General features: G+C 47.4%; 4 protein-coding genes, 1 long non-coding RNA gene and 1 pseudogene across 6 annotated transcripts; 4 read left to right on the top strand and 2 right to left on the bottom strand.

Moving 5' to 3' along the window:
• The first annotated feature begins 18,127 nt into the window (after positions 1-18,127).
• On the top strand, positions 18,128-19,909 carry LOC120692754. Its single transcript, XR_005682718.1, has 2 exons — positions 18,128-19,268; positions 19,430-19,909. It is a non-coding gene; the product is annotated as an uncharacterized LOC120692754 (long non-coding RNA).
• A 1,099-nt stretch (positions 19,910-21,008) lies between these two features.
• On the top strand, positions 21,009-22,232 carry LOC120688913 (atherin-like). Its single transcript, XM_039971261.1, has 2 exons — positions 21,009-21,500; positions 22,221-22,232. The coding sequence occupies exons 1-2, from the start codon at positions 21,009-21,011 to the stop codon at positions 22,230-22,232; spliced, it is 504 nt and encodes a 167-aa protein (XP_039827195.1).
• An 821-nt stretch (positions 22,233-23,053) lies between these two features.
• Positions 23,054-30,867, top strand: LOC120688625 (RNA-binding protein 39-like). Its single transcript, XM_039971014.1, has 13 exons — positions 23,054-23,640; positions 24,324-24,396; positions 24,478-24,534; positions 24,755-24,810; positions 26,916-27,129; positions 27,531-27,617; positions 27,700-27,774; positions 27,876-27,959; positions 28,349-28,413; positions 29,528-29,744; positions 29,929-30,017; positions 30,310-30,424; positions 30,533-30,867. Exons 1-13 carry the CDS (start codon positions 23,180-23,182, stop codon positions 30,569-30,571), a joined length of 1,632 nt encoding a protein of 543 aa, XP_039826948.1. The 5' UTR covers positions 23,054-23,179; the 3' UTR covers positions 30,572-30,867.
• Positions 30,868-32,905: 2,038 nt separating this feature from the next.
• Positions 32,906-37,718, bottom strand: LOC120688912 (annotated as a pseudogene).
• A 9,190-nt stretch (positions 37,719-46,908) lies between these two features.
• Positions 46,909-56,435, bottom strand: LOC120691791 (transcription factor-like protein DPB). Its single transcript, XM_039974984.1, has 10 exons — positions 56,067-56,435; positions 55,154-55,230; positions 54,897-54,940; positions 54,105-54,182; positions 53,869-54,015; positions 53,713-53,781; positions 52,521-52,619; positions 51,551-51,621; positions 50,493-51,037; positions 46,909-46,928 (listed from the first exon to the last, which is right to left on the bottom strand). Exons 1-9 carry the CDS (start codon positions 56,270-56,272, stop codon positions 50,806-50,808), a joined length of 1,023 nt encoding a protein of 340 aa, XP_039830918.1. The 5' UTR covers positions 56,273-56,435; the 3' UTR covers positions 46,909-46,928; positions 50,493-50,805.
• Positions 56,436-61,038: 4,603 nt separating this feature from the next.
• On the top strand, positions 61,039-66,966 carry LOC120690771 (organic cation/carnitine transporter 7-like). Of its 2 annotated transcripts, none has more exons than XM_039973574.1 (6): positions 61,039-61,452; positions 62,046-62,314; positions 62,786-63,023; positions 65,640-66,171; positions 66,264-66,466; positions 66,580-66,966. In XM_039973574.1, exons 1-6 carry the CDS (start codon positions 61,450-61,452, stop codon positions 66,808-66,810), a joined length of 1,476 nt encoding a protein of 491 aa, XP_039829508.1. In that variant the 5' UTR covers positions 61,039-61,449; the 3' UTR covers positions 66,811-66,966. The 2 variants fall into 2 exon arrangements, with proteins under 2 accessions (XP_039829508.1, XP_039829509.1); XM_039973575.1 differs by having other exon boundaries at positions 61,047-61,452; positions 62,046-62,318.
• Positions 66,967-70,535: the final 3,569 nt, after the last annotated feature.

Below are 70,535 nucleotides of genomic sequence, written 5' to 3'. Positions count from 1 at the left end.
AGCTACAAGAGGGAGACGACTCCAAAACAGCCATCATCGGAGCAGGACTGGGTGACAAATAGGAACTCGAGCTCGTCAACTTCCTTAGGGCCAACTGAGACGTATTCGCGTGGAAACCAGCGGATATGCCAGGGGTGCCCAAGGAGTTGATCGAACATGCCTTGAAGGTCAACCCTAAAGAAACACCAAAAAAGCAACGGTTACGGTGGTTCTCACCGGACAAATGAGAAGCCATCAAGAAAGAGCTGGCAAAACTACTCGCAGCTGGGTTCATCAAGGAAGTCTACCACCCTGATTGGTTGGCCAACCGTGTGCTCGTCTAGAAGAAGAATAACAACGAGTGGAGGATGTGTGTCGACTACACTGATCTAAAAAAGCATTGCCCGAAGGATCCTTTCGGGCTACCACGTATTGATCAACTAATCGACTTGACAGTAGGATGTGTCCTGTTATCCTTCCTCGACTGCTACTCAGGATATCATCAGATCGCCCTAAAAGAAGAAGACCAAATCAAGACGGCCTTCATCACCCCTTACGGGGCATACGCCTACAAGACCATGTCCTTCGGGTTGAAGAACGCGGGCGCTACTTACCAGCGCGCGATACAGCTGTGCTTCTCCGACTAGCTACATCGCAATGTGGAAGCTTATGTTGATGACGTCGTCGTAAACAAAGACCCAGGATAAATTCATTACTGACCTGGAAGAGACCTTCAACAGCCTCCGAAAATTCCGCTGGAAGCTCAACCCAACAAAGTACGTCTTCGGTGTACCCTCTGAAAACTACTCGAATTCATCATCAGCAACCGAGGAATTGAGGCTAATCCAGAGAAGATCAATGCCATCATGGCCATGGATGCCCCAACTACCATCAAGGACGTCCAGAAGCTTACAGGCTGCATGGCAGCCTTGAATCGATTCTTGTCCAGGCTTGGCGAACGGGGATTACCCTTCTTCAAACTCCTAAAGCGACAAGATAAATTTGAGTGGACTACAGAAGCCGCGGAAGCACTCGAGAATCTCAAGCAACATATCCAGTCACCGCCGATTGTACCTCATGGAACGGGGATAGCTCACGGATGTACATTACCTCTTTTGTAATTACCCGAATAGGTGTAGAACTAGCTGCAGTACAAGGAAACTATCCGATCATGATGAAGTAGGACTCCAACTGTACTCGACTAGGACTTTCCATGTAACTCTGTTCCCCCGGATATATAAGAGCGGACAGGGAAACCCTTGAAACACATCTACACCAAAGGCAATACAAACCACCACACAGGACGTAGGGTATTACGCAACTCGCGGCCGAACCTGTCTAAATCTTTGTGTTCCTTGCACCATCGAGTTCCAGAGCCGTCGATCTCTACCTACAAACCCTACTGCTAAGGGTATCCCTGAGTAGGCTTGGCGGTAAACACCGACAATCCCTGCTCTTGCCAACCATTCTTTTCACCTCGTTTAGATTCAGCTAAATTCTATCCACCAGCTCAGGAATGTTTGTTGTCGAAGCTGCTCCAATGGTCGAGAAAGCGCACGGAAGATATCCATTATCACTAAGGAACACCACATATTCTTCCTCAAACCAGAACCTGGAACATGTCACAGGAACATGCATCCAGATGAAAAGCTATAGGCAAATTAACATCAATAGTGCAGCCAACAGAAACTATGCTTAAGCTAGCAAAATTAGCCCATTCTTGAGTGTGATTCAGGCTTCGCCACTGCTAACAAGAATGAAATTTGGCCACTTCATAAAGATTAAAACACTTAAATTTCAAAATTTCTTCCTGGGGCACTTGAAATATCTCTTGCCAATGTTATGCTCAGAATTCGTGGTAGTGGCAGCAAACACCCTCACGTCCTTGCAATCCGGGCACCATATCAATGGCAACCCACTCACATCATCAATCGGCACCGGGAGCTGAACATCTGTGGGCGGCAGCTCTGCTGCAACAATGGCAAAGGGTGCGGCTTGCAGGGGAACTCTAGGTGCGCTTGAGCGCCGAGTGCGAGTGGTCGACGACGATGCCTGTGACATGAGTACTAGAGAGAGAGCAGGGATTGAGTAGGCCTGAGGCATCAAATGGACGAGGAACGACAGGGGGAAGGCGAGGCAGGAGGACCGGGGGGCGGGGGTGATGAGGCCCGCACTACCGAGATGGAGAATGGAGCACCTGGGGACGAGGAGAGTGCCAGCACCGAGATGGAGATCCCGCCGGTCACCGGAGATCCGCGCTCTGCCGGCCGGACTGCAGCTGATCTGCGCTTCGCCGCCAAGGGGTTGCCGTCGTCGGGGGAGACAGACTGAGAGAGATGGCGACCAAATGAACCCTGTCAACGCACACGGGTACAAGTCCTGGGGGTATATTCACATTTTGGGCCGTCATATTTGTAAAAGCATTCAGTGATGCCGCGCTGCCGTCACATATAAACAACACACATCGTCATATATTCGGAACCGTCAGTTGGATGTCTTAGACATACATTTTATGACGACCCTTGCTACCTATACGTGACGAAATAAAGGCCATCATCATAAATAGTTCTGAATGTCCTGAGTTTATGACGCTTCAGAATTTGGCGTCATATTATCATACATTATATGACGAACATTTGCTCCGTCATGAGCATTTTCGTCATAGAAAGAAGGTATTCTTGTAGTGAGGAGGCTGGCCGGCTCCACTTTCCATCATCTCGAGAGCTCAACTTCGCATGGAAGTTACTTCAACCGCCCTACCTACCTACAATGCACGCACCACTTCATACCGGCCTTCAAACATTATAAACTAGGCGTATGGCCCGCGCATTTGCGCGGCTAGTATTGAAAATTCAAAAATTTGTGTATCATTGTATCCTTACTATTTTTGAAAAATTATACTATTTGTTACCATATATCACCCTATTCATTATCGTAAATTATGTCTTATTGTTGGTTAAAACAATTCAAATATGATCTACCTGTAATAACAATTTGATTTGTTTAGCTCTAATAATATAATGCATATAATTATTCTTATTTTCTTTTTCTTTTGATTGATTGTTGTTAGCTTTGATTTTATTAATAGTATATGTTTGTAACTGATACATAGTTAAATAGTATTTTATATTTAATTTTTCATAATGGCATTGGTGGGTGATTTTTAGTTAGTCACACAGGTATTTTAGGCTAATTTTTACTATAATGGCAGTGGTGGGTAAGGCTATTCTTTATCGTAATAGCAGTGGTTGGTATTTTTTATTTTTTTTATTTTTCTCCGATTAACGTGGGAATTTCTAGACCTTGAGAGCGAACGTGGAGGCTCAGTTTATTGGCCAAATATAAGATAATAGTATGTGTATATAACTTATACATAGCCAAAATAGTATTTTATATTTAATTTTTCATAATGGCATTAGTGGGTGATTTTTAATTAGGCATAGGGGTATTTTAGACTAATTTTTATCGTAATGGCAGTGGTGGATAATTTTTTTTTCTATTTTTCTTTGATTAATGTGGAAATTTCTAGACCTTGAGAGCAAACGTGGAGCCTCTGTTTGTTGACCAAATAATAAGATAATAGATTGAGAGCAACCCTCTCACTTGTATAACACACGCACACACCAAAGGAGTTCTCTCTTCTTATTTTTACTTTCTGAGTAGGTTTAGTAGTCTGGGCATTTGAGTCAAGTCGTCATCGAAAGTCTAGTATAAACTCTTGTATCTTTTCCTTTAACATTTATCAATATAAGTTATCTTCTTTAACTTTTCGAGTCAGCTTTATTTTCCACATTTATTTATCTTGATGCTTGTGTGCGGAAGTAAGTTATCTAGCTTAGCCTTTGTATCTCTCTTGTTTATCAGGATATAACCCTAGGGGTTTTCTCGCCCAGACTAGGCGACTCAAGTCAGTTCCCTAGGTTGAAGGGGGTTTCTCTTGTTCACGACAAGGGAAATCCTAACACCGAGTGTAGATGTGGTGTCTGACTTAGTGTTAGCTAGGAAGTGTGTTGCACCAGCGATACCGCAGTGGTAGGCAACAGGTGGTAACAACCATATCTGTCCTTTGTAGTCCACCAGACCACCACATTTGGGTGTTTTTATAGCGGTAGTAGCATATTGTTGTTGGAGTCCCCCCTCACCCTTTTATGAAGTCCTTTCTCTTCTAGCCGCCGAAATAAGCTTTAAATTCTCAATAAGTAGTGAGAAACAATGTTTAGTCTAGTGAGGCAAGTTTGATAGTTCAGAAGTTTTTTAGGAGTCTTTCTTGCTCATTGTCCTCCCAACTGCTTACCTCTCTGAGGATTAGAGTCTCCCATGTCAAACGGCCATTACCTGGCCATTATCTTATTTATCCTATCTAGCTTACCCCCACTAAGTTAGTCGGTTGATTCAATCAATAAAGTTGTCATTCGATTCTTCGATACATATTTTTTATACATAGTGCTTCCCTGAGGAAATTTACAATACTCAAGAATTCTCCAATGTTAAGTGCTACAACGGTGATTCTGTGCGCCTACGGAATACATATTCTATTGGTCACAGTAAAAGCCGACAGTCGCCGAAGGCCCATCAATGGTACCGTCGGAGCTTTGACGCCACCGTCAGTCGTCAAGCCACCAAGTTAGAGGTTGGTGTTACCAGGGTTGAGTTTCAAGGTCACTGGGTTTCAAGGATCAGACCTATAGTGAATCATAGGGAGTCGCTGGCCCCACAGCAGTGGGGCTACATGATACGGTAGTAAGGTAGACGAGGTGCCAAAGGGTGGAGGAGCACAGCAAACCTAGTCATCAGCTCTTTCTGCGAGCTCCAAGCTCACTTGTTAGGGGCATGTTTGGTAGGGCTCCGGCTCCTATGGTGGAGCAGCTTCTCTGATAAAGCTGAAACTGTTTTGAAAATTGTTTAGCAAAACGACTTCATCTGGTTGTTTAGAATATAAAAAAGTTAAGTGTCCTTAATACCCCTCTTTTTTATTTTCTCATTTTTCTTCCTATTTTCTTTTTTCCCCTTCGTTTCTCTTTCCTTCTTATCCATTCTTCCTCTGTCTACTTCGCGTCGTCCTCCTCCCACCCGCTGCCCGACTCCTACCCGCCTCCACACATCGCCGGTCACGCAGCCCGGCTCCCGCCCGCCTCCGCGCACACCGCTCCTCGCTCCCTCCATCCCCCGACGCACCTCGCGTAGCCGGCTTGCTCCGTTGCCGGCTGCCAACTACCACCTCAGCTTCGAGCACCACCTCCCCCGCCACCATTGACGATAATGCAGCTGCCCTATCGAGGCTACGCAGACAGGCCACACTCGTCGCGGGCGCCCATCATCCCTGGCTCACCGAATTGATCGACTTCACCAAGGGCAATGCTTCTTTGTTTGCGGGTGGAGATGGGGTAAAGTGGGACCATTGGATGGAGCCTGCTTGTGGAGCCACGTGGAACCTCATTTTCTGATTCCACCTCCTGCGTGGAAGATGCAAGGGGCTCTAGATGCAGCTCCAGGCCCGAAGCTGCTGCAAAATGAACCCTTTGGTAGATTGGAGCCGGTTTGGGAGCCCTTCCAAAGGGGCTCTAGCAATAAACTCCCCCGGATGTGTTGTGCCACACTAGCCTGCAGGCTCGCTTATCCAGGCATGACATGAGACCTTAACAGTGCCACGCTGGCTTGGTGAGCCTGTTCAGTTTGTCAAATGTCAAGTAAAGCGCAAACTCTAAGAAAACCTTCCTTAAATCTGAAATATAGATCAATCTCATCCTAAAATGGTCAAATCCTAAATATAGATCTAGAAATTAGGCGGTATTTCATTTCTCTAAGAAGCTAGACATGGATGTTGGGGGAGCCACCTTCGGGTACGGTGCGAAGACGCCGGGACACGACGAGGCACGAGACGATCGTGCAAAGACCTCGAAGCGAAGACCCCGAAGCGAAGACTTCAGAGCGAAGTGCCTTCGGCGAAGGCCCCAGAGCAGCGACGCGACGATCAACTCATGTCCTGCGGAACCGTGAAGGGTAGACAGCGAAGAGGCGAGGATGAAGGGTAACCAAACGGAGGAAGGGCGACGGACTCGTCCGGCGAAGGCCAGGCCCGAAGTCTCGATCGAAGGCACCCAGTGGCGAAGTACCTGGAGCAAGACTAAGGCCCACATGTCGGGCCAGCTGTAATCCATAAAGTGTTTGTAAACCTGATGTTACCTAAAAGCCCACGGAATATTCTGTATTTGTGGCAGTTAGAGGGTATTGTAGGAATTTTAGCAAGTGGGTAGGTGAGCCGTTGGGCTATAAATACCCCTCCTGTAACTATGCAGAGGATGATTGAATACAGAGCAATTACTTTGCTGCTTTGATTTTCGTGCTGTCACTTTGGTCTTGATTGTTTCACCTGGGCTTCGCCCCTGACGAATCGAGTTGTTGTGACATTCCTCCAGTATGAAGAGTGTCCTACACCAACAGTTTTGCCGCCCACCCGCGGTTCGTCCTCGGCACGACCACATGGCAGCGAAGAAGAAACCAAAACCCTGGCACTTCGGAGGCCAACGCCTCGACCGAAGCCCCGCCTTCGACGGACAACACCCTCGTCATGACAAACGGCAACAACAACAACACCGAAGACTTTGAGACTGAAGACCTCGCTGACGGGGACTTCGAGGTCGATCTCCATGACCTCGGCATCTCCGCCGAAGACATCTGAGTCATGAGGAGAATCGACGCACGCCTCTCCGAGCGTCTCCGTCAAGCGCAGCAAGCACAAGCCGGCACATCAAATGTGCCGGCAGCTACAAGAGCGAAGGGAAAAGGGCAAGAGCTCACCGCCGAAGCATTAGAGGAGCAACTCAACAAGTTAAAGGAAGAAGAACTTCGCTGCAAGGCAATGTGGCAAGCCATTCGAGATCGTCTCGTAATGATGAAGCCCCTTCGCCAAGACCCCAGACCCATGCAACAGGCGCCTCAACCTCAAAGGCTTCGCCAACAACCCATTCTCATTGAAGGAGAACAGTACTCGGACGAGGAGGAAGGCGAGTACGTGATACCACATCAGCTTCGTCTACAACACCTTCATCCACAACAAGACCTCGCCACGCCTCTCTCAATAGAATTCGAAGAGCTCCCGTGGCCACCACGCTTCAACCCCACTATTCTCCCACAGTTCGATGGGGACTCCGACCCAAAAGATTTCCTCCTCAAGTATGAAGCGGCTATCGAAGCTTCCGGAGGCGGCGCGACATGCAAAGTAAAAGCATTTGTCCTCTCGCTGAAAGCCTCGCTCAGCATTGGTACTCCAACCTCCCAGGTGGACACATCCACATGTGGGACCAGCTCCGAAGAGAGCTCACCGCTGCCTTCAGAGCGACGAAGCCTGAAGAAGTCAACTCATGTGACTTCCACAACCTGAAGCAAGAAGGATCCACACTGCAAGAGTATTTGCACCATCTCGTCAGGCTTCGCGCAAGAGCACCAGATATAGCGGAGAAGACCATCATCGATGCCGCATACCTCGAGCGCCGCAGGCCGAAGACCCTGAACAGGCTCTTCGAGATTATGCAAGAGTATTGCATTTCAGACAAAGGAAAGCGCCGGTGAATCGAAGAGATGAATGAGACGTGGTCGCGCAATCGCGACCGACCGAAGCCACATCAGCCCGATCAGGCGAAGACCACAAAGGTTGTGAACACGGTCTCCGTGACGAAGCCCGCGACTCCCGGCCTCAGAGCAACAGAGGAGGGAGGAGCGACCGAAGTAACTCCAATCGGGGCCGGAAGGAAAATTCTGGCCGAAAGCAAAAAGTGCCCTACTGCTGCATTCATGGCAGAGACAAAGGTCATTGGACGAGTGAGTGCCCCCTCGTCAAGGAGAAGAAAGAAGAATTGGATAGAGCCGCAAACATCGAACAACCGCCGAAGCCCGTCAACTATACCCACAACAACCAGCCGCGAGGCCTGCCACCACAAATTCAGTGGCAGCCCCCGCAGCAACCTCACTGGACTTCGGCATATCCTACCCTATCACCATCATTCCCAACTTTCCACTACAACACCACATACACTCTACCGGCCCTTCTAGCGCCTTCGGCACCACACCTCCCGCAAATCCACACCCCTTCGGCGCCACATCAAGGGTGATACCCTCAACCTCAGCCACAAGCCTCCAACTACCTCCCTCCACCACCGAAGCTAGAACCTGGTATGATTCCAGAGAGAGCCAATGATCCGGTCAGAGGCATGGTGAATGTCATCAATGCCATCTTCGGTGGATCGAATGAGCCAGTGCACGAGACAAAGCGTCAGAGGAAAGAATACCTCCGCACCGTCTCGCAATTCTGCGAAGGCAAGCATTTCCGCACTCCCTGGTCCCACGTCCCTATCACCTTCTCCGAAGCCGACCTTAGGCTTCAACACTGCCCACACAACGACCCTCTTGTTATCTGGGCGAACATTGGCAGAAATTCTATACACTTCACGGGAAATGACGTAGGTCGGATCCTCGTTGACAACGGCAGCTCTGCAGACGTCCTCACTTGGCAATGCTTCGTGAAAATGGGATTCACAGAAAAGAACCTACACAAGTCTCAATACTCACTTATTGGCTTCGGGGGCAAAAGAATCGAAGCCCTCAGCAAAATAGAGTTGAATGTGACTTTTGGCGAAGGCAATACCCAGAGAACATAGCTCATAACCTTCGACGTGGAAGACATCGCCTACCCATACAATGCCATCTTCGGCAGCAACAGTATCATCAAATTCGCAGCAGTTATCAACCAAGCCTACCTATGCATGAAGATCCCAACAGCTGGAGGAGTCATCACGATCCTCGGCAACCAACAAGAAGCCAGGAGATGCGAAGACAATGCAGCATGTGCCATGAAAAATGTGCACGCAATCGAAGTCATTGACAATGATGGCGAAGAAGAGGAAGCGAAGCCACTCAATTCTGAGCGGCACGACAAAGAAGGGGTCATGCAGGCTGAGCACACCAAAAAAGTTTTGCTCTACGAAGATGTTCCGGATCGAACAGTAACGATAGGCAGAGGCCGAAGAGTCCAGGTTGATCCAGTTCTTGAGAAATAACCAGGATGTCTTTGCATGGTCATCTTCGGACCTGCGAGGAGTCAGTCGCGAAGTCATGGAGCACGAGCTGAGGGTGGATCCGAAGGTTAAGCCGTGTAAGCAGCGTCTTCGCACAATGTCCGAAGACTGCAAAAAAGCCGCACAAAGCGAAGTTCAGAAGTTACTCGATGCAGGTGTAATCCGCGAGTACAGTACCCAGAATGGCTAGTAAATGTAGTCATGGTACCAAAGAAGAATGGAAGTTGGAGAATGTGCATCGACTTCACCACCCTCAACAAGTTTTGCCCGAAGGATGAGTTTCCTCTGCCTCGCATCGACACTTTGGTAGATGCGGCGGCAGGGTCGGAGATGTTAAGCATGTTAGACTGCTTTTCTAGCTACCATCAAATCTTCATTAAGAAGTCAGATGAGGAGAAGACCAGCTTTACCACTCCCTTCGGCACTTACTGCTATGTAAGAATGCCCGAGGGGCTTCGCAACGCAGGCTGCACGTTCAATAGAACCATTTCAGCAGTTCTTGACACACAACTGGACAGGAATATCTCCGCGTACGTCGACGATGTCGTCGTGCGAAGCAAAAAACACGAAGACCACATTTCAGACCTTCGGGAGACCTTTGCCAACCTTCGCAAGCATGGGCTCAAACTGAACCCAGAAAAGTGTGTCTTCGGGGTCAGAAGGGGAAAGCTTCTTGGATGCATGATCACAGAGAGGGGCATCGAGGCAAATCCAGTAAAGATCGAAGCCATCAAAAGAACAGGACCACCTTCGACCAAGAAGGAGGTACAGAAGTTGACAGGCCATTTGGCTTCGCTAAACAGATTCATTTCGCGGTCTGCAGAAAAGTCACTCCCTTTCTTCAAGGTGCTGAAGGGCACTGAAAAATTTTCACTGGGGTACTAAGCAAGACAAAGCCTTCGAAGACCTGAAGAAATACTTGGAAAACCTCGCGGTAATGACAAGCCCTTCGCCTGGAGCAGAGCTCCTGTTATACATTGCAAGCTCAAGCTCCGCGGTGAGCGCGACACTAGTCGAAGAAAGAATGGTCGAAGGCAGTTTGAAACAGTTACCAATCTACTTCGTATCCGAAGCCCTAAATGGATCGAAGTTGCTCTACTCTGAAATGGAGAAGATGGCCTATACAGTGGTAATGGCAGCTAGGAAGCTTCGCCATTATTTCCAGAGTTTCAAGATCAAGGTCCCAACATCTTTGCCCCTTCGGGACATGTTTGAGAACATAGAGGCTTCAGGAAGAATCGGAAAATGGGCAACGCTGTTGGCATCGCACACCATTGATTTTGTCCCACAAAGCACAATCAAATCTCAGGTCTTGGCAGACTTCGTTGCTGACTGAACACCGTCAGCACCTTCGCAAAGCCCTCCGGTGATTGAAGCAATCTGGCAGCTAGAATGTGACGGAGCCTATTGCAAGAATGGCTCAGGTGCTTCGGCAATCATCACAACACCTTTGGGGACTCAGCTCAAGTATGCAGGGAGGCTGGAATTTCCAGGATGCACAAACAATGTTACAGAATATGAAGGCTTGCTTCTAGGCCTTCGCAAGGCACGAGCACTTGGGGCAAGGAGGCTGTCTATCAAGTCCGACTCCGAGCTCATCACTAACCACATTGGCAAGACATACAGAGCACTCAAACCAGAGCTAGCGAAGTATATGGCAGCTGTCCGCAGTATGGAAAAATATTTTCTAGGTTTCAGTGTGCGAAGCTTCCCCAGAATACAGAACAAACAGGTAGATGTCTTGGCGAAGGCAGCAGCAGAGAATAATCCTTTGCCTCCGGATGTGTTTTTTGAAACAATCAGAAGTGGTTCAGTAAATTGTGCCGAAGAGCCGGCAAAGTTTGTTAATGCAATTTCAAGTGAAGACTGGAGGTCGAAAATAATGGCTTACCTTCGAGGACATTTCTTACCAGAGGACGAGAAAGAGGAAAAACAACTTGCCCTTCGGGCACGAAGCTACTCAATAGTCAATGACACATTGTATCGAGGGGGTGTCTGTGCACCGTTGCTGAAATGTATCTCGCAAGTCGAAGGCAGGCAGTTGCTACAAGAAATACACGCAGGAATGTGCTCATCGCACATCGGCACGAGGGCTCTGGTGGGAAAAGCTTTCCGCGAAGGTTTCTGTTGGCCTTTGGCCGTGGCGGATGCCCACGAAATCGTGTGCACCTGCCCAAATTGTCAGAAGCACGCCCACTACAGCAAGTTCCCACCAGAAGAAGTCCATCTAATACCTCCGGTCTGGCCCCTCGCGCGATGGGGTATCGACATAGTGGGCCCCCTCCCAATAGCTCCCGGAAACTTCAAGTACGCAGCAGTCGCAGTAGAGTACTTCTCGAAGTGGATCGAAGCCAAGGCACTTCGCGACATCACGGCTGCTACCTTGCAGAAATTTTTCTGGCAGAACATCGTATGCCGCTTCGGCGTACCCAAAGAAGTAACAGTTGACAATGGCAAGCAATTTGACTACACCACATTCAGAGAGTTTTGTCATCAATTGGGCACCAAGTTGTGCTTCGCCTCAGTGTACCATCCGCAGTCAAACGGGGCAGTCGAAAGAGCGAATAGTATCATCTTCTTCGGAAGCAAGAAGAACATCACGGAACAGCTGAAGGGCAAGTGGGTTGACGAGCTACCAAAAGTAATCTGGTCTCATAACACGACAGAATCGAGAGCAACAAAATTCACTCCTTTCAAGCTCCTCTACGGCGAAGACGCAATGACACCAGAAGAACTTCGACATGGGTCGTACAGAACTGAAGTGCCGGACGAGGACATCAAACCAACGATCGATACAATCAAAGCCATCAAGACACAAGCGGCAATCAACCTCGGCAGGTACTAGGAGGAAACCCGAAGGTGGCGCAACAAGAAGGTGAGGCCTCGGGAAATCAGAGAGGGCGACCTCGTACTCCGTCGCATCCCGAAGAGCAAGCAACAAGGTAAAATGCACAACAAATGGGAAGGACCCTTCCTGGTCACTTCGATGGCAAGACCTGAAGCCTGCAGGCTACGCACACTTGAAGGAGTCGAAGAACCGTACTCCTGGAACAAAGACATGCTTCAGCGCTACTATGTCTAGTCTCCCTTCATATTCCTTTTTGTAATAAATTGTAATATTATTCAATTAGTTTGAACAATGTATTCAAGAGCCCGTACTCTTTTTCTCACAGGGGAAGCCTTCGCGCAATCGCTGTGATTGCCGAAGGTGTGAGGTTTTTAACGAAGCGGCAACCTGATGTAACCCCTTGTGAAATATAAATAAGGTCCCCATAAAAAACTATCCTTCAATAAGGCACCAAAGCATCTATCCCCCTTCGTCATAGCGAAGGGGGGAGTCATCGGTGTGTTGTGCGTGATTAACACTTCGAGAAATGAGACCAGGGCTCGCAGAGCTGAACGGTCCGCAGCACCCTTGGGCCTCAATTCTTATTTTTTTCCCAATCGAAAAGACCTTCCGCACAGAGTGCCGAAGGCAATAAAAGTCCCTCCGCACCAAAGCGCCGAGGGTAGGGAAAGTCCTATCGAGCGCAAGCCGAAGGCACAGGGCTTGCCTAAGCGTGCTAAAGAGCCGAAGGCCCCCTACAAAAAGTCCCTCCACGCAAAAGCGCCGAGAGCATGGAAAGTCCTATCGAGCGAAAGCCGAAGGCCCAGGGCCTGCCTAAACGTGCTAAAGAACTGGAGGCCCCCCACAAATAAAATTCCTTCCGCGCCAAAGAGCCGAGGGCACAGAAAGCACCATCGTGTGAAAACCGAAGGCATTGAAAACCTTCGAAATGATGAAAGTAATGTGCCCCACCCCTCCAAGAACGCAAAAGGGGGGTGGCGCTTCGCGAACAAAAATATCGCGTACTTGTAGTCGTGGGGCACCCCGAACAAACAAAATAGGGGTGGCGCTTCGCAAATTATAAATGGCTTCACAAAATATATAAGAATCATTTCAATTATGAATGTCGCCCTCCGATCACGCAAAAGGGGGTGGCGCTTCGCAAGCACTATAAAGCGTCCTCGAAGGGACAGGTACTCACCTTAATAGGGGTGGCGCTTCGAAAAATAAAATAAAAAGTAGGGATTCGCGTAGCCGAAGACCCACATTCGCGAAACAAAAAATACCATCCTCCAAGCACAATGAAGGGGGGGTGGCGCTTCGCTTACAAAAACAACACTGTCCTCGAAGGGACTCACATCCCGATCAAACAACATTTACACAATTATATTTACAAAAAGGGCTTCGCCCATCAAATTGATTACATTGTTACACTCGATGTTTCCTCTACGAAAACAATGTGGTCCACATCTTCGATGACCATGCGGACCGCGCGGTCAATTATCTCTTCGGCCGTCTTCCGCAAATATTCTTCGAATTCCGGTCTTGAAAATGAGCGAAGCCCGCCGTGAGTCTCATTCGGACATAATGTCCCCTTGCAAACGATATGCAAAGCATCCAACGTCAGAGACTTCGTCGACAGGTTCCGGCTTAGGTTCAAGCAGACCCCTCGCGGGTGTATAAGGGCGCTCTGTGTCTAAAATACACTTCGTCTTGCGACGAAGTGACCTATCAGCAAGAATCTTAGCTTGTTTCTCCGAGTCACGCGAAAACTCAGCCCAAAATTGTTTGGACTTCGCGTTATCCCTATCATATTTCCGCTCCAAGTGCTCCAACCATTCCGCAAACGAACCCCAGGGATGCTCATAATGATACTTAGCCCAGGCCTGACCGGCAACAAGAAAATAACCAAATCGCATCCATAAAGGCAAGGTACCTTCGGTGATCCGTACAGGTTCCAGTGCAGGGTCCTGCGCAGACACCGAAGGCATTAGTTTTTTACAAAACATTTGTCTACTTCAAAATAGTTACATCCAAAAGTCATTGCCCCCATGGCATTTACATTGTCTGCTGAAGGAGCGCCAAGGCCACCTTCGCCTGCGGCAGTCGCTGTCGCGCCGCCTGCTGAAGTACCTTGCAGGTTTCCAGCATTGGCAGGGCTGAGGAAGGAGCTTGCGAAGGCTTGGGCATTGTCTTGAAGCTGTAAAAGAATGCGAAGTCAATACCAAGACAAACAAAAAGCTACAATACCACGAGCCAAAACACACCTGTTTCTGAAGCCGTTCTGCTTCGGCGCGGACGAGATCCCTCCCGCTTGTCTTGAAGAAGCTTGTTGTGAAGTTCTTGGCAATGATTTTCGGAAGAGGAGGCAACGCTTCAGGGCGGACCTCGTCTGGCGAAGGCCACTCGAAAGCGGCATCACGCATCGACCGGAGTTGGGTCTTCGTCACAACTGCCTCAGCACCGCCACCTTCAGGAAGAAGTTTGCAGACCGCAGCACTAAGGGATCGCACCGCCACCGCAGCGCTAAGGTCACCCATCGCACGGTTGCCGGATGTAGCCATGGTGACACAGGCGCAAAGCCAGTGGAACAGCTCAGAAATAGAAATTGAGTTGGCAGTCGGAGAGAGGTCGGGGGCATACAGGCCAACAGTTCCAAGGAAGGCGATGATATCGCGTTGCAGGGGTTTGGCACCAGCACGAACGGCTTCGTAGTATGCATTAACCGCCTACGTAGCAGCCTACTCACGACACTCCGCATCCTTTAGCTCTTCAGTCTTCGCTTCCAGCGACCGGCGAAGCTCGGCTGCCTCAGATTTGGCGGTTTCGACTTTGCGGCGGGCGGCTTGTAGCTCAGTCTTCGCGCTGGCGCGAAGCAGACAGTTCAGCTTCAAGCGTGGCCTTCTCCTCCTCCAGGCTACAAGCTTTTTGCTCCAGACTGGCAATGCGCAGAGGCTGATCGCGCTCCGCATCCAACAGTCGGCTGGCGCACCTCGCCGCAACATATGACTTCAGCGCGAGGTCTTCGGCACATCGTAAAGTGTTCCTGGCACCGGTCAGCATGAGCCTTCACTCCATGAGCGGGAAACAGAACGAGCCACCCGCTTCGGCCAGGTAGTCCCGCTCGTGCTGCCCGCTCTCAAAGCGAATTTTCCCGACAACCTGGCCGCCAATTATCTTCGCGTGTCTCATCCCAAGAGCCTCCACAATCTCAGAAGGGTTAGACTGACTCATCAAATATCCGCTACTGTCCGAGGAGTCCGAGACTTCTAAGCTACCCTCGGCGGCGAACTGCCTCCTCTTCGCGGCCGCATCAGAATCCACAACATTAACATTCTCCTCCTCCTCCTCCTCCTCCTCCTCCTCCTCCTCCTCTTCGCCCGAGGAGGACGAAGCCATCTTCTCGGCATGTTTCTCAACTTCCGCAGCTGAGCCAGCAGCATCGTGAGTCTTCGGTGCGACTTCGTCATCACTTTCCGGCTCCGGCTCGCTAAATTAAAGCGACAAAGCGGGTACCGCACGCTCTGGAGCCACTTTGATCGGAGCAACGGGGCTTCGCGTGACCACCGCACTGTCCCCGCTCGATTCCACCTTATCTCTAGAATCTCCTGTACTGCGAAGAGAGGACTGAGTGAGGACAGCATCAATGAGATGGGAACACTTTTTGGGAAGCGCCCCGCCACCTTCGCCCCTGCACTTTTTCTTCTCCAGGGCCCCGGTGTTGCCACCGTCCTTGGACATTTTCTTGCGCTTGCCCCCAGCCACACCCGAAGGCTCCCCCTTCGCTTTCTTCTTCTCCTCGGCCTCAGCCAGTCGAGCGTCGGCCGCGCGCCGAGGGGCCTCAATCTCGAAGAAGGCAAACACAATGTTGGTCCGAGTGCCCCCCAGCTTGGACTCGAGCAGAGTCCGTTCTTTCGCAGCCTCGTCCCCAATAGCTTCGTCCGCAAGAATTTCTATAGCGACGGGGTCAACACCTGCGCAAAAGAGACGAAGGAACATTAAAAAAAAAAGCGAGCGAAGGTAAGGCCAGGGGCTTACCGTCCCTCGCAATCCCGAAGGATGTTGAGAAATTGGGCATCGGAAGACAACCCACACGCCTCTCTTTTCCCGCCCACGAGGTTATGGACCACCCTTCGCAAACGGGAAAACATTTGCAAGCAATATACTCCTCAACAATATCTCGTGTCGAAAATACCTTGGACACCTCGCGGAGCATCGCGACGTGAGCTTTCGCTTCCTCCGTCCCTTCGTCAACTTCCATGGACGGGGGTTGTTCCCGGAGCGGTCCGAACTCTTTCACTACCAGAGGGTGGGTTCGCGCGGCTTCGTTGAGGGAGACCTTGTGGTAAAACCACATTGAAGTCCACTCCCCCCACCTGTTGCGATAGGCAGCGACTGGGCTCGGAACGCTGGTGTGGAGAGCGAAGGTGTACACACCGAATTGAGGCTCCGCCTCCGAAGATGTAGCCTCTTCGCTCTCCTTCACGAACACCATCTTCGGCTGGAAGTGGCATCTGAAAAGGCGAGCGAAGCCAGTGGCAGTGGGCTTCAGCTTATAGGTCTTCGTCGGCCACATGTACAGGTTCAGCCGAACGAAGGCTGTTGGCGTCATCTGATGAGTGTAGACATCGAAGAGCTTGAAAATTTCAACCACCACCGGATCCAACGGGAAGCGAAGACCGGCGATAAAGAAGTCACGGAAGACTACGATTTCGTCAGGGCCAGGCTTCGCTTCAATCTCACAGTCCGGAGGAGGCCGCGCGAGGCCAGCTTTGAGGACACCTCGCTTCTCCAGGTCATCGATCATGCCTTGAGTCATGTAGCTCTTTCCGAGGATCTTAGTTGGAGGAAAACGAACTCTTTCGTGGGGCGCCATGTCCTCGGAAGAATCCGTCGCGCCCGAAGTAGGAAGCTGCACCGAGCCAGACAATCAGCGCCGCGCAAAGATGTCGGAGAGGCTAGGGGCTGAAGCGTGGAGGACGTGAGCTCTGACCCCCCCCCCCCCCCCGCGCGCGGGCCAGCTTATATACTACCGGCCCCTCAGCCCGTGGTGCTTGGGAGGGCGCATTGTCTACGTAAAATGTCAATTTTGCCCTAGCACCACATAGAAGGAATCCGAAGAGGTGCGGGGGTGGCGCCATCCTTTGTCAAAAACCTTATCCGCATCTTTTTTCAAATTTATTATTTTGATCAATTTTGTGGAAAAGGACAGAAACATTACTTAACTTCGCCAACAGGCCTTCCTTTTTTCTTTTTTATTGACTCCATAGTTTCAGGACGTCCTCGCATGCTCGCACGCCCGAAGGGTGGCGCTTGAGGCTGCGTTTCACGCGCCGGATGGTCGAGCCTTCGGGCGCCCCAAGGAGCACCCGAAGCCTCGAGGGGCTACTGTTGGGGGAGCCACCTTCGGGTACGGTGCGAAGACGCCGGGACACGACGAGGCACGAGACGATCGTGCAAAGACCTCGAAGCGAAGACCCCGAAGCGAGGACCTCAGAGCGAAGTGCCTTCGGCGAAGGCCCCAGAGCAGCGACGCGACGATCAACTCATGTCCTGCGCAACCGTGAAGGGTAGACAGCGAAGAGGCGAGGACGAAGGGTAACCAAACGGAGGAAGGGCGACGGACTCGTCCGGCGAAGGCCAGGCCCGAAGTCCCGATCGAAGGCACCCAACGGCGAAGTACCTGGAGCAAGACTAAGGCCCACATGTCGGGCCAGCTGTAATCCATAAAGTGTTTGTAAACCTGATGTTACCTAAAAGCCCACGGAATATTCTGTATTTGTGGCAGTTAGAGGGTATTGTAGAAATTTTAGCAAGTGGGTAGGTGAGCCGTTGGGCTATAAATATCCCTCCTGTAACTGTGCAGAGAATGATTGAATACAAAGCAATTACATTGATGCTTTGATTTTCGTGCTGTCACTTTGGTCTTGATTGTTTGACCTGGGCTTCGTCCCTGACGAATCAAGCTGTTGTGACATTCCTTGTACGAAGAGTGTCCTACACCAACAATGGACCCGCGCGCTGAGTCATACCGTGCATGGGTCGGACAAACAATCTGAAAGTCATAACGACCCATCTAGCTGAGGAAGGAACCCCAACAGATCACCAGTGCTCGGGCTTTCACTCTTTTCCTGACCCAACGTAGCAAGATTAACATTAGGTTCTCCTTATGTGGGCTATGCAACAACTTATGTAAATCACTTTGAAGTGGTAAAAAGAGAGAGAGTGTGGTAAAAATTCGTTTCCAACAGAGACTAAATTTGTGGCTTCTGTTTCTCCTCCATCCCGGGAAAGCCGGTAGGCTTCTTTGCCTACTCCCCGCCGTTCGCCATCCTGCCTTTCGCGCGCACCCGTCGCCCTCCCGCGCGCCGTTCCCGTGCGCCAGCAATCCCTCCCGCGCCCGCCGTCAAGCCGCTCAGGGAGGCGCCCCTCCGCTCACCGTCAAGCCGCCCAGGCACGCGTGCCTCCGCCCGCCGTCGAGCAGACCAGGGAGGCGCCCCTCCACCCGCCGTCGAGCCGCCCAAGGAGGCACCCCTCCGCTCGCCGTCGAGCCGCCAGGGAGGCGTGCCTCCGCCCACCGTCGAGCTGCCCAGGGAGCCGTGCCTCCGCCCGCCGTCGAGGACCCCCCGGCGTCGAGGATCCCCGCCGTCCTCATGTACAGGCCGCCGCGCTGGTCGACGGCAGATCGTGCGGCGGGGATGTGGAATCCTCCCTCCGGTACTGTTCCCTTTGGTCAAGATGTTCAGGGAAAGGTTCGATCCGGAGGCCCATCGCTCCAATGGAGAATTTGATCCCTCCGTTGTCAGATTGATGCGCTGCTGTCGAGTAGTTCCTCCCACAAACAGCCAAGTCCAGTTGGTAGATGGTTGCTGAAACTGCAGCATGCCCTTGTTCAAAGTATGCCTGTTTTTGCTCATGAGAGTTGCTTGTATGTGCCTGCATATTTTGCATATGTGCTTGACAGTTTCAGATATACATATATATGTGCTACTACTGAAAATTAGAAATTGGCAGTCTGAACACAGGTTCAGTTTGTGTCAGGGCTTGAACTTGACAGGTTCAGACATATATATTCATATATATATGCTACTTTGTGACAGGCTTAAACTTGACAGATTTAGTTCGTGTCATAACAATGGTTTTCCTTCACTAGTGAATATCAGAAATACTGCTGTTTTGCTGCCAGTGACCATGTTTTCTCTATGCTAGTGAATATCAGAATTCAGTTCAGGTTTCATGATGCATGACGAATTCAGTGACCTGTTCACTGAATTCAGTTCAGGTTTGTTCACTCACTCAGTTCACTGAATTGATCTCAATCATGCTAAGCATTTTGTCCAGTTCAGGTAATGAGGGATCAGTAGTCACCTAGAATTTGTAGATATGACCAGGTGAACACTTGCATATGGCCCCATTTTATTCAAGTTGCATGCCCTAGGCAGGAACAATCAGCAAACATAGATTTTGCCTCCACATTTTTTAAGAACATGTTCTGTAAACTTTTAAGCTCTACATTCATCTGTTTTGGATCGCGTGTTTTTGTGATGGTCAGGACGGCCTGCTGTAGGTGGCTCTTTCTGGTCTTGCAAAAATCGTAGTTGCCTGGCCACCGACGGAGAGGAGGATTGGAGGGAGCAACTGCAGCGTGCAGGAATGAATCAGAGGCGGCGTGCAGGGCCTGGACACCAAAGGAGAGGAGGATTGGAAGGGGGCCGCTGCAGGGAGGAAGCACGGCGGCGTCGCAGGGAGTCAGAGACGCGCGGCGTCGTCCGAAAAGAGGAAAAAAATCGTCGGACGCTAGAGTCCCACACAATTTGAATATGAAGAGTCCATATTATACCTACTCTGTTGGTTTCCCCGCTCTTAAGGAACCTCTGTATTTTTTTACAAACCTTCCAACTAGTTAAATTTAGCTAGAATTATTGCTAACCTGTTGGAGTTGCTCTTAATTGACAAAGTTTTTTCTTCAGAATAGATAGCTCCGGATGGCAACAATTTTTAAACAGTTAATGTGACTGATGATTTATTCAAACAGTTAGTTTCCTTGCAATTACACCTACGATTTATGATAGTACTCGGCTATATTTAAAATTCACATATCATATTTTTAAATGTGATAGTTTTTTTGCGGTTAAAATTCAGTCACTCTTTTGTGCTCCAGATTTTGGCACCGGCCCAGTTTCTGAAAGCATTTTCAACAAATGAGATCGTATCATTTGGTAGCGAACAACAGTGCCTCAAAAACGTTTGACTTTGGAATATTTTCCTTAGCTATTTCTTAACAGCGTCCACGGCCAGGTCTATGATTCAAGGCCCTCGGGCAAACTCGACGTCATGGAACTTTAAAGCTAAATATACTTTTCAAGTAATCTATCCTCGCAATAGTGTTACAAATACATTGATGACACAAATCAAGTAATTAACTTCCAACCACATGTTCTTAGTTCTTGATGATTGGTGAACAATGCTAACATTAGAATAAAAATTATAGAAGTACTACATAATAGAACTTTCGGTTTTGATCACCGGCTAATAATTGTGCCGCGCGCTTCTGCGTAGCTCGATAGCTAGCACTTAGATAGCACTCAAAGACAAGAGATTTAGGGGAAAATTCCCTGGAAGGCCCTGGAACAAATCAGGCTCCCTTCTATGGCCCTGAAGAGTTGAAACTTCCCTCTTTGACCCGATTTTTATGTTGCATCCCTTGTATGGCCTTCCCGTGACCTCCGTGGCTCCTCCGTTAGGCGGCACGCCAACGCCGTGCTTCCAGCGCGGCCACAGGCTCTCGGCGCCCAACTGACAGGTGGGGCCCGCCCCTTCCCCAACCTCCCGCCTGGGCGGCCACGGCGGAGGGGCCACGACGGGCGGCCGGAGCGGCCCCGGCGGTGGCGAGCGGGCCGAGCGGAGGGGCCACGACGGGCGGCCGGAGCGGCCACGGCGGTGGCGAGCGGGCCGAGCGGCCCCGGCACACGACGACGCGCGGGCCGGCCACGGGTACTGCCAGCTCCCCTCCCCTATCTCTCTCCCCTCTTCTTCCCCACACGGCCGGCGCTCCTGCTCCCTCCCCCTCCCTCTCCCTTGCCGGCGGTGGAAGATGCGCGGGGCGGGCCCCGGATCCAGCCTGCGCGGCCATGGCGGCGCTCGGATCCAGCGCGGGTGGCCTCCCTCCCCGGCGCTCCGGCACGCGCGAGGGATTTGTCCCTCTGCACTCCACCGGAGGACCGGCTCGAGCTCGAGCACCGCCGCTGCCCCTGCACCCCGGCGTCGGCGCCTCACCGGTGGATCTCGCGGCGGCGCCCTCCGCCCATGCTCTCCCTCCTCCGACGGCGGGGCCGCCTCCCCTCAGTGGTGCTCCTCCCTCCACGGCGGCCGCCTGCGGGGGGACTGCTCGGCCCGGGGCGGGGCAGGCCTTCGCGGCGGCGCCGGGGCGGCCTGCACGGCGGGGGCCGGGCTGCTCGGCTTTGCTTGAGCGGCCTGCTCCCTCCGGCGCGCCTCCTCGCCGGCTCCGGCGGCAGAGCTCACGTGGGCCGCCGTCCGCCTCCTCGTCTTCCTCAACCCGGCGCGAGCTCCTTCCTTCGGCGTCCGCGGCAGCCACGGTGGAGCAGAGCCTCGGCTTCCCAACGGTGGTGGTGGCGGTGGAGCCCGGGGCGGCGGCGGCGGCGGCGGCGGCGACCCATCCTCTGGCGCGGGCGCGCGCGAGCCAAGCGGGAGGGAGCTCGCCGGGGCCGGCGTGCGGCACGGGGCCGGGGCTCCCCAGGCGGGAGGTTGGGGAAGGGGCGGGCCCCACCTGTCAGTTGGGCGCCGAGAGCCTGTGGCCGCGCTGGAAGCACGGCGTTGGCGTGCCGCCTAACGGAGGAGCCACGGAGGTCACGGGAAGGCCATACAAGGGATGCAACATAAAAATCGGGTCAAAGAGGGAAGTTTCAACTCTTCAGGGCCATAGAAGGGAGCCTGATTTGTTCCAGGGCCTTCCAGGGAATTTTCCCGAGATTTAGACTGGTTACAGCAATCGCCCTACGTCTGGTATGGGAGTGGTGCACTTTGTATTCTTAAGTTCGAGTGCTGGATGCTTACAACGGGGTGCTTGTAAGCAAGCGAGTGCGAGTGCGTGCATGTGTCCAGAAGTTGAAATATCAGAACGTCCCGAGAGAAGGCCCGATTCCACCTTTTATATCCCGATGGGTCGGGATATATTGCGAGAAGAAAGGGTGCCTCACCCCGCGGGTCGACACCCCGGTGGAGAAAACCGGAGGTCTACCCACGGTGACGATCTGGGCGATAATTCAATTGGAGCAACAAGGGCTCTATAATTTTTTAAAATTAACTTTATGAAAATATATTAGTGTGAGAAGTGAATTAGGAGAAACTAGATTTTCCAGGTCCCAGATTCTTAATTTATTTTAGAGAATCACTTTACGGAACAGAATCACTTCTTTTAGAAAAGAAGTTTGTTTGGGAGGGTTTTATCGATTTCGGCTTCACTTGTTTTACGCAAAAAATGGAGGCACTATAGCGTGATGAGGTGGTTTTGTAAACCGCATTAAAAAAAAGAATAAGAAGCCAGGTGAAGCTACTTTTTTTAGCTTCATCGGAAGGATGAAGCCGTGCAGAGCTTCCTCTAATTTAGCATAAAAGCTGCTTTGGGAGGTACGCACAACGGGATCTAAATTTCCCCTAAAATTTGATTGAAGAAAGCGGCGGAGGGGCTGCGTAGTGCGTACTACTTTCTTTTTTGAATAAAGGCTGTGTTTGGTTGGGATGGTGAAAAAATTTGGTGAATCTTTTTGTATCTTTGACCACTAATTAGTAGTATTAAATAAAATCTAATTATAAAACCATCTCCAAAACCTTGGGTACTGTAGCAAAGTTGTACCTTATGAGGGCTTTGACCGTGCGATTAGAGAAAGATTTGACCTTGGTACTGTAGTATTACTGTATCTAATCATGGATTAATTAGGCTCATTAAATTCGACGCGCAAAATTACATCTATCTGTGAAAAGGTTTTGCAAGCAGACTTCGTTTCGTACATCATTCATAGAAGATTCTCTTTGTATCTACAGTAACCAAACACGGCCAAAAGGGGCTGCGTACTACGGGGGCAGTATGGGACCGCACCATCTGTTTCTGTTAAACAGTAAACACACTTGTAACGACCAGGCAGGGACCCAATCCGGAGGGCCGAGACCTACATTTTTAGGGTTTTTAGTTCTCCTGCCTGCCCTGCCGCTCGTCCTCGCGCGCCGTCTAGGGTTTCGCCGCCGCAACCGGATCCACTCCACCGCCGCGTCCCGCGCCGCCGCCATGGACTTCGACGAGTACGAGTACCTGGAGAAGGCGGTGGAGCCCGCCGCCCCGCGGGCCAACGGCTCCGGCGCCGGCGAGAAGGACCGCGGTTCGCGCCGCCGCGAGGGCGGCGAGGACCGCGTATCGAAGCGCTCCCGCTCCGGGGAGGACCGCGACCGGGAGCGGGAGCGGGAGCGGCACCGCAGCAGCCGCGAGCACCGCGAACGGGACCGGGACCGGGATGACGGCAAGGATAAGGAGAAGAGCCGCGACAGCCGCGGGAAGGACAGGGACCGTGAGGGAAGGGACCGGGAGAAGGAGAGAGGGGACAGGCACCGACCCAGGGAGAGGGAAGTGGAACGGGAGCGGAGGAGCCGGAGCCGTTCGGAGCGGCAGCGCGCCGAGGAGGAGATGGTGAGGGAGCTGGAGCGGGAGCGGGAGCGCAGCGAGCGCCACCACTACCGCGACCGTGATGTCAGGTGCGATTTCGTGGTCTCTCCTTACGCTGTATTGCTATTGGGACATGTACGATGCAATTCAAGTCAATTGTCTAGCTAGCCCTTCGGATTGTCAATTGGGAAAAGGTTGATGTGATTCGTCGAGGCCATTTTTTTTTTGCACATGCCCATTGGATTATCACTTACAAATTGTCGTCATTATTGCCTGACTGCTTGTACATACTGTTAAGATACTATTGCTTAGGGTTCATTTTGTTTGGTTGAGTGTTTATGATTCTCTATTCTGTAGGAATCTTGTAGCTATGTCTATATGTTGCAATATGCAATTTATGGCTGTAGGTCTGACTGTAGTTTACTGTTACTATCATCTAGGGTTGTTAAGTTTTAATATTGAATATTAATATGGGGAACTCGCAGATATGATACGCTAGAGCTCTCTTCAGATGGTATCTGCAATTGGGCCTGACTCAAGATATCAGGTCACCATTCTTTGTTATTTAAATCCTTGTGGAATAATTGCAAATTAGCAACAGGGCTTGTGTTGTCACAGCTGGGGTGCTTGAAGCCATTTCATAGTTTGTGCATATCAGGGTTGTAAATTATAAAACATCATGTCATATATAGTCGAAGCTCTATTTCTTTCTGTTTCATGCATTGCTTATGCTGCTTTGTTAAATACCATTTCTTTTCTTGTTGTTGTGCAGGCGTAGGAAAGATGATGGTGCAGAGCCAGAAGTTGATCCAGAAAGGGACCAGAGGACTGTATTTGCCTTCCAGGTTGATTTTTAATAGTGTACTTTGTTAGTTTATACTTTACACATGAACTCATTAAGCTAATGTCTGTAAGCATTACCACAGCTATCATTGAAGGCGGACGAAAGAGATGTTTATGAGTTCTTCTCAAGGGCTGGAAAGGTGAGAGCATACTGTCCTTGTACTACTTCCTGAATATATAAAATGTTCCTTGTTTCGGTATGTTTTTCATGTCATATCAACTGTAAGGGCTTATGTAGGAATGTTGCATGCTTACAATCTCACATGTGTCTGAACTCTGTGAAAGAGGATAATGTTTCCCCTGTTGCATGTTTGGGATTCTGATAGATATTCTAATTTTTTGGTTGTTAACTTTTTACAGGTTCGTGATGTTCGCCTTATTATGGATCGAAACTCACGGCGTTCTAAAGGAGTTGGGTGAGTACTGTATACTTTTATAATCCAGATTCACTGTCTTGCTGTAATGTAGAGATGCACAAAGCCCTGTGTGTGTGTCAGTATTTGAGGTTAGTATGTTTAGCGTGGCATCGCCAGGAGTTTAGCTTTCATCTATCCAGAATCAGGCGACCAAAAGGGGCAATTTACGATTTTCGTTGTGTCCTGGATGGCTAGGAGCACACAATTGTGCACATGAAACCCTTCAAAAATGCATACAGCAGAAGAAAAATAATGGAATACTTATCAGACATTATCATTTGTTAGTTGGTAGTTTCGTCACGTGCAATAAGACATCTTTTTAAATGATGGTCCTACTCTTTGATCTTTAAGTATGTTTTACTTCCTGCAAAGGTATCAGTGCTTTAGCATGGTGTTTAGGAATAATATTGTTGAGCAACTTGTGCATATTGGGGATTTGCATCTTATCAAAATAGACAGCTGATTTTCTGACTGTTGCCTATCAGATTTTGTTAAGTTCATTCTTTTAATTTTTGCAGCCATATGATTGCGTGAGCATCTTTTGTAGTACATATTTGGCATTTTCCTGGGGATCATTTTTCATCAATTTGTCATACTCAACAGGATTGCACACTGAAATTTTATTATATAGGGAGCAGAAGAAGGACTTGCACATGGTCTTCATTGACCTTGAGAAGGCATATGACAAAGTACCGAGAAATGTCATGTGGTGGGCTTTGGAGAAGCACAAAGTCCCAACTAAGTACATTACCCTCATTAAGGATATGTACAAGGATGCGACGACGTTTGTCCGGACATGTGATGGCAACACCACTGACTTTCCTATTAACATAGTCCTACACCAGGGGTCAGCATTGAGCCCTTATTTATTTGCTTTAGTGATGGATGAGGTCACAAGGGATATACAAGGTGAGATCCCTTGGTGTATGCTCTTTGCTGATGATGTGGTGCTAGTTGACGAGAGTAGGGCAGGGGTTAATAGGAAGTTAGAGCTGTGGAGACGCACGTTAGAGTTGAAAGGGTTCAGACTTAGTAGGACCAAGACCGAGTACATGATGTGCGATTTCAGCGCGACTAGGCATGAGGGGGGAGACGTTAGTCTAGATGGGCAAGTGGTGGTCTAGAAGGATACTTTTCGGTATTTAGGATTGGTGCTACAAAAGGATGGCGACATTGATGAAGATGTTAGGCATAGAATTTCAGCTGGCTGGTTGAAATGGCGGCAAGCTTCTGGCATCTTTTGTGATAAGAGGGTGCCACAAAAGCTAAAAGGCAAATTCTATAGGACAACAATTCGTCCGGCGATGTTATACGGTGCTGAATGTTGGCCTACAAAAAGGCGACATGTCCAGCAACTGAGTGTAGCAGAGATGCGGATGTTGTGGTGGTTTTGCGGGCACACAAGGAGGGATAGAGTCCGGAACAAAGTTATTCGGGATAGGGTTGGGGTGGCACCAATTGAGGAGAAACTTATCTAGCATCGGCTGAGATGGTTTGGACATGTCCAACGAAGGCCTCCTGAGGCGTCGGTGCGTAATGGGGTTCTTGAGCGGGTCGATAATGTAAAGAGGGGTAGAGGTAGACCTAAACTGACGTGGGATGAGTCGGTTAAGAGAGACCTTAAGGATTGGAATATCTCTAAAGAGATAGCTTTGGATAGGAGCGCTTGGAGACTAGCTATCAATGTGCCTGAACTTTGAACTTATTTCTTTTGGGTTTCATCTCTAGCCTACCCCAACTTGCTTGTGAAAAAAGGCTATGTTGTTGTTGTTGTTGTTGTGGTCTTCCTGTTGGGATTATCGGCAATTTACAAGTAAGATGGAATATTAGATCATTCTGATGTCAGTCAGCAGTCGAGGACAGTTTGATTCTAGTGTATTTGACAAAAACTTGGTGCAGGTTTCTAGGCAATAAAGGGGGCAACCAAGAACCAAGTTCGAAAACCTCCTACACAAATTTTGATCAAAATGCCTGAAGTTTTCTGTGAAAATATGAAATATCATAACATATGACGCCCAATTATTGACTTTCTTTCAATTTTTGACAGGAAAATATCTTTTTTTTATGCTTTGATGTTTGTACTAAACATATATCTAAATTTTCAGGTACATTGAGTTTTACGACGTTATGTCTGTTCCCATGGCAATCGCTCTGTCTGGTCAACCGCTTCTTGGGCAAGCAGTGATGGTTAAGCCATCCGAGGCCGAAAAGAACTTAGTTCAGTCCAACGCGACATCTGGTGGTGCAGCTTCTGGTGGAGCAAGAAAGTTGTATGTTGGCAATCTTCACTCTAATATCACTGAAGACCAATTGAGACAGGTTAATCATCGTATCTAATTCTGATCTTGTTTTACTTACCTCCTTAAATACATGCATACGATTTTCTATAGTTTGATGAAGAAAATACGAGCAATTAAAGTGACATTTTTTGAATATTGTATTCGCTTAGATGTATTGGGATGTGTTGATGCTTGACTTAGTAAATAACTTTTGGTCTACATGAAGTTCCTGTCAGTTTAAGGGTTTCACTTGTGTAGTCTGGAATATAAATATATAATGAATAAAGCTACTTGTTAGTTTTTTTTGCTTGCTGGGTTCCCCAAATCCATATTTATAATTATATTTTAGTTGAGGAATGCTTTCCCTTCTCTTCTAAGAGGAATGACTTGTATTTAGTTCCTTGCTCTCGGTTGTGTGTCATTATGAATTTTTCCCTTCAGGTATTTGAACCATTTGGGCAAGTGGAGCTTGTACAGCTGCCCCTAGATCCAATGACTGGACTTTGCAAAGGTTATGGTTTCATTCAGGTAGGTTCTTCCCCTGAAGTTCTGCCACTGGCTCATGTCTCATTGTCTACTCAATTTCTCAAGACATTGTTGCACCATGCAGTTTGCACGGCTTGAAGACGCAAAAGCTGCTCAGAGCTTGAATGGGCAGCTTGATATTGCTGGCAGAGTTATTAAGGTAACATTTCATAGCTTTCGTACGGTTTGCTGAACAGATTAATACATACATGGTAGATACTGTTCATCCATCTAACATTTTTCTCTGATTGCTTTAACCAGGTTTCAGCTGTTACCGATCATGTGGGAGTCCAAGTTAGTGGAGCAACTACTGGAGATTTAGATGATGATGAAGGTGGAGGCTTGGTGGGTAAACTTTGTTTATTATTTGGTTCAACATGTCTGATAACCTTATATAACTGGGGATTGTTTATGCTTTCACTATATGAATGTTGAGCCTTGCAAGTATATCAAAAACTTAATCTTGGTTCCTTTTTTTGGATTCATTTACATTATGCTCTCTGTATCTTGTCATAGCTGTAGGTTTAGCAACATGCTGGCAATGACTGTATGTGCCTATTATTTTTGTTTTTCATCATTTAGAGTGTTTTTTAGGCTTCTAAAGTTTTTCTGCTCTTGCCATCCTAGGGGGTGGAAAGGGGGTGGGTGGGGTGGTTAACCTTTCGATCTACATATATCAGTGTTTGCTAAGGGATTATGCCCGTGATTCTGAGACATGTATTAAACGTGTGCAGGCATTAAATGCAAGCTCCAGAGCTGCTCTTATGCTCAAATTGGACAGGAGTGGCACTGCAACAAGGTATTTCTTAAATATTTTCTAACAGAAAGAATGCAAAATGCATGAAATGATTAGTTTTGCTTGATTCCTGTCATGCTTTAGTTGCTAACTTTAACTAGGATATTTTTGTCGTAAGTAAATTACAAAAGAAAAATTGTCTAGTGTAAAAGCTATACAATCAAGCTAACAATTGTGCACTAAAATTCTCTACCCCTGTTCCGCTAGGCGCTAGGCACTAGGCGGAATCTAGGCGGTGACCCACAGCCTAGAGCCTAGTCGGGAGTAAGCGGAGCCTAGGCGCTCCTAGGCGCTTCCTAGGCGTTTTAAATCCATTCATATTTTACAATAAAAGTGTGTAAGAAAAAGAAAAACAGGACACATGTAGGCCAATAGTTGTATAGAAAGGCCCATAAACAGCCCAAGCCCATCCTAACCTCATCCCCTCTCCTCATCCCCTGCTCACGTGCTCCAGCCGCCCGCCTCTCCTCCACCCGCTGCTCCCGCGCCGCCCGCCTCAACTCGCCCCCTGCTTCCGCGCCGCCCGACGCCCGCCACTCCTCGCCCCTGCTCCCGTGTTGCCCGCCGCCCGCCTCTCCTCGCCCTCTGCTCGCGCGCCGTCCGCCGCCCGCCGCCATCTCTTTCTCTAGCCCGCCTGCTGCCGCCTGCTCCTCCCTCGCCAGTGACCCAGCCCGCCTAGGGTTCCGCCTCCCCCCATAGGCGAGGCGGGGACCCTCCGCCTCGCGCTTAAGCGCGCCTAGGCGCCGCCTGGGCGCCGCCTAGCGGAACAGGGTTCTCTACGCATGTCCAACGTTGTTACCTGTCGCAGTCCACAAATTTTCTCTTAGCATTGGGGATGTGATTCCATTCCTAATTAGAATGATAGTTCTTGTCTCTGTGGATGCTGATAAAATGATGCTTGGTAGCATCATTTTTTCACTGAACTATTTTAGTGAGATCTACATATTAACTTGAGGACTATTTTTCTCAGCATGTTTACTGTCAAGTTCATCCTTCGTGGAGCTCCAGCTTGTTTTTACAATGTTTCGGTCGTACTTGTACATAATTACGCATAAACAATATGCTAGGTGTGTTTCCCTAATTCCCTTGGTTTCCTTTTTTTTTTGGTTTACTACAGCTTAACTGGTGGTATTGGTGCTGCTGGAGTGGCTATACCAGGGCCAGCTGCATCAGTTGTTGGGGCTCCAGCAGTTGCTTCTCTTGTACCACCTACAATTCCTGCTGTTGGATCAGTTCCTGGGGCACCTGTGCTTCCTATCACTACTCAATCTGCGGTCATGTCTACGCCTACAGAATTCTTATTGCTTAAGAACATGTTTGACCCTGCAGTGGAGGTATTCCTCTTTTGGACACACTTATATTTTTATTTTAGGAGCGTGTGATCAGTTTTTTACTTTTGTTTGCTGATTCAAATGTATAATAATTAGTGGGATGGTATTGTTTGCAATTCTTTTATGTCTAATTTTATGCACCTGTCTCCATCTTACCATCTTGACTGATGTCATTTTCATTTTGCAGACAGATCCTGATTTTGATTTGGATATAAGAGATGATGTGCAAGATGAATGTTCCAAGTTTGGTGCAGTGAGGCACATTTTTGTTGACAAGTAAGTTGGCTTTCTCATTCTGTTATACAAATTATCTTGGGTATCCTTTGTTGGTAATGTAATGCAATTGCAGTCAGCTTACATAACTACATATTTGTGGTCTATCTACCAAATCCGAGTCAATGGCCCTTTTTGAACTTATATACCAACATTTACTATACTCCTTTTTTATTTGCGATTACTTTGATCTTATTATTTCTGAAACTCCAGTAGTCGATAGGTTCATTTTACATAGCAGTGTTTTCTCAACTTCCAACTCTCTAACCTGTCGAACCTGTTGCTGTTGGAGCAGAAATACTGCAGGCTTTGTGTACCTGCATTTGGATAGTGTGACGGCAGCAGCAAAGGCCCAACAAGCACTCCATGGAAGATGGTTCGCTGGGAAAATGATTACAGCAACATTTATGGTAATGGCGTAATGTAACATGAGATCTCCATGGCTTGTTCTTTAGTATCAACTTGTTCATTTTTATTTAACCTTCCTCTTTTCAAAACCTCCCTTTTGTTTTATGCAGTCCGCACAGGAATACAATGCGAAGTTCCCAAACTTGTGAACAGCTTATGCGGGCAAGATTTGGCAATACCCGCTTAGATCGTTTTGAGTGACAGCAAGTGTTGTATTTTTGGAGGTTAGACGAATACCTTTGTACGGAATAGTTGTGAATCTGGCGTCAGTTCCAATGTTTGATGATGTACTATAGGGCTTCACATGGTGACCAAGCCTTTAATCCTAGTATACAGCATGCTTGATTTACGTGTTGATTCATTTGGTTTTCACGCTGAAATGAGCAGAACGGGGAAGTTTGTGGCTGAACCGGCGTGGTGGGGAAAAAAAAGATATTTGTGGTTTTATACTTGCGATCGGTCCTGAAATCCTCCCAAACGTCAAGATGGTGTAGTGGGCCTGCTCCTGTATCATTGTCCGTTTGTGGTATTAATATGGGTCAAATTAATAAACACTGCTCGCAGTTCTCTTTCGCTCTATGAGCCTGCTCTAGTACTTTGCTGGACTCCGACGAAGCATAATTGCTGCTGTCATGGGGGATCTATTCATCGCGCGCGCGATTTTCGGCCATCTCGCAGAAGCGGAGGCGGAGGCGGCGGGAGCTGCGGCGGAGGTGGTGGAAGTGGTTGTGGAGGCGGTGAGAGCGGTGGAGGGCGGCAGCAGCATCGCCAAAGCAGGGAGGCGGGAGCGGCGGAGGTGGCGGAAGTGGTTGTGGCGGATGCGGCGGCGGCGGGAGCGATGGTGGAGGGTGCCGGGAGCAGTGGTGGAGGGCGCTGGAGCCGGAGGAAGTCGGGGGAGCAACGCTTCTACGATTGGAGCGCCAAAAATCGCGAATGCGATGAATAGATCCCCCGCTGCACGGCCTTGCTTTGGGTTCCTGCTGTCGTCTTATTGGGAGAACAGGCCCACAAGCGCCGCGGAGCGTGACGGCCCACCTAGTTCTACAGGGACCATACGAAGTGAAAATCTGTTCCGGAAAAAAAATGAAGTGGAAATCAGCCATCTCAAGTCTTATAACCTCCTAGTCCTGATATGGCTTTATCATACCCGGTTGAAAATTTTCTTCCCCACACTCGAATTCTCCTTTATGGTCAAGATTTCTTTAATCCCATGAGAGTCCAATTTCTTTTTTGCGAGGATTGAAAGTCCGCAGTCAGTAGTGGGGACTATTAGCGGTCACGCGCATAACTGTGATGAAAACTATCACATAAGCGCCGGCCTCATCCCATCTCTCCTCATCTTCTTGCTCTAGCCTCCCCCATGCTCTCGTCCACAAACCCAGCCGGCAGCCCCCGCTGCCGCTCCACCCGCCCTCCCAACACCTGCCACCACGCTACCTTAGCGCCGGCCTTCTTTTTGCCCCCACCGCCGACCCCGCCCACCGGAGGTCCAACCCCGTGCCACCTCGCTGTTGCCGCCAGTCGAACCACCACCGCCAAGTTGCCGCCACCCCCGACCTTCCCTCTATAGCCGTCGGTCGTGGAGCCGCCCCAACCGGTAACCCGAAACCCTAAAGGCCGCCACCTCGACGACCACACACACGCACCCTACCCCCTTGCCAGTCCGCCCACCTCCCACCCTAACCTGCCGACGTTGCAAGGAGGAAGAAGTTGCCGACGTCACGAGGAGGAAGCACAGTGGATTGGGTCCACCGATCAGCGAGGTGCAGCGCGTTTCTGCGATGCTTCGCATCGTAGCAACGCACGTGACTTCGAATATTTGCGGTCGATAGTGGGCATGATTTCAAAGGACCATCTATGAATTTTTTTTCTCTTACTCCAATATGTGGGTCAAATATCTAGTTGGAAGAGAATTCAAAGAAAAAAAGTGGGGAAACTGAACTGATTGTCTACCTTCAGCTAGGGACACAAGATGATCTCATCACAATACAAATGTCTGAAAGGTGATCTCTATTATACACCTGGTTATTTTCTCATCCACCCCACACCTGAATTCCGGGCCATTGTATCCAAAATCAATAGTCAAGATCAAATCACCCTCCTCATCTCCTTCCCGCACGTCTCTCCGGTGCTCCGCCCTTCGCCTTGTGGTGCCGTCCCTAGCACCGGCGAGGTCCGCCACTTGCATCTTCCTCCATCTCTACTCCTTTCTTTCTTAGTGCCTCCTGGCGCTCACGGCCACTGCATTGTTCCACAATGGGACTCAGGCGACCTAAAAGACCAGGAGGTGGAAGGAAGAGGAAATTTCAGGTGTAGGTGAGGGATTTACACTTGGGTATATATGATGTAGCAACCGTTTTTTTTTTTTTGAGGAAGGCAACCGTATATTTAACAAGAGGGTAGTCCAAATGGTTGGACATACATAATGTTTGTGACAAACTTATTTCCTCCCGCTCTATCAAGCTAAGCACACAATCAATCATGAATTGTGCCACATTGGCTCGTTACTATAGCACATGATACATGTTGCTTCAATCACGCATTAACCGGAGCAATGCGGGTAACTGGTTGCAACATAAGGCCTATGTTCTTCTTTCCGATCAGTCCGGAAGCCTCCCAAACCTCGACGTCATCAGGCTCCACTCCGTTGGGCAGCTTCCAGTCAAAGTGGTATAGAAGGCTCGCCAGTGCGAGTTCGATGTTGGCGAGCCCAAGGTTCGCACCAGGGCACAAACGGCGACCGGATCCAAATGGGAGAAACTCATAGCTCGTCCCTTTGTAGTCAAGATTCGTGTTCTCAAACCGCTCCGGTCTGAACTCCTCCGCGTCGTCCCAGTAGTTAGGGTCCCTGCAGATCGCCCACACGTTGACGAACACGGACGTGCCCTTGGGGATGTCGTAGCCCATGACCTGGCACGTCTCGCGGCATTGCCGGGGGAGCAGGAGCGGCAGCGGGCAGTGCAGCCTGAGAGCCTCCTTGATCACGAGCTTGAGGTACCAAAGCTCTGCGCTGGCGAGGTCTGTTAGATTTATGGGCTTGGCCCATATAAATAATTCTAATAAACCTCAAAGGCCCATTAGCGCTAAGAGGAGGTACACTGTCTATTAGTCTCGTATTGCTAATGGACGATGGTGTAGGGGGTTTTTCTCTCTTTAAATACGAACCACCTCCCTCATGAAAAAAGTGCACCATAGATCGCTATACGTGGAGTCCCCAAGTTTTATGAATTCATAAGAAGATCTAATCTGAGTTAGGGTTTTGTCTCCTCTCGTTGCTGCGCCGCCACCGTATTCTTCTCCATCCCGAGCGCCGGCGTGCACCGGCGAACGGGAGAGCAGGTCTCGGAACCGCTCGCTCTTGTGATCCTGCACCGGCAGAGGGCGAATAAGGTTTTTTGGGAAGCGCTAAGCGCGACTGCTCATCTTCTTCGCCACGGCTCGTCCTCTGTCCAAGTCAGGAGCTGCGGCGTACCGTCGTCTGCAACGCCGGTTGCTGCGCACCATTCGAAGGACCGTCTTCGTCTCGTCTGCGCCTTTCGTCTTCCCGGCGGCTTTTGCACAGTACGTATTTTGTGATCAGATCTGTTTCATAATCATGTTTTCTGAGATCATGTTTATTATACACGTACTGTCTAGTATGTTAGAGTCATGCATGCTAGGTTTAATTCTCGTCATGATAAATCTAGTTCGGAATTTAAACTTACAGTTGTCTATTTTTTCAACAATCCAAAAATCTTATTATAGGCAATCTGTTGATTTAACAATGGCTGGTTTCGCTGAGTCACTGAGGCCAGAAAAGTTTACTGGCGTGAACTTTAAGATCTGGAAGTCCAAGGTTCGCCTTTGGTTTACTGCTATGCACATCTGAGACATGAGACTTGGCAAGCCTGAGGGCGTACTTACTGCTGAAGAGCAGAAGAAGTACGATGAGGCCAATAATCTCTTTATCGGATGTATTATTAGCAATCTATCAGACGGATTAGTCCGTGTGTACATTGATGAGACAGAGGCGAAGACGCTGTGGGATGCTCTGGTTGCAAAGTATGATGCAACAGATGCGGGCAATGAACTGTACCTCATGGAGAGTTTTCATGACTACAGGATGGTGAATAACCGTTCTGTGGTGGAACAGGCGCATGAGGTGTAGTGCATTGTCAAGGATCTTGATCTCCTTAAGTGTCCTATTCCCGACAAGTTTGTGGCTGAATGCATTATTACAAAGTTGTCTTCCTAGTGGAGGAACTTCGCCACAACTTTGAAACACAAGAGACAGGAGATATCAGTTGAAAATCTGAAAGCGACTCTTAATGTTGAGGAGAAGGCTCGAAAGAAGGACGTGCCTGAGAAAGGAGATCAAGGTCAGTCCAGCGCCAACCTGGTCCAAAAGTTCCCACACGGCAAGAACAAAGGGAACAACAAGCCTAACAAGACCACTACCTTCAAGAAGAAAAAGAACAAGACTTTGGAAAAGTGCTATGCATGTGGTAAGCTTGGACACTTCTCCAAGGAGTGCCCAGATCGGGCAGACCGCAGGGCCAAGAAAGCAAATGAGTCCAAGAATGTCAACATGATGGCCATGAGCAATACTGGAGATGGGTACGGTAATTTACCTACAGTTCTTTCAATTTTTCAATCCACGAGTTGGTGGCTTGATACGGGTGCTAATGTTCATGTGTGTGCTGACATCTCTATGTTTTCTTCTTACCAGACCGTCCGGGACTTCTCCGTGCTGATGGGGAACGGCTCACATGCTTCTGTTCATGGTGTTGGCACGGTAGATCTGAAGTTTACTTCATGGAAGATCGTGCAGCTGAGGAACGTGCAGCATGTGCCCACTATCAACAAGAATCTGATCAGCGGGTCAGTCCTATGCAAGGACGGATTTAAGGTAGTGTTAGAATCCAATAAATTTGTCATGTCGAAACATGGACAATTCGTTGGTAAAAGCTATGATTGCGGAGGCTTGTTCCGCTTTTTTCTTGCTGAATTTTGTAATAAGTAGGTGAACCATATTTGTGGCAACGTTAGTGATGATGCGAGTGTTTGGCATTCACGTTTGTGTCATGTTAATTTTGGTTTGATGTCTTGGCTTTCCAGCATGTGTTTAATTCCGAAATTCACCACTGCCAAAGGTTCTAAGTGCCATAGTTGTGTGTAATCAAAGCAACCTCGGAAGCCTCACAAGGCTGCTGAGGAGAGACACTTGGCACCTCTAGAACTCATACATTCTGATCTATGTTTAAACCCTCTCTAAGAAAAAATGCAATACTCTCAGTTGCTGTAAGGCAGGTTGGCTATTTGCCTTAATGTGTTTCTGTTGGCTCTAATGAGCAAAGGTGCTGTCCTACAGAACATTCTTGAAAGAACACACCTATATGAGTCTGACTGTCTAACATCGCAGTCTGTGAGATTTGGGTGATCTCTAGTAAACTCATGAAGAGACCAGGGAGTATGACGTATATGCTCCACCCGCGGAGAAGGCTACTGGCAGCCATGTACTGGTTATGACTTTGAGTGAAACTTGTTCGGACCAAACTTGCAATTCAAGGCGTAGTCTATTGTTCAAGTTGTGGATAAGTGTAGCTTGGAGCTCTAGGTGAGAGTTCAACTTAACAGTCCTCACTAAATCACTGGTATGTCAAAAAGTAGTGAGAAACATGCAAAATCTATAAATAGATATTTGAGATCTGGTGGTGGATTGTTAGATTTATGGGCTTGGCCCATATAAATAATCCTAATAAATCTCAAAGGCCCATTAGCGCTAAGAGGAGGTACACCATTTATTAGTCCCATATTGCTAATGGACGATGGTGTAGGGGGTTTTTCTCCCTTTAAATACGGACCACCTCCCTCATGGAAAAAGTGCACCATAGATCGCTATACGTGGAGTCCCTAAGGTTTGGGAATTCATAAGAAGATCTAATCTGAGTTAGGGTTTTGCCTCCTCTCGTTGCTGCGCCGCCGCCGTATTCTTCTCCATCCCGAGCGCCGGCGTGCACCGGCGAACGGGAGAGCAGGTCTCTGGAACCGCTCGCTCTTGTGATCCTGCACCGGGAGAGGGCGAATAAGGTTTTTTGAGAAGCACTAAGCGCGACTGCTCATCTTCTTCACCACGGCTCGTCCTCCGTCCAAGTCAGGAGCTGTGGCGTACCGTCGTCTGCAATGCCGGTTGCTGCGCTCCGTTCGAAGGACCGTCTTTGTCTCGTCTGCGCCTTTCGTATTCCCGGCGGCTCCCGCACAGTATGTATTGTGTAATCAGATCTGTTCCATAATAATGTTTTCTGAGATCATGTTTATGATATATGTACTGTCTAGTATGTTAGAGTCATGCATGCTAGGTTTAATTCTCGTCATGATAAATCTAGTTCGGAATTTAAACTTATAGTTGTCTATTTTTCCAACAAAATCATCCTCGGTGATCGTGCTCTTCCCCTTGAAGGCCTCCCGGACCTCTGCGGCTCTGCCTGCGCTCTGGCCATCACCGCCGGGTACCGGATCAGCTCCGTCATGCACCAGTTCAGAGTGGTCGACGAGGTGTCGCTGCCGGCGCCAAACAAGTCCTGCAAGGAAATATTATTGTCACACACGCAGTGTTTCAGCTCATTGGTGATCATCGATCGGAACAAGATCACTTACAAACATGAGCGCGACAATGGCGTCATTGGTGAGGGGTGTGGACAAGGTGGCCTCTCTCTGGATCCTGAGCAGGACGCCGAGCAAGCCCTCGTGCTCCGTCCAGTCGCCGCGGTCCATGGCTTCCATCTTCTCGCGGATGATCTGCTCGAGGATGCGCGTGATCTTGTCCCGGCACGCGAGCGCCTTGCGCGGCGCCGTGCCAAGGAGCTGCATGAGCCTAGACGACGGGAAGAGGTCAGCGACGGTCAGCACCGAGGTCTGCCGGACCGTGGTGTCGAAGGCCTCCAGGTACTCGTCCTGGTACTTGCACCGGCTGCCGATGGACTCCCTGACGAAGGTGTCGTTGACGAACCGAGAGATCATCTTGGTGAGGTCGACAGTGGCGCCGGCGGCCGCGGCGAGGGTTTGCACGAACCGCGCCGCCTCCTCCTCGCGGATGCGCTGGAAGGACTGCACGCGCGCGACGCTGAGCAGCTCCAGCACGGTGATCTTGCGGAGCTGGCGCCACCGCTCGCCGTAGGTGCCGTCGTAGGTGAGCACGGCGATGGTGGCGTTCAGGTAGCGGTCGGCGAACGTGATGTCGTGCGTCTTCATGACCGCCCACGCGGCCTCTGTCACGGCCCACGGGCCGACTGGGCCGCGCGAGTTACTGTAGCACATGGCTACTGTAGCGCCGCAGGGCTCAGCTTTTTAGTCCCGAACTGAAAACAGAGAGGGAGTCGAACCAGCTTAAATAGCCGGTCCCTGTGAAGCTAATAAATCCGGTTCGAAACTTTTGCGCGAAGCGAGGACGAAAACACAAGAGAGTTATTTAGCAGGTGTGATTTACTCAAAGAGCCGAACTCTCGCGGTTTCACGCCACATACGGGCAGAAGTGCGCGTACATGAGCACGTGCGCACAGATTCACGCCACATACGGGCAGAAGTGCGCGTACATGAGCACGTGCGCGCGTGGGGACACAGATGCCACCGGCATGTGGACGGACACACATGGACTGCTGGCAGTGAATCCACGGACGTGGCACATGGGATCGTTAGCACTAGACGTATGGGACGTGACCAAGAGAGGAAATCATGCTCCTTTGTCCCGTAATGGGTAAGTTGGTTCGACGGGGACGTCGAATCCTAACGGGGAGATTGTCACGACCCACGGGCCGACTGGGCCGCGTGAGTACTGTAGCGCATGGTACTGTAGCGCGGGCCGACTGGGCCGCGCGAGTACTGTAGCGCATGGTTACTGTAGCGCGGGCCGACTGGGCCGCGCGAGTTACTGTAGCGCCGCGGGACTCAGCTCTCCCGAACTGAAAATAGAGAGGGAGCCGAACCAGCTTAAATAGCCGGTTCCTGGGAAGCTAGTAACTCCGGTTCGAACCTTTTGCGCGAAGCGAGGACGAAAGCGCAAGATAGTTATTTAGCAGGTGTGGTTTACTCAATATGTAGAGTAGATCTTAACCGTTATTCCGGACCGGGTCGTTACAGCCTCCGGCGACGACACCACCAGCGTGGGCGCCTTGCCCAGCCGGAGCATCATGAGCGGGCCGTGCCGCCGCGCGAGGTCACGAGGGGCTGGTGACGAGGTGGTGGAGACTGCCGATCAGCGGCAGCGTCCATTGTCCGGGGGGGGGGGGGAGGTTGAGCTTGGGTTTGGCGGCGAGCAGGGACTTAGCTTGGCGAGGACGACGACCAGCACGGCCACGGCCACGGCGAGGAGTGCCTTGTCCTCCATAGTGGCTAGCTACTTAAATTTGCAGGAAGGTTTACTTGCTTGCTCGATCGTGTTGGGGACGAGAAGTCTGCCGTGGCTAAATTTATAGCTGCAGTGGCGGGAGGATGCTTGCATTTTTGAATTATTATCGTGGTGGAAAGAAACAAAACGGTCCGGTTCAGACATTGTTTGGACCATGTGTCAACTAACTACTCCTTGGGCCTTGGCTCCTTGCATGATTGTCAGATTAAGAGAGAAGGATGATTTGGCAACTCACGCAGTAATTTAGAAACTCAATTTTTGCGGGAAAAAGAGATAAAATGTATTTTTTTTATGAAACATAGTACCGACGCAGATGCTCACAAACGCACGCACACTCACATCTATGAAAACACACACGCAACCCTATCCCTATTAGCACTTTCGAGAGAAAAAAATGTACTTATTCGTTGTTATTTTCGGTAGTGGGTTCATTTTCTTTCTTTTTCTTTACAAAATACAGTACAGATGCAAACCTTTATATACACGCGCACACGCCCCTATAAATATAGCCATGTGCTCTCAACATAATAGGATACGCCGGTTAAATTATAAAATAATTCAGTAAATTATAAGCATCCGTATGGAGTCTAGGGTTACCGGATGAGCAGCAGGCCCGTCCCCGTGGGCGTGCAACATGTTCGACCGAACAGGGCCCCCAATTCCAAGGGGCCCCCAAATTCTCACGCTACAGCCCATTAGGCCTATTAGAATTAGGCAATTAGCCCATGTTTCCTAGTTGCTGATGCTGGATTTGCCTTTTCCACGGCCGCAGCGCACCAGCGACGTCTCGTCTTCTCTCGCAGCTCGCACATCGTCGCGATTAGGGCAGTAGCGCGAGCAGGGTCCGGCCGGCCGTCTGCGTCTCCGTAGCGCAGGCCGTAGGGCAATAGGGCATCGCCGCATCGGCGAGACGCCGCACCATCTGGACGACTTGACCGGCCGACTCGCGGTCCGCACGCCTGCAGGGTGTTGATTGCCTGAACTGAACTTCAAGAACCGTAAGTCGGTGCTACTTATTGGTTACTGCTAGTGCTTGTCTTCCACAAGTCATTATACTTCTTTTGTTTAATGGATAAATGATGATTATGAATGAATCGATAATTGATTGATATTTGCATATGTGTGCATCAGTTGGTCTAGGTGTTTATTGTTTCAAGATCAAATCGTGTCTTCCGCAAACCGGTCTAGAAAATATGATTCAGATTCTCAAAAGTGTAAAAGAAAGCAACTCAATCTCAGAAATGAGTTATGGATACATTTATTATAAAAGATTTAACACAAGAAAGGCTTAATGATTTGGCCATGATAGCACTTGAGAGTGACATATTGGAAAAGATTGATTGAGTCTATCATTGAAAATTTTATTTCAAGAAATACGAAAAGAATGATGCTATTCACGAAAAGATTTAACACTAGGTATGACTTGATGTTTCCCGTTGCTATTTCATATTATACTGTATTTATTAATTTTATGTTATATTTTGCTAATCAAGTAAGTAGGCCACACTTTAGGCATTTGTACAGGGCCCCCGTTTTTGTCGGGACGGCCCTGATGAGCAGGTACTACATACCACAACGAATCTTGCCAGCTAATATCTGTAAAAAAAATCTTACCAGCTAAACAATGCTCAATTCGTGGGTATATTTTCAAATAAATGCTTGGATCACTTTATATTTCATTCAGTCTTAGTGTCTTAATGCGTTATCCAAATGTCTATGATGACAGCTGCGGTTAACAGCAGTTCAAAATTGCTGGTCACTCTCACTTTGAGATGTCATGCATATTTCATATATAAATAAATACTACGACTGCTACATAAAAACGTGCTCGACTACTACTTCTCCTATATAGAACATAGAATTAAATAATAAATCAACCTCGGTGTCTTAATTTAGGGTAAAATTTGTTCCGTACTGTCGAATCCTTTCCATCTCAAAAGCATGTGTCCGATCCCCACCGTTTCTAGAGTCCCACACCCTCACGTCACCTCTTTCTCTTCTCGCTCCAGTAAAACAATTTACCATCACATATTTATATGTTATAAAAATCTAACCTAAATTATGCAAATAAAAATTAACCAAACTTATACAAATAATTTTAAAGCTTTGAGAAAAAATTGAAATGAAACTCCAAACATAAAAATTCCGTGAAAATTTAGGCTAGAATATTTTGAGATCGATAAATCTTGAAAAGAAAATCATGGTGCAAAATTTTGTACAAGAAAAAAATTTGGGAGCTACAAAACTTCAAGCAAAAGATTTCGAGATAGAGAACTTGGAAATAAATGTTCTGACACAAAATTTTGAAATAATAAAAAATCAAAGAAATAAAAAATTGAGCCGTGAAGGGCAAGATCACATCCTGGGTTAGCTGTCGTGGGCCCATTGACCCCCAGTCCCCACGTGCACGGCCACTCGGGGCAGCGCATCGAGCAGTCGACCGAAAAATCAGAGTTCCGAAACTATAGAGTTGAAGGAAGAGAGGCGCGCAACCATCCCATCCACACACGATGTCATGATGAAGCAAGACACACACCTTAGAGAAAGCTTAATAATTTAATTAGCTTGCTGCTGGTTGTAAAGATTTTTATAGTCTAACTTTCAGTCTACTCGTATAGTGGTTTAGTCCTTCATCATTAATACATGATCCACATGTCTCCCTCACACCCTCATAGGATTTCTTGGCTACTCGGCAAGACCTCCTCACAAGAACAAGAGGCGATGGTCCGGACAAAGCTAGGCTCGTATAGCGAACGAGATTCCACAGTGTCTGATCCACTATGCTGATTCTACGATTGACCGTGAGGTTTGAAACCTACAATCGATTGAACCGACTCTTGCAGCTCTTTTCCACTCACCGTATATGGTGGCCCCCACCAGAGCCCTACTCACTGTGCTCCTTCTCCTCTTTTTTTTCTTCAATCGGTCCCTCTTCCTTCTTCTCTTTCCCTTTTCCTCCCGAATCCAGCTTCCTCCCTATCTAGCGGGAGGCTGACTAATGTGGGGTTAGGCGGAGGAGGTGCATCCGCGACGGGGAGGCGCGGCGGGGAGGCAGTGGGTTGGTGCGGCAGCGGCGGGTTGACTCGGCGTAGCGGGGAGGCGCGGCGGGGCCGGTAGCGGGAAGACGCCGCGGCGGGCTAGTGGCGGAGGCGGTGACCTCCCCAGTATGGTTTTTTTCTTTTTTCATTTTTTTTCATTTTTTGATGTAAAACATTTTACAAAAAATTATAACCCGAGCTTTTTTTTATTTCTGGATGCAAAATTTTTTTACATCGAGCTTTTTCTTTAGGATACAAAAAGTTTTTACCCAAGCTTTTATTTATGTTAAGTTTTCTCCTTCAAATTTTTCAATTTTTGTTTCTTAAATTTTCTCATCAATTTTTTTCAGACTCCATTTCTTCATGAAAATTTTATCCAAAAATAATTTATCAAAAAATGATAAAAATTACTAAAAAGAAAAAATTATCAGAGAATCAACCGTACGGAGCACTTTTGTACGGTCAGCTCGTAAACTAGCATGGCCCCTCTGATCCCTACTGGCAAGTGGCAATCGATCGACCAACGCGCCCATGGAACGCAAATCCAATCTGGCAAGCGAGCGTCAGCGAGCTTTGCAACAATGGATAAGCCGCGTGCAAGACCCTTCCACGTGCGTGGCCCTACAACTGCATTTTTCCCTTCCGTTTTTCTTTTGCACGTGAAGAATCTCTTCCCTAAATCCAATTACAGTCGAGCGTTAACTAGAATATAAGAGTCTCGTGTATGTATAGGCTATATAAGAGTCTCGTTGTCTAGTTGGAATATGCCCATACCAGTTGCATACGTGAGGGTCTCAGCCACAAATTTCTATGTATTCTAACTCTTTCATCAATACGGTTAATTAATATATTAGTACATACCAATATGATGTGCCTGGGTATCAATTACTTTCTTTTTTTTTGTTTTTTTCTTTTCCTTTCTAATTTTTTTCTTTTGCATTTTGCGATACCTAGTATTCTCTTTTTTGTTTCTTTTTTCAGTCTTTTTGTTTACCTTCTTTATCTTTTGTTTCTGAGATGTTTTTTTGATAAATATTTTATACAAAGTATGCTTAAAGTTATATACAGAAGTTTTATTTTTTTACACATGTATGCCGATCATATGTATCAAAATTGCTTGAGAAATTTTTCTGATATAACATTTACATGAAAGTTATGTTCAAAATTAAAGGAAGTAGGCTGAAAGAGTTATGAGTAAAAGTTTTACATGTCGTGAAATTTATGTTAAAATTATTCTATAAAAAATTGATTGGAAAAAGTTATGGGAAAAAGTGATATATATATATATATATATATAGTAGAAGATGTGCTGAGAAATTATCATATGAGAAGCTATGCTGAAAAAATATTATTGATAGTTATCTGAAATAAGTTATACACGTAGGGATAGTTAACGGAAACTTTGTGAACAATTAGCGGCGGCAAGTTTGATAAGCTCGGAACCACGACGGTGCGGGTGCACTTCCCTAGCACCGAAATAAAACGAGAGTGGCCCGTACACGCACGGGTGATTGGAAAGGAAAAGCTAATACTTGTCGGATCGCTAGTTTCCGTCGTGGCGCGCGCCCGCAAATTAGTCGACCCCCTCGTCGCCACATCACCGTCATTCTTACTCCTCCCTGTGCGCCTAGGCCACATCACGTCTTGGTCGTTACCTGCAAATGGGTTGGAAACCAAATTATACCCACACCAATCCATTCTCATAAGAAAAATTAATATTACCCACACCACTCCAAACCACCACAACCACAAACCAATCCAACCCAAACATTTCAACTCATGATGTAATAAATTATTAGCCAAACTATAGTTACAACCCAATAAGAACTCATTTCCCAAAAAAACAAATTATAGTGTAGATTTTGCCACGTCATTTTGCACAGAGTAGCTGTCAGTTATCCCGAGCCATCTCCAATAAATTTCAGATAATTTCGATAAAATTTTATAGTGTGAACGCGAGGTTTTATTTTTAGGGTCCGGCTCTTGACATGAGACCCACGTATAATTCTAGCCACACTGCTTTGTACAAAGTAGCTGCTAGTCATACCGAGTCATCTCTAACAAATTTCAGTTAATTTCGATAAAAAAATTTATAGTGTGAACGCGAGATCTTATTTCTAGGGTCCGGCTCTTGACGTGGGACCCACGTATAATCCTAGCTACGCTGCTTTGCACAGAGTAGCTGCTAGTCATACCGAGCCATCTCCAACAAATTTCAGTCAATTTCGATAAAATTTTATAGTGTAAACGCGAGATTTTATTTTTAGGGTTCAGTTCTTGACGCGGGATCCACGTGTAATTCAAGCCACGCTGCTTTGCACATAGTAGCTCCTAGTCATACTGAGTCAGCTCCAACAAATTTCAGTAAAGTTCGATAAAATTTTATAGTGTGAACATGAGGTATTTTTAAGGTCCGGCTCTTACGGAACCGACAATTCTATATAATCATACTGTTTTACATAAAAAAATTCATTACAGCCCACTCCAATTCATATTTACATAAAACTCACTCCACCCCAACCCATTAGATAATATAACTCATTTGAATCCACACAATCATAATTCATATCAAAATCCAATCTATTAAATCCATTTCAGCCCAAACCATTAGCAGAGTGACTTGGTCGGTGATGTGGCGAGCCCCGCAGGCGGCGCACGAGGCCAGCGGCAAGCACTGCGATGGCGGCTGTACAGGAGGCCGACGGTGAGCCCCAAGCGGGCGGCGGCAAGCTCCAGGCTGGCGGCGGGAGATCCAGGGGTGGCGAGGCCGATAGTGCTGCCTAGAATTTTTTTAAATGTTGCAATGTTTGATTCGAGATGTTGAGGTCAAAATTCATGTTACAACTGGGGTATCCCTCTTGCGGGTTGATTTTGTGAAGACTGTAGTCTTGTTTTAATATTGCATGAATTTAAATGGATGTTGCAAGAAACAGATCTATGATGTAGTGGTGGGAATTTTACTCTTTGCATCCAGATGTTTTGAATGTTTTGGTACATTTCAGTACATATTTTTGATGTTGCATGTTGCAAACATTGATTTCTTTTTCATATTGCAAACGTGTTTTCTTGATTATTCTTGATTTGAGAGCGTCTAATGGAAAATCTCCATGACGTCCGGACACGCAACGCCGTTCTATCTCGGCAGTCTTGTCTTGTTTGCCATCTGTCGTTGACGTCACCCTCCATGATAATGGTACAGCGATTTCCTTTTTCTAGAGGAATTAATGGAGAGACTAAGCTCCACATGAGAATACAAGGATTACCAGTCTTTTCGCAAAAGGAAAGAAATAGAGGTCTGTCAAAAGATTCAACAAGACTAACTGATGGAAAGACTAAGACCAGACGAACGGGCGTGCTGAGCCGCTTTCCGCACACGTGCTTCCACCGGTGCATGCCGTCCCGACAAGTATCCAACTTCTGCCAGTACCTAGCACAAAGCTAGCATCCACAAATCATCAAAGGGAGGAAGAAAAGATGAAATGAGCTTTGGCACTAGAAAACCGGTGCGATTAGAAAAGGAAGAATAAAATTTCCAGGAACGAACATTCTTACAACCCAAAACGGACTTGGTTTGATAGAAGTTACGTTGAACGCTCAATATGGCTTATCTAACTATAAAAATGAGCAAGACGGCTTCAAATCTTCTTATCTTCAAACTCGAAGAAGATGAAAAGGAAGTTTGGTGAACCCTTAAAAACTCTTGGAGCAGACCATTGTCACCAAAGCAGGGTACGTCACTTTGGGATACCCATTTACGTCTCAAACACTACTACAAAAACAGCCATTTGTCCCGGTTCCATATGGCCATTTGTCCCGGTTTTGGAACCGGGATTCGGCCGCCGGGACAAAAGCGCTGGAGGCTTTTGTCCCGGGTGGTAGAACCGGGACAAAATGTCCCTCGTGCTAAAAAATATTTGCGCCCTGCAGGGATTGGAACCCAAGACCTATTGTCTAGCGCATGGCCTGCTTGCCAACTCACCTAAGTAGTACATGTGACTCAGTAAAGAATAACTCCCTTTTGAACTATCACGTGGAGGGGCCTTTTATCCCGGTTGGTGGCTCCACCCGGGACAAAAAGGGCCTTTTGTCCCGGGTGGAGCCACCAACCGGGATAAAAGGGTCACCCTTTTGTCCCGGTTGGTACCACCAACCGGGATAAAAAGGGTTGGACCTTTTGTCCCGGGTGGAGCCACCAACCGGGACAAAAGGGGGGTCTTTTGTCCCGGTTGGTGGCTCCACCCGGGACAAAAGGCCCCTGTCCCCCCCGCTCCTTTGGACCCGGGACAAAAGCCACCTTTTGTCCCGGGTCCAAAGGTAACCGGGACAAATGACTTGGAACAAAGGCTGTTTTTGTAGTAGTGAAAACTGCGGGCTCCAAACAACAGAGTTTATTCCATATATAAAAATTCGACAAGAGATAGTCGCGTTTTATTTGGAGGCCCTCGTAGGGATACAGTATTTATGGGTGTGTTCATGCGTGCGTTCATACGAGCATGTACTTTTGTTGACGTAAACATCTGTGTCTGTATTATATTTCAATTATAAAATAGACATTATAACAGAAAATTGAATATTGCTGCCGTTACCGCTGTCGTTACAAATTGAATATAGCTGCCGTTACCGCTGTTGTTACTTCAATTAGACAATATCACCGTTGGAGCCATGCATTGTCCTTGACTCCTTGTCAGTTTTTTTTTATGCTAAGAGCCGTTAGCACATCTGTTTTCTTCTTGTTTCTTTCATCCTTCCAATCTCCCACAAAACTGGTTCTACGGCAACAGCAGCTTCCCCTCCGAACAGGACGCACACCAGAGCAGATGCAGCACACGAGCTCCCTAGTTCTTCCTAGCTGAGCAACAGATCCAAGTACGAATACAACGTACGATCAGCTTGGTTTCCAGCACACATACATGCTACACATGAGTAGAAGCATAATCTGCAGCAGAAACAATAGTGGGAATTTGCTATACATGCCATCACGATGCAAAAGAATTTTAAAATAAAAATAAGTTTGCTTTTTACCGTACATGGTTTCAAATGCAATAACATAGCGTAGCCTTTCTAATATCTGAATACCTCAAACACATAATGTCACGGCCCACGGCCCACGGGCCGACTGGGCCGCGTGGGTTACTGTAGCGCACGGCTACTGTAGCACCGCACACAGGACCTTTAGTTCCACGGTGAGGTATGTAGGGTCGAGATGGCGGACTAGAGGGGGTGAATAGTCCTTTCTAAAATTAATTATGCCGGCTAACCGAAACTTATGCGGAATTGAAACTATTCGCTTAATCAAGACTTCACCCCTCTAACTATGACTCTAAGGCACCTCCAAAAAAATCCTACACAAAACAAATGGAGTGCCAAGCTAGTAAGAGCTCTCCTAACAATTCTAATGCCAAGCCACACAAGTCTAAGCACTAGTACTTCACAAACCGGGGGAGCTCCTACACAATTCTAATGAGCAAAAGCACAAAGGCAAACCTAAGCTCACTAGATGCTCAAGGACAAGGATACACAATCCAAATCCAAGAGCTCAACTTGCTTAGCTACACAATCTAAGCAAGAGCAACTAATTAAGCTACACAAGCTAACTAGTTACACTAGGATCTCTACTTCTAGCCACACAAGCAAGAAAATGATTAGCAAGCTACACAAGCTAACTAATCACTAGAAAGCAACTACACAAGCACAAGATATAGATGAATGTAAATACAAGGCTTATGATTTGGAGAATGCAAACCACCGAGAAGAGTGGACAAGATTGACACGGTGATTTTTATCCCGAGGTTCACTTGGTTGCCACCAAGCTAATCCCCGTTGAGACGAGCTCCAAGGTTGCCGCCGATCCTCTTGCTAGTGGTGACTCTCAAGTCACACTCTCCCACGTGGAGTGCTCACACCGAGCTCTAGCACATGATCCGGCCGGACCACTTGTTGCTCTTCACGTCTCGCTCAACTAGAGTTGCTCTTCGCGGCTCCCGCGGGGTGAGCACCATACCCCTCACAATCTCTTCTCCGGAGCACCGCACAATCTTCTTGCGGGCTTCAACGGAGCCTCTTGCCACCAGGCCGTCTAGGAGGTGGCAACCTCCAAGAGTAACAAGCACACCGGCTTGCAACACGATCACCTAGTGCCACTCGATGCAATCTCTCAAAGCAATCGCACTAGAATCGCTCTCTCACTCGATCGGATGATTACTATCAAGTTAGAGTGAGTAGAGGGCTCTCAAGCACTCTCACACATGGACACCAAGTCCCTAAGGTGCTCAGCAACCTCAAATGGCCGGCCACACCCTCTATTTATAGAGGGAGGCCCCAAACTAGCCGTTACACTCAAATCCCGTGAAAACAGAGTTTTCGCGGACTATCCGCCTCACAGAGACCGGACCGTCCGCCATTTAAAACCAACAGCTAGAACTACAATGATTATGTGTCAGAGTCGACCGTTAGAGCCCCGGGCGGACTGTCCGCACACCTGGGGCGGACCGTCCGCGGTTCAAAACTTTGAACCAACCGATTTGCAAACGTCTCTGACTAAATCTGGAAGTGACCGGCGGACTGTCCGCTCTCCAGGGGCGGACCGTCCGCCGTTCAAAAAGTGAGCACACACAGAAACCGCAGTGTTTTTGTCTCAGAATTTTCAGTAGGAGGCGGACCGTCCGCCCCCAAGGGCCAGACCGTCCGCAGTACAATTTGGACACCCAAAACAAAATTACAAAGTTTCTGCGCCCGTTTCAGCTTTTAAAGGCGGACCGTCCGCCCCCATGGACCGAACGGTCCGCAGTTCATTTTGAACCACCAACAGAGCCAAAAACGATTCTGCTCGAGCTCATCCGAGATAACGGTGGACCGTCCGCCCCCCTTGGAGCGGACCGTCCGCAGGTCTATTTCCAGCAAAAATGTACCTCGATACAACGGCCATAACTCTTAGCTCCAATGTCAAATTTGGTGATCTTGGACTCTATGGAAAGCTTATTCAGAGGGCTACACAACCCAACTGAATATTTGATCCAAAACACAATGGATCAAAGCAGTATTTTACTCCAAGAGCCAACCTAATCTCCGAAGAACACCGAAAAGCCTTTCTTGCTTCCCCAAGTTGATAAATATCAACTCCAACTCTTTCTCTTTTGCAAATGTGCCAACACCACCACGTGAACAACACCATGTCCATGTGTGTTAGCATTTCACAAATGTTTTCAAAGGATTTTCACTTGATCTCACCGCGCCACTCGATCCTAGCAACATCGCAATGTTAGATCGCTCAAGTGGCACTAGATGACCGATATGCAAACAAGTTTGCCCCTCTTGATAGTACGGCCATCTATCCTAAATCCGGTCATGCACTTCTCTACATAACCTTTGACCGGTGAAATGAAATGCCCTACAAGTCATACCTTTGCCTTGCGCATTCCATTTCATCTTCCCAAATGTTGATGCTACACAAGCACCAAACTCCATCAAGCCTTTTGATCATCATTATGAGTCAACACTAGGCTTGATCTTTCTTGAATGATATGATCCACTCCATATCATCACATGACATCTTTGGTCCATCGATCTTGACCTTGCTCGCTCTTCACTGTTGCCTTGGTCCATCGGCGCCAAATCTTGGCCAAGCTTCACCGCCTCGCGGTCCCTCGCTTCAAAGCCTTGACTTGCCCTTCTCCATTGCAACCGGTCCATCAAGCCAAGCCTTGTCTTGATCTTCTCCACTTTGGTCACATAACTTCATGTCATGTCTCATATGCAATGAGCTCTTCGATCACACTATATGAGCATAGCATCAACCCTTAGTCATTTCTCCTCCATGGCACATGTTGCTCATACTAGTGTCTTTGTGTGGACTAATCCCCTGTGTATCTCAACATAAACACTTATCAGTCCACGTAAGTTGTCACTCAATTACCAAAACCAAACAAGGGCCTTTCAAGGGAGCCGAACCAGCTTAAATAGCCGGTCCCTGGGAAGCTAGTAACTCCGGTTCGAACCTTTTGCGCGAAGCGAGGACGAAAGCGCAAGAGAGTTATTTAGCAGGTGTGGTTTACTCAACGTGTAGAGTAGATCTTAGCCGTTATCCCGGGCCGGGTCGTTACAGGGGTATCAGAGTCATACTCTCGCGGTTTACTCTCGCTGTTTCACGCCACGTACGGGCAGAAGTGCGCGTACATGAGCACGTTGTGCGCGTGCGGCTGCTGGCAGTGAACCCAAGGACGTGGCACATGGGATCGTTAGCACTAGACGTATGGGACGTGGCCAAGAGAGGAGATCCTGCTCCTTTGTCCCGTATGGGTAAGCTAGTTCGACGGGGACGTCGAATCCTAATGGGGGAGATTGTCACGGCCCACGGGCCGACTGGGCCGCACGGGTTACTATAGCGCCGCGTCACAGGACCTTTAGTCCCACACTAGAAACAGTAAGGGAGCCGAACCAGCTTAAATAGCCGGTACAGGATCTTTAGTCCCATACTGGAAACGGTGAGGGAGCCGAACCAGCTTAAATAGCCGGTCCCTGGGAAGCTAGTAACTCCGGTTCGAACCTTTTGCGCGAAGCGATGACAAAAGCGCAAGAGAGTTATTTAGCAGGTGTGATTTACTCAACGTGTAGAGTAAATCTTAACCGTTATCCCGGGCCGGGTCGTTACACATAACTGACAAAAGAAGCATACAATATCCTGGAACATATTCTCATCTTAAATACGATGCCGACTATTTCCAGAAGATAGTGCTAAGCAATTACACTGACCAAAGGTCCTTTTCCTCAACAAGACAAGCAAAACCTAGGAGTTAAGTGAGCTAGGTGTCTAGCTCGTCATGACACCCATCAAACTACCATCAGCAAAGTAAAATTAGACCGCCATTGCCCTACCAACATTATGTACATGCATTTTTACATGTAAAGCTAGCTGGGGAACAATAAACTAAAATATCTCATGAAACACCAACATGGGTATCAATGCCTAGTGTTCATGCTTGACGCGCCCTTTTAGTATCCCTGGAATAGGAGATGAGTTCCCTAGCCCAACTCCTCTTGGCCTCACAGGCTGCGGCGATTGATGCCAATAATTGTTCGGTGTACTTGAGCACTCGCCTCCATTGGCAACAGGGGTTTGGGTGCCATCAGTTTCTTCTTTTCCAGATAACCCCATTTCTTTCAGTACAAAGGAATCATCCTGCACCTCAAATGGAGTGCTGCATTTTCAGAAATATACGAGTCAGCAAGATTTTACACTCAGGATCTTTTCATGCTCAGTTATAATGACTAAATTGTTTTTAGTGTTATTCTAGAATGTACATATGATGTTTGAAGGTAAAGCACAAATTTTGGAAATGTCCATTGCAGAAATGAGAAAAAGCTCATCAGCTCAGGTGAAGGCTAGTTAGATGTTCTTCCCTGAATAATAATTCAAGGAACTGGGTGTTCCTTCTGCAATCAGATAGAATATTAAGATCACCGAAGAAAGAGATAAATCAATACGGCCTTGATAGAGGCTACTTTCTAGTTTTTTTCAGCCACCTAGCATTCACAAGTCATTAAAAGTTTCGTGTAGCAATAGCAGAAAAATCATGTGATGAAATTGCTGAGTTATCCAGAAAAATGATACAAAGATCTAACAAGTCCATATCAAGAAACTTATCTTTTCGTTGGCAGTAAAAAACCAAGCTCACAATGTGAAGGAGAACAAAACAGATTTCTTTTTTTACCTATTGAAGTCAAAATGCACCAACTGCATATCTTCTGATATCTCCACTTCTACAGTTGCATGAGGACGTGTCTGTCACAGAACAAAGAAGGTATTTGCCACAATGGTCAGGAAAAGTGTGGGGGAGCATGCATAATGATATAACACAAGGAATGCAAGTGATGAACAGTAGAATGCTGCACCATAGGATTAATGCTGATGGTTCTTGCCATTATACATTCACTACAATGCAACCAATTCAAACTACTGTAAAACACACAAATGGCGCTGGAGATTTTAAAATTCATAATGATACATTCAGAGTACCAGATCTGCCGTGCTCAATCAAGACATATACAGGACGCTACCTTCTATTTCCCGTTTTCCTTTATGTTTCATCCAGCTTGTATCATTGATTACTCATGTATTCAATCCATAAAAAGCAACAGAAAAAAGATACCGGGATTTACTGTATGACCACACCAGCCACCAAATGACAAATGACCTCATTAATTCAGAGTATTTTGGAAACCAGCTCGAATTCCACATACTCAGCTGCAGCTCATCTTAGAATCTAAATCCAAAACTAAACAATACATTGGCTCCTTAGGAATAAGTCATGGACTGAAACCTAGTAACAATGTTATAGATTTCGAAGCTAAGTACCATTTTTAACATTAAAAAATCTTGATTGATATGTATTACGTGAGAAGAACCATGTTTCTCTTTTGACATGAGATGATTGAGAAATTGCTACTAAAATAAGAGAAGAAAAGTGAGCCCTGTGAAAACAGGGTACTGGATGGCATTGGAATGTTTCCTCTCCAATATGTAGTGCATCTAGTTGCTACGATTGCTTTAAATTAGCTAAAAAAGTTCTCTCTTTGAAACAGTGTAATGAAATCTTAGCAACATCTGAGCACTGGCATTCAAACAGTGGTACAGTTGCTCTCTAGGCCCATATATGAAGAAGATGAAGCATTTCTTTTTACCTGAACTAGTATAAATGGTAAGGCCACTCCACCAGAAGGTGCATCTCCTGACCCATATAGCTGCTCATTTCGTTGTACCAAGTTTTGGAGGCTTACATACTTCATAAAAAATCACTATAAGGTTCACAGAACATGAAAATACAAAAAAAAAAACAAATGGTATAAGACGACTAACAGCTAGATTAATTGTAAACTTTCCAATCATTTCAATTCCAACATTAAGATGAACAAACAGATATAATACTAGCTCAATCTGCAATGGAGAAATGCAGTTAGCAATATATGGACTGTTTAGAAACAATGACTTGCAACTAATGTTCTGAACCATGATTGACAATACGTTCAAATAGAGAGACAACTCATTCGTTCTTAAATTATGCAATGCGAAAGCTGTAGCCATTAAGTCCTCTAAGCATGTAAATGAAAGAATCATTCAGGACTCTCCAAAATAGCTATTCCTAAGATCATAGAGCAATTGAACTCAACTTTGCTTTAATTTACAATCAAACGTAAACTCAAAGGAGCTTTTGCATTGACGTCTAATACAAAATGTAACAATTTCGTCGAGTTTTTTTTAATGTAAAAAAAACAGTGAGGAAATATATTAGCTAACTTTAACAACGAATTTATAGATAAAAATAATAATAATTACAATACTAATTTTTGTATTGAATCCACTAGGAAATATATACTAATAGTACATATGTTGAGTAGTATAATTGTTGCTATATTTTTCTCCAAATTTGGTCAAAGTTGGCGGCTATCTTTAACTTAGTCTTAAGATAAACCAAATATGATATCAAAATAAAATTGGAGAGAGTAGTTGCTACCGCGATTTTCTCTAGCAGAGTCTAGAGTGATTGAGCTCCTTTTTATAAGGCTCACACTCAAGCCCATTCTCTTCCTCCTTTTATCGCAGCATTCCTAATTATCAGTTGCACAGGATTTGTGTGGAACAGTAGTATGCACCAAGTACATCCCCCAATTTTCAAGATTCAGGTGAAGTTATTTTTGTAATGCAACAGAAACTACTTAGTTTACAGTGCTGGATTCCTTTTGTGAAGCAAAAACGTGCCACATAATTACTCCTCAATCACAATCCATAAGATTGGACAGGAAGAATATTTCGCATTATCAGTTGACCATTAAAATATCACGTAATAGAATAAAATAGAACCTGTTAAATCCTTACTTGATCCTGTAAATCCTGCAAATATGCACTTTTCTTGTCAATCCGACCTTTCAGTCCAACGATCTCTGTCTGCAGAATGTGCATAAACTTAATGAAATGACCAGACAAAGAAGTAAACTGTTAGCAAATACAAATTATTTGAGGCAAGAGCAGAACCTTCAATTCTTCAATATCATTCACACTTGTCTTGGGCAAGCCTCTCCACTGTATTTCCTTTTTATCTTTAGATATAATCTCCATAGCCATTAGGACATTCAGCGCATCATAAACTCTTCGTCTGATATTCTTTTCATCATATTGTTGCTGCATTTTTCACATAATCAGAATACTGCACAGTGCACACAAGTACATGATGTAGCTGACTAAGAGTTGTAGTATTTCTTAGTTCTTACCGCGGAGGGATTATCAGGATCTGGAGAGTCAATATTAATGTTGGGGTCTGAAAACTCAGCGACCAGTTCATCAGCAACCTGAAAAGACAGGCCACCATACATATAAATTTTCTGAAGCAACAACAGTTGATAGAGGAGATGCAGGTCTTGTTTCATACAACTAAAAAAGAATTAAGTGATCGAGGGCCAAACTGAATCTCACCAGTTGTTATGCCAAGATCTATTCCTAACATACATCAAAATCCCGTAAATTTTTTTATTTTTTTAAGATCAATCAGTATCCAAACTACAGTGAAGTTCTGCTATCCATAAAAGTTTCTTCCCAGAAATGCTGTACGTTACTTAAAGAGTTCTCTATCTTTTTTTTTCAAAAAACTGAAAAACTACAAACTGTGCGACACTATTTGTACTACTCATGTTCGAGAAAGGCACCAATGTGACATTAAAAAGAGGTGGCAAGCAAACTGTCATTCAGTGCATATTAACCTTTGTCAACAAAATAAGAGAAGGCTACAGTGGTAGTATAAATAAATGGAGACACTAGATCTTTTGCTCAAAATCCATACAGGAGTAAAGCATATCAGATGACTAGTAGAAAAATCTTTGGTTTACTTCTAAAACAGTAAAACTTCAAAGGTGCATCTGTATGTACTGTAGTACAATAATGGCAGTCAGTGCCTAAGGTTTGCTGGCTGCTATACTGAATTAGCTGTGCAAAAATGATGCTATACAATGTGACTACACACACCGCAAGACTAGATATTGGATACATAGGAAAAAAAGATTGAATACCTCATTGTAGGTTGTTCTCCCTTTGCTTTCAACTTTCTCACAGACTGGAAAAGAATAAATAAGAAACTTCATGAGACTTTTTAACACTAGCATGAGGTGAAGTACTCATTAAACTGGCTCATTCAAAAGCATAGTACAGCACAGGTCTGATATGAAGAAAATAAAGCAAAAAACAAACAAGCCTTCGTGTCAGACGCGCTTGAGAAAAAAGAGGAGAGAACCAAGTATACAAGTGGTAAGGGAACTGTTCAAGCCACCTCTCATGCTGAATTGGCGCAATCCACGGCCATTTTTGTCAGGACCAACAGCGCGCACCCCTCTCTTTTTCTTCTTGCTGCATTACAAATAGAGAACCAGCTGTGTTTATAAATATTCTATGAGAATGGACAAGGAAATAAGTAAAACCAGGTATAATGCAAGATGAAGTTACCAAATATGAAGCATAACAAAGTGCAATGTGGTAGAGACAAACAAATTTAAAGTGCTTTAAATGTTAAACAGTTCCAGATCAATTAATAAGCTAGAACATCCATATCCAACCACGGAAAAAGGGATGCAAATTTAATCACAGATAAATCAAATGTAGCAAAAAAAAAAGAAAATCATCCAAAAGTGATGTTCTCCATGAAAAGGTGCACATGAGGTGCTACAAGATTTATCTAAAAGACCAGATGCAAGAATTGTTATCTTTTAATGATAGAATGAACAGATATAACACCAATGTGGGTGGGGGTTGCCACAAGCACTAGCTAGAATTCCAAATAACAATAAGTTGAGAAACGAAATTGAGACAATAAAGTTCATCAAGCATGCTGTGACACTAACAACGATGTCGAGTGGCTTGTTTTAACGTGCTATACTACAAACAGTCATAACAACTTTCTCAGGTTCACCAGCATCCTCCAAACACACTAGTGACCACTTCTACCAATTTGGCAATTCCGACACACCAGAACAAGCTAGCGGCTACACATGAAGCAAATCTAGCACCCGAACAAATGCAGATCGGCATGGTACAATTCACACAACCAAATCCTTTCAGTTCAACCCCACAAAACACCACTAGCTCACGCTGCACATCACACGGTCCATGGAGGAAGTAATTAAGCTGGGGGTAGCGGGCACCCGAACTCCAGTAACGACGGAATCAAGGCGGCGTAGGTCACAAACCTTACGGCTGGCTGCGACGATGGCGCGTCGTCGGCCTGGAGATCGAGTCCGTTGAGGCGGCGGGCCACGGTACTCTCGCTGGCCGGCGTGGAGACCGAGGCAGAGGCCGACGGCGCGGGGCCGCCCCTGTCGGAGGGGGAGCCACCCCCGGCACCGGTGGACGCGGAATTGGCCGGCCCGCCGGAGGGCCCGGCGCCGGAGACCATCCCCGGTGGGGATCGACCAGAATTGGGGGCGGAGGCGGAGGGGAGAAACCCTAGCGACGCGACGAGAGGCGAGAAGGAATGGAGTCTGGAGGGGAGGAGAGAGGAGAAGCAGAGGCAGAGGCCGGAACCGACGCGGCGGGCACGGGGAAGAGCGCGGAGAAACGGGCTTGACAAAAATTTTACTTGTTCTCTAGATCGCCTTTTGGGGGTTTTGGTTCATTTCATGATTTGGCTCAAGTATCAACTCTCAAGCAAAAAAAAACAACCGACCCGAGCTACTGTTTAAGTTTACAAACTTTTGGCCTCTTTGAAATTGTCATTTATTCGGAAGAAATTTTTTTTTTTAAAAGTACACCCTACAACTCAGATACGCACACTCGCCTATACAAATGCATGAGCGCAAACCCTACCCGTATTAGTATCTTCAAAGACTGAGCTGGCAAATCATCGAGGTTGGCGAAGTCACCACAGGCGGCTCGTTGTCGACGGAACATCGCCTACCAAAAGTCGAATCCATTACCTGAGTTGCTACCGAGACTCTGGTAACCAATACGTTACAGACCTTTTCGCGCAGAAGAAATCGACTTGTTTGGAAGCGGAATTCAAACTTGATATTAAGTTTGAATACCTTATTATTCTTTTTTTTCATGGAATTTGAGATTTGAAAGGGGAAGCATGTGAGATTTTGAAATCAGAAAGAAAAAGCCATTTTGAGCTAAAAAATTCAACTTTGAAATTGAGCAAATTAGGAACTTCAACATCTTTCAACTGATCTGCAACTAGGTTTTGAACACAAGCTTATGTGTTTCGATGTCTGTAATCATTCAATCATGCAAGTTTTCTTTTTTGTGTTTGTGATCACTAGCTTTCGCACTGTTTTCTTTTTCCTGTGCAATGCAACTGCTACAATCCCATATATCAAGCATTGAATAGAAATGGGACCATTGCGTATGTTGTCATAACAAAAATGTAAAGGTACAAATCTACATAAGTGACACCGTAGGGCACATATGCCCTTTAACCCCATAATGATGTTACGGCATGTGTCTCCAATAATATCACGCTCTATGGTGTTTAAAGTACGTGAAAGCAGGACCGATCCAGCGTGGGCCAAGGGGCCACTATCCCTAGGAACTCCATTGAAAGCAAAGGAGGAGGAGAAGGAGAAGAAGAGAGAGGAGAAAAGAATAGGAAAAAAGAAAGAAAGGATGGAGATGGAGATGGAGATGGAGATGGAGATGGAGGGAGCCCCTCTAGACTCCAAACCTACCTCCGCCACTGCGTGAAAGAATATACTAGAACCATGCCTTGGTTGGCTGTAGTCATGATCGAGATAGACTAGCGTAATACGTACAATAGGGTATAATTAGGAATGCTGCGATAAAAGGAGGAAGAGAATGGGGCTTGAGTGTGAGCCTTATAAAAAGGAGCTCAATCACTCTAGACTCTGCTAGAGAAAATCGTGGTAGCAACTACTCTCTCCAATTTTATTTTGATATCATATTTGGTTTATATTAAGACTAATTAAGTTAAAGATAGCCGCCAACTTTGACCAAATTTGGAGAAAAATATAGCAACAATTATACTACTCAACATATGTACTTTTAGTATATATTTCCTAGTGGATTCAATAAAAAATTAGTATTGTAATTATTATTATTTTTATCTATAAATTCGTTGTTAAAGTTAGCTAAGATTAACTTACGATAACCCTAATATGACAAATATGACAAGTAAATAAAAATAGAGGGAGTATTCAACTAAGGCTAAGGAGCTTTATTGATAAATAAAGCATAACAAGGCCCGATTTAAAAAAGGTGAACAACTTGTGGACTTAAAATACATTCAAAGTTTCAAAAATAATAATTTCAAATTATCACCAAAGTAGCATACAGCCAATGGCGATCCATAAATTGATTATTGGGGGTTGAATTTCTTCTTCCGCTCCCTTCATTTCTTCTTCCTCCCCTTCTTCCTTCTTTCTTCTAAAAAATGGAGGGGGTGGGGGAGGGTTTGAGAGCTCCATTGTTTGTGGAAGTCTAGAAGGGCTGAAATAGACTCACCGTTGAATCCATCCCTGTATACAACAATTCAAATTGTATCCTGCCATGTGTGCCCAAGACAAAGAGAGCAAGTAGCATGCAGAACCAGCAAAAGAACCCGATAATGGGAAGATGACCTTGCAAATGGACTTGCATTTTTTTCTTTTGAAAAAGATGGTCTTGCATTTTTGAACAGTGAGCCTGTGACTAGAAAGTGAGGTGGCATTGTGGCAAGCAAAACTAGATCAGATTAACTTTCATAACTAGTACTTCCTCCATAAAAAAAGTATATAGATTTGTTTTTTAGTTCAATTTTTACTCCTTACTTTATATAAGCCAACTGCTCCTAATGAAATCGCCAAGTATCTCCCATTTTCCTTCATGATATGTACATCTTTATGCTCGAAGAAATCCCGGCGACGGGAGCAGCTCTGCCGTTTCCCCGAATTGAATCTTGACGCGTGTATTGTTACGTGTCTAACTTTTTTCTTTTACTGCTACCGCTTGGCCCATTTGTCCTTTCTTTCTTCTCGCCCGCCACATCGCAATCTGCTTCCATCTTGGCCCGTTTGTCCTACAACCTATTGTTGTTGGGCTTCGCCTCCGTACGCATCGTTGGTGCCTCCTCATCGTTTTGCCTTTCTACAAAAAACCTGAGATGTGCACGCCACACTTTCAGCCTTTAATAGCCTTGGTGTTTGAGCCCCTATTTTTTATGTTACAACTGCTATCATTTTTTTTGGTTTGTTTTTCTTAGCAAATTTGGAACACGCGGCACTGTATGTCTTTACACATGAAGTTGACATTGTGCATAACAGGAGCAATTCAGTCCTTTGTTGTCCCTATAATACCTTGACATTATTCCACTTTTACTTAATGTATGCGACTAATTTTAGTTAGTATTATGAATTGGGATCTGGAATTTGTCCACCAAAATTTGTTGAGTGTGTTTGTACCTTCTCCATGTCATAATTCATTAGGTTTGTGTTGAATTTAAATTCCATGCAGACAACACTAAACTTTACACCTGAGCTGCATGTCTGCATGTAGATCTGCCTTGGTATGCTTTGGTTTGATTCGATATTATTTGTTGCATCATCGTAACAGATAACCGAGCTAATACAAAGATAGTTTTACTTCCTCCCTAAGACTTAGTGGACACTAGCGAACTAATATCCACCATGATAGTCATAGAAATTTGACTGGGTAAGTGTACCTTCATTATATTTTTGTTTCTTTCTTAACGATGCTCCCTTTTAATTTATATATTATCCTTCAAATTTCCGTTTCAAATTGTCACGGGCTGGTTGTCTGCATATTGTATGCCAAATTATTATATTATTTGTTTTTCTAGGTAAGCCTCCTATTTTTCCTTTTTGCATAAATGCTGAGTACTTGGTTAATCACATGAACACCATGTGTTAATACTCAGTATGTGATACAATTTTGTTTTCAGAATTTTGATATGGTGCATGCTTAAAGAACAAAATGTTTTGTTACCATGGCAACAAAGCATTTGTCCTTTGTGAGCCAAATATTGTCCTTATTGAATTGTGTTGCTTCGATCGATATTAATCTTTTGGTCGATTTATGAGTACTGGAAATAATCTTTTCATTTTTGTAGACGAAAATAATCATTCCTACCATAGTGTTCCCCCTGTGCATGCAGTTAAACAGCATGCAGACAGACCCTAAAATACAGTGGCATGGACTCTTTGATACAACTTGAGATATAATTTCTAAATTTGAATGTAACTATCAAACATTATGCCTCCCTCTTCTTTTATTATCAAGGGATCAGGCAATGACTCTGTGTGTATCAAAACCATTTGTATTTTGTTTCTTGAGAAGAATCCATGTGTATATTAATTCCCTTAGCCTTGGTATGTGCTTGGAAGTTGTATTGCACGCGCACTGCCCTAAGCATATTCCAACAATTATTTCGTCCGAAACAAAAGAAAATGAGACCAAATCGGGCAGGCAGCCTCCAGCCCTCTATGGGCGCGGCAAAGCGCGCAGTCCATCTTAGTATATTATAGGTTTCAATCCTAGCCTAGTCTCTCAATCTCATCACTTCATATGCGCACGCAACTCTATTTCTATGAACACTTTCGGAGTGTAACTGATATATCTCGATACTAACAAACTCACCAATGACATCCTACTTTTGAAAAGCAGTTTGCTTATCATTAAAAGTACAACACGAGTTAGTTACTGAATAAATCTAGAAAAAAATGATGGAGCATCCGTGAAATTTGTGCGAGCGTAAGCTACTTTGTGAACGGAAGAATGGTGATAGGTGGTTTGACGGGCTTTCGCTAGTCACAACACGGAAATGATCAAATGGCCGTTCCTGTAACCCAATTGCTCCCTCATTCACTTGATCAATTTCCCCCCAAACTGGTAGCACCATCTTTATTTTCTCTAAATTTCATTTTGACCGTATGGCATAACCAACATTTCTTGACTATTCTCGAGAACATATTTTGCGCAGGAAAAAGGGAACTGCAGAAACCATCACGGACGTTGTCTTGCAGTTTCCCCACTTGACACGCTACGGTGCACGAATCAGCCCGCCACGTGCGACCCGCATGAGGAGGCCAACACCACATGGCGCGCGAGACCCGCCGCGCTGACCTTTCCGCCACGCCATCTTCCCGGTCAAACCGCGGCTCCATCTCCTCTCAGCTCTCTCTTCCTCCCCAACCCCACCCCACCGGCCATCCCCCACCCCCCACCATCCTCGGACTTTCGGAGCATCCCAAGACATCCGGGGCCAAATCCCCCGAGGCGAAAAAGCACGCGCGCAGCAGCGGCAGTGCTGCGCCAGCACGCGCCCGGATTCGGGGCCGTTCCTGGCCCCCGGATCCCCGCCGCAGCCGCCGCCCGGATCAGGCGGTCGCAGATCCAGGAGGCGCGCATTCGCTCCCCCTCCTTCCTCGTTCCTGCCAGGTTCCCCTCTCGTGGCGCACTCGGCCGTCCTGCTTGCTGCTCCCGCGTGTTCTTCCGTGTGGGTGCTTCTTGTCTGGATTCCTCGGGTGGGGGCGCGGGCGGAGGGTCCAGTCTGATGCTCCCGGCTCGCCCGCCGAGGATCGCTGCGAGATAAGCTTCTGATTCGGCAGGGGAGCTGTCGAAATGGTGAGGATCCCGTCAGCCTCCTCTCTTTAGATTCAGCGGTTCCGGCTCCTGTCGGTGGTTTCGCTCTCCAGCTGATGTTTGTTTTTGCTTTATGAACGCGCGCGCAAAGCGAGGGAAATACAAAAGTGAGACTGTGACGTGCTGGGTGCTCTTCGTGGCCGGGGGCGTTAGTGCCTTCTTGTTTGCTCTTGCCTTGCACACCTGTACAGGGACTCTAGTGCTTTAGAATGTTCTCGGGGTCTTTCTTTGCCTCTCCTGGTTGTGTGGTGCGTATGTTTACCCCTGTGGTTTTGTAGGTTGTGTTTCTTGAACTAACTTATTCGCAAGTGATAGGGGAAGCTTCCCTGTTTTGTTCTGTTTTGGTTGTCTTTTGACTTTTTTGATAATTTCTTGTAGACATGGTTTGGCTCTTGTTAGATTTACCACTAGATAAATAGAATCAACAAGGAAATGCTACTGTGGGACTGCATACGAAAGCCAAATAAAAAAAAGGAAAGAAGAAAAAAAAATAACTCCCTGATTCAGCGGCTAATCTGGTTATATTTGTACATTTACTAAGCTCTGTGTTGACAACTGTTATCCTTACTTTGCAGATGGAGGAGCAATCAGCTTCATATACCGTGGATGACGCGCTCTTGTCATCAGGTTTTGGGAAGTTCCAGATATTGATTTTTTCCTATGCTGGGATTGGCTTAATTGCAGAAGCGATGGAGATGATGTTGTTATCATTTGTCGGTCCATCGGTACAGCTAGAATGGAAGCTTACTTCTCATCAGGAAAGCATGATTACAAGTTTTGTTTTTGTTGGAATGCTGATAGGAGCTTACTCATGGGGTGTGGTTTCAGACAACTATGGAAGGAGGCAGGTCCAATCTTTTACTGATGTCATGTACCTTTTTGCAAAAAATCGTGCAAGTCCATTCCTTCCTTGCTGATGTTTAGCATGGAGTTACCAAACTTGTTCCTGATTTTGTTTCTGTTGGCTAGTTGCTACCTCTACTTCCTAACTGTAGCTGATTAATAACATTGTCATGTTTGGACCCAGGATAGGTCCCATGTATATAAAACTTCGTTTCTAGTTAGTATTTAATTTCCAAAACCACCTCAGAATCATTGCGAAAAATGAATGTCATGAATTAATTAGCAGCCAAGTTCATTTCTGTGTTACTTTCCAAAGCGAGTTCTCAATATTTATGGTCATGAATTAATGATCTCCAAGGTACATTTTTCTTCCTAGATCCTAGAATAATTAGTTTGGAAAATAGGCTGCGCTTTTTAAATATCTTGTGCGCATCATGCAAGCCCTTACACTCTTTTTATTTGAATTTTACAGGAAGGGCTTTCTCTTTACTGCCATCGTGACAAGTGGAGCTGGATTCTTCAGTGCTTTTGCTCCTAACTATCTATCATTAATTTTTCTGAGGTTCTTAGTTGGTATTGGTTTGGGAGGAGGACCTGTTCTCGGATCATGGTTCTTGGAGTTTGTTCCTGCACCAAATAGAGGAACTTGGATGGTGGTATTTTCTGCATTTTGGACTGTTGGGACCATCTTCGAGGCATCTCTTGCATGGGTATAATATTTTCCTGATTTCCTCTGATACTTTGAAACTGATAAGGCTGTTCAAATTTGATAGTAGTGCCGGCAGCAAAATCAGAAGTAAATACTACACGTCAATTCTCATTGTATACTTCACCTTATGTAGAAATTTATAAACCACTTTCGAACGGTTGATCTGCTAATTGTGTTACTGGTTATTGTTAGATAATTACCCTTGCTCTCGCTTGTCATCATGCTTGAACAGTAGTGGGAGCTCCTGCTCCTGTGCTTGCCATGCCTGGTCTTTTGACTTGGGCGGCAGATGGCTGTAGCATATAGTAGTGGCTGCAAGTTACTATATGGCAGCTGGAAGAGATGGCGGCGGTGGAGGAGAACCACACTTGGGAGCTGGTGGATCCGCCGGTCGGTTGCCAGCCGATTGGGCTCAAGTGGGTGTTCAAGGTGAAGCGCAATGAGCGTGGCGAGGTGGTGCGGCACAAGGCGCGGCTGGTTGCCAAAGGATTCGTGCAGTGCGAGGGCATCAACTTTGAGGAAGTCTTTGCGCCGGTGGCGCGCATGGAGTCCGTGCGCTTGCTGTTGGCGCTGGCGGCGGCGAGGAGCTGGAAGGTCCATCATCTGGACGTGAAGTCGGCATTCCTAAACGGAGAACTCGCCGAGGAGGTGTACGTGCAGCAGCCGCCGGGATTCGTCATCACCGGCGAGGAGCACAGGGTGTTCTGCCTGCGCAAGGCCCTGTACGGGTTGCGTCAGGCACCGCGCACGTGGAACATCAAGCTCGACGCCAGCCTCGCGTCGCTCGGCTTCACCAAGTGCGCTACCGAGCACGCCCTCTACACATGGCGGTCGAAGGGAGGCCTGGTGATCGTCGGCGTGTACGTCGACGACCTCATCGTCACCGGAGCTGAGCAGCGAGACATCGATGCGTTCAAGGAGAAGATGAAATCAATGTTCCGCATGTCAGACCTCGGCCTGCTCACTTACTACCTCGGCATTGAGGTGGAGCAGGGGAGGGACGTCATCACGCTCCGCCAGAGCTCCTACGCTGGGAAGCTGCTGGAGCGGAGTGGGATGGGCGAGTGCGGGACGTGCCAAACGCCCATGGAGGAGAAGATCAAGCTGTCAAAGGACAGCATTGCCCCCCTTGGTGGACGCCACGAGCTACCGGAGCATCGTCGGCGCACTGCGTTACCTCACGCACACGTGGCCGGACATTGGATTCGCCATGGGGTACGTGAGCCGGTTCATGGCGGAGCCGCGGGAGGATCACCTCGCCGCGGTCAAGCATCTGCTCCGCTATGTGGCAGGGACGCGCGACTACGGGCTCGTCTACCCAAGGAGGAGCAGAGGAGAGCTGGAGCTGATCGGGTTCAGCGACAGCGACATGGCGGGCGACGTTGATGGACGAAGGAGCACGATTGGTGTGCTCTTCTTCCTTGAAGCGTGTCCGATCTCCTGACAATCGATGAAACAGAAGGTCGTCGCGCTGAGTACTTGCGAGGCAGAGTACATTGCGGCGGCGACGGCATGTTGCCAGGGAGTTTGGCTGAGGCGGCTGCTGGCAGAGCTCACCGGAGAAGAAGCTCGGGCACCTGTCCTGATGGTGGACAACCAGTCCGCCATTGCTTTGGCAAAGAACCCCGTCCACCATGACCGAAGCAAGCACATCGACACCAAGTTTCACTTCATCCGTGACTGCGTCGATGGTGGACAGATCAAGCTCGAGCACGTCGAGACTACTCGACAGCTTGGGGACATCCTCACCAAGCCACTTGGGCGCGTTCGACTCACAGAGTTGAGGACCAGGATTGGAGTTGAGGAAATCAAGCAAGAGCAGTGCAATTAGGGGAAGGATTGTTAGATAATTACCCTTGCTCTCGCTTGTCATCATGCTTGAACAGTAGTGGGAGCTCCTGCTCCTGTGCTTGCCATGCCTGGTCTTTTGATTTGGGCGGCAGATGGCTGTAGCATATAGTAGTGTCTGCAAGTTACTATATGGCAGCATGGTAGCAATAGTTGTAGCAGTAGCAAGTAATAGTAGAGGCTGCATTACACTGTAGCCATACCCTGTACATTGACTGGTTGTGTCTATAAAAAGGAGAGCAGCTGCAGCTCACAAGATTAAGCAGCAACACTTGCCGTGTTTCTTCTCTGCTTCTCTTCATCTCACTTCTTCTTCCACCTCCAGAGTGTGCTTGTGTGTGTGAGCTGAGGGTCCTGCACAAGAGGTGCAGCATTGAGGGAGAGCCATCAGTTATCATGTGGAACAATTAATCTGCAGTAGTGCTGAACTGCTGATTTGTGTGCAATCGCTTAACCTGTAGTACTAACTGGTCTGTTCCGGTCTTATGGGATTCATTGAAAGAAAATGTATGACATAAAAAATAGATTTCAGGAAGGTTAGCAGTCTGGAACATCACTTTTGAAAGGAATTTTAGTTATTAGGGCATAGAATCATAAGTTCTACTAAGTTTACTCTACTTGTTTGCTTTCAAAGATCCGTAATATGCTATCCTGGTTTGGATGCTCATAATCAGAGCGAAATACATTCTTGCAATAAAAAAGTAGATGTATTGGACTAGAAGATTCCACCATGTTTTTCCATGTCTAATTTTTGACCTACTAATGGCAGATGGTTATGCCCAAGTTTGGCTGGAGGTGGTTGTTAGCATTATCATCTGTTCCATCTTTTCTCCTGCTCCTATTTTATGCCATTACGCCGGAGTCACCAAGGTTCCTATGCATGAAAGGAAGAACAGCTGAGGCCATGGAGGTATTGGAGAAAATGGCAAGACTAAACAATGTGCAGCTACCTCCAGGCAGGCTTGTTTCAGACAAAAATATCGAGCTAGATGAAGTTTCAGGATCTTCGGAGTCCACAACACTTCTGGCTGATGCTGAAGTAAGTGAAGGCATAGATAAAGATGAAGGTTCCGATTTCGGAGGTGTCAAGTCCGTTGGCAAGCTACTTTCCCCAAAATTGGTTAGAGCAACTCTACTTCTGTGGATGGCCTTCTTTGGAAATGCGTTTTCCTATTATGGGATTGTTCTTCTGACATCAGAGCTAAGTAATGGAAATAGAATATGTGCGAAACAGGAGGTTGAATCAGTACATTCAAATAATGCAAGCCTATATAAAAACGTTTTCATATCTAGTTTTGCAGGTTGGTTACTGCTGTACACACTGACTATCACAAGTATCTTCAGAAGTACGTGATCATGTAAATAACCATGCTACCATGTTTTATTGAAACAGAGATCCCAGGGTCACTAATGTCGGCCATGGTCGTGGATAGATTTGGCCGGAGGCTTTCAATGGCATCGATGCTCTTCACTAGCTGTGTTTTCTTATTTCCACTAGTGTTCTCCCGGACGGATATACTGACCAGAATCTCCCTGTTTGGTGCCCGGCTCTGTATTTCATCTAGCTTCACCATTGTATACATATACGCTCCAGAGGTCAGTGGTTCTTCTGCAAACATCATTCTCCTCACCCTTGGAGATGCTGAGTAACTAATAACTGGTCCATTCCTGTGCTGACATTTGATGGCTTGCCTTGGTTCATTGTTCAGATCTACCCAACCGTGGTGAGAACGACGGGCATTGGCATCGCGAGCTCAGTGGGCAGGATTGGGGGCATCCTCTGCCCGCTCGTCGCGGTGGCCCTGGTGCACAGCTGCCATCAGACGACGGCGATCCTTCTCTTCGAGCTTGTAGTCTTCCTCTCCGGCCTGGCTGTCTCATTCTTCCCCTTCGAGACCAAGGGATGTAGACTCAACGACACCGAGGTTGATATGAACTGATCATGCGATAGCTGTACTCTTGAGAACATTTAATTCTTGCCGGAGAGAACATGGGGATGCTCATGCTCGCTGATTGAGCGGGCGATTTTAATACGGTGTACACGATTGGTGTTTTGCTATTGGAGATTAATAAATCTGCCGACGTGATGTTGATCTCGTTGACTTGTTACAACGGGAGGGTGGGAGATGCATTCATTACCAACACCACCTAAACTTCCCTCCGCCATGGCCCATGGAGTGCTCGCTGACCATGTGTTTCAACCGGCTTCGTCAACTCCTCGCCGAACTAGTGCTGGCTTTGGAGGTCCCATTTATGATTTATGGATGGACTGAAACAGGCGTCCTGTGCTCATAGTTCAGAGCTTGAGGCACACTTCGCCGCGGTCGTAGAAAATCTCGACTTGAGCCTTTCACAGTCCAACACCTCTTCATCTTGCGGCGTGGCTTGGCTACGGCAATTCTGCTCCTCTATGTCGTCCATACTGTTCTCACTGCATCCGACATGCCACTTCTGTCTGGCACCAAACCGAAAGTGTCAGCTACGATAGTGTCCATGTCGATAATCCTTCTAAGGCCCTGTTTGGTTACAAAAAGTTTGTAGGCTACTTTTAGTCCCTGGGCTAAAACGTTTAGTCCCTATCTGTTTGGTTCCATGGATTAGAGGGACTAAAAGTTATTAAATGAAGTGAACAAAGTACCCTACTACCCCTATTCTGCATGCATGCAGCCAGCCATGGTGGAGCTAGAGGAGGGGGGACCACGGGGGTAGGGAGGAATTGTAGGCTAAAAGTCCCAAAAAGCTCCTCAAGAGAGACTTCTCATTTTTTAGCCTCTAACCTACTTTTAGCTCCAAAAAGTCTCTCATGTTTGGTTCTTTAGCCCCATAAGTCCTAGGGACTTATACAAAAGTCTCATGAACCAAACAGGGTCTAAGCATCGTTCCTTAGCTAACACTATGCAAAATACTTTACAATGACACTGTTGTCGGACCAAGCATATAGAGCCCAACAAACGCTTATCACAGTAATTTACTGACCGCTATATATGATGAAAGTCTTGAGCATTTTACTCCAATCAATCAATTATTTCAAGTGATAACCTTGATCAGACTTCACGCTTTGGGTTGGGTCGGGGGATTGGTGGGGGTATGTTATCAATATGGCATACCAAAGTTATTATCTTGTTAAATAATAAAAATTGCATTTATGTAAACAATATAGTCTCAAATAGACTATTAGTTATGATTTTGGTGATTGAGTGACAATATAGTTATTGGAACTAACAAGTTTACTGAGTGAATTGTTGACTTTTTGGGTCCTATGGATGGATTCCAAATCATGGTAGCCAAGTCGTAGCAAAATAAAAAGCATCAATAATTCTAGGATATCCAAACGGTTGGAGAAGTAATCCAAAGTACCGGATGACCTGCTAGTACCTTTTTCATGAGCAGCAGATTAATAGTTTGAGTAGAAGCGGAGAATTTGGTAGTACCGGAAAATCCAGTACTCTATTCAAAGGGAAGAGGATGAACATCCTTTCATCTAGCGATCTACTCAACAGCATCCACAAGGTTTGATAGAATTCTCTCTTAAGCATTGAATGATCCGACACCGCAGCGGATTTCTTGGGCTATGAAGGAATAAGTCTATGTCATCTTGGTCTTTGTGGGTCTTCATCTAGGACAGGCTTGCTGCCCCATCCAGGACAGCACTTAGTTTCAGCTTTCTTTTGACCAACATCTTTGCATGTTGCAGCTCAAGTCCTTGTATGGTCCCTGTGCAGCACGTTAAGCATCTTAGGAGCATCTTAGACTAGTTTGCCTTGGCTGCCCTGGAGCCCCTTTATAAATAGGTGACCACCTCTCATGTGGAGAGTATGGCTGTGTGTTTGTGAATGAGAAAACCCCAGAAAATTGCCCCAAATTCACTGTCATCCTCTCAGCTCAATGAGAGTGAAAATTGAGTTTCTAACAACTGGTATCAGGGTCGTACTTTCTTGTAGGTTAGATATCTCCTGCTCTTCACCTCCACAAGTAGCCCAGCCACTAGTAGCAGCAGCTAGTGCAGCAGCACCTGCTCCAGCCCCAGTTCCTTCCTCCTCACTCGAGTAGCTCGTCTGAGGCTGCGTCTTCTCCACGCAGTAGCCCCTTGGAGGTGCGCCATGTCCGACGCACCATCTCGGCGCTCGGTCGCCTCGAGCGCACGGCGTCAGCGAGACGCCGAGCTCGCCGTGGTAGAGGAGCGCAGGCGAGCGACGGCACAAGCTGCTGCAGCAGCGGCGAGGGCGGCCAGGCTGGCGACAGCCGAGTTGGCGGCGGCCAGGGCGGAGGTGGAGGCAGAGGAGGCGGAAGATGCAGCGCGTGCTTCGGAGGTTGAAGTTGAGACCCTGCGCTGCAGCCTCAGCGGCTCCATCGCCAGCGACACCACTGCCGGCGGAGACCTTGAGGAGATGGAGAGGGAGAGGGCACGAGAGCGGACCGCATGGTGGGCAGCGGACCGCATGGTGGGCAGCAGCCCACCCCCACGGCGGCGACCCGATGGCCCGCGCGCCCGGTGGCGACGGCGTGCAGGGCGGCCGCGCCCCTGGTGGCGGCGCGCAGGCCGGCGGCGGTGCCCCTGGCTGGGGCGCGCGTGGCGGCGCCCCTCGGTTACCACGGCCTCCGGGCGGTGGTCCGGGACGTTGGTCCTGGTGGCGGGTGGCCAACCCTCACCAAGTCCAACTACGTCGAGTGGGCTGCGGTGATGAGGGTGAGGCTCCAGGTGCGGCACATGTGGGATGCCATACAGTACGACGACGTCGACTACGACGAAGATCGCCGGGCTGGATGCGCTCATTGCCGCAGTCCCTCCCGAGATGCAGTTCTCGCTTTCCCAGAAGGAGACTGCCAAGAAGGCCTAGGACGCCATCGCTGGGGCTCGCATCGGCAGCGCCCGCGCCCGCAAGTCCACACTGCAGGTACTTTGCAAGGAGTGGGAGAACCTGGCCTTCAAGCCAGGTGAAGACGTCGATGACTTTGCTCTCCGTCTTAACACTCTGTTGCAGAAGATGGTGACGTTCGGCAACGACACCTACGACGAGGAGAGAGCTGTCGAGAAGCTCTTCCGGTGCGTCCCCGAGAGGTACAGGCAGACCGCTCGCTCGATCGAGTCTCTGCTGGACTTCTCCACCATGACGATCGAGGAGGCGATTGGTCGCCTCAAGGTCGTCGACAGCGACGAGCCACAACCACCCTCGGGAGGTATCTCCATCGGCGGGAAGCTCCACCTCACTCAGGAGCAGTGGGAGGCCCGACGCGGTGACGGGAAGAAGAGGGAGCCCTCTTCCTCGATTGGTGCCCACAAGCGCGGCAAGCCGCGCAAGGGGCACGGAGGTGCCCAGGCCGGAGCACGAGGGCGCGCCGAGGACGGCGCCCGCGGAGGCGATTAGGACGGCGCCGCTGATAGGCCCAAGGCAGCATGAGACGACCCATGCCACAACTGTGGCAGGCCCGACCACTGGGCCAAGGACTGCCCGCAGCGGAGGCGTGGGGGCCAAGCCCATGTCACGGAGGCCCAGCCGGATGACAAGGCGGCTTTGTTCCTGCTCCACGGGGCCATGGAGCTGCACCCGGCGGCACCGTCCGCCACTACTCTACTCCACCTCGACGAGCCACGTGCTCGAGTCCTTCTCGGCAACAGCTCCAATGACGACAGGATCGACGACTGGTACCTCGACTCGGGCGCCAC

Source organism: Panicum virgatum, chromosome 9N (genome assembly GCF_016808335.1).
Source record: "Panicum virgatum strain AP13 chromosome 9N, P.virgatum_v5, whole genome shotgun sequence".
Taxonomy (NCBI): domain Eukaryota; kingdom Viridiplantae; phylum Streptophyta; class Magnoliopsida; order Poales; family Poaceae; genus Panicum; species Panicum virgatum.
Note: the sequence above shows the minus strand (reverse complement) of the source record. Positions and strands in the feature narration are given on the sequence as shown.

Coding starts and splice junctions, on each gene's coding strand:
- LOC120691791 (XM_039974984.1), bottom strand. CDS start 56,272: ATGGTCTCCGGCGCCGGGCCCTCCGGCGGGCCGGCCAATTCCGCGTCC. Junction 54,183..54,896: donor GGAGAACAACCTACAATGAG/GTATTCAATCTT, acceptor CTGTCTTTTCAG/GTTGCTGATGAACTGGTCGC. Junction 51,622..52,520: donor TACCATTTATACTAGTTCAG/GTAAAAAGAAAT, acceptor GTTCTGTGACAG/ACACGTCCTCATGCAACTGT.
- LOC120688625 (XM_039971014.1), top strand. CDS start 23,180: ATGGACTTCGACGAGTACGAGTACCTGGAGAAGGCGGTGGAGCCCGCC. Junction 27,130..27,530: donor CTGAAGACCAATTGAGACAG/GTTAATCATCGT, acceptor TTTTCCCTTCAG/GTATTTGAACCATTTGGGCA. Junction 28,414..29,527: donor AGGAGTGGCACTGCAACAAG/GTATTTCTTAAA, acceptor GGTTTACTACAG/CTTAACTGGTGGTATTGGTG.
- LOC120690771 (XM_039973574.1), top strand. Junction 62,315..62,785: donor TCAGACAACTATGGAAGGAG/GCAGGTCCAATC, acceptor TGAATTTTACAG/GAAGGGCTTTCTCTTTACTG. Junction 63,024..65,639: donor TCGAGGCATCTCTTGCATGG/GTATAATATTTT, acceptor TACTAATGGCAG/ATGGTTATGCCCAAGTTTGG.
- LOC120688913 (XM_039971261.1), top strand. CDS start 21,009: ATGGCGGCGCTCGGATCCAGCGCGGGTGGCCTCCCTCCCCGGCGCTCC.